Source organism: Somniosus microcephalus, chromosome 10, assembly GCF_052327205.1.
Source record: "Somniosus microcephalus isolate GS21.2 chromosome 10, FLI_Smic_1.0, whole genome shotgun sequence".
Lineage (NCBI taxonomy): Eukaryota > Metazoa > Chordata > Chondrichthyes > Squaliformes > Somniosidae > Somniosus > Somniosus microcephalus.
The window spans coordinates 26,877,881-26,949,969 of NC_140996.1; the positions used below are offsets into that span (position 1 = coordinate 26,877,881).

At 45.9% G+C, this 72,089-nt stretch overlaps 1 protein-coding gene across 5 annotated transcripts; it reads right to left on the bottom strand.

The window, feature by feature from the left end:
- Positions 1-10,653: 10,653 nt before the first annotated feature.
- LOC147111480 (endothelin receptor type B-like) lies at positions 10,654-56,347 on the bottom strand. 5 transcript variants are annotated; one of them, XM_085998538.1, is made up of 8 exons: positions 56,002-56,315; positions 54,828-55,370; positions 34,300-34,412; positions 33,982-34,186; positions 32,365-32,514; positions 25,104-25,237; positions 21,188-21,296; positions 10,654-12,503 (listed from the first exon to the last, which is right to left on the bottom strand). In XM_085998538.1, exons 2-8 carry the CDS (start codon positions 55,278-55,280, stop codon positions 12,351-12,353), a joined length of 1,317 nt encoding a protein of 438 aa, XP_085854664.1. In that variant the 5' UTR covers positions 55,281-55,370; positions 56,002-56,315; the 3' UTR covers positions 10,654-12,350. The 5 variants fall into 5 exon arrangements, with proteins under 5 accessions (XP_085854664.1, XP_085854662.1, XP_085854665.1 ...); XM_085998536.1 differs by having other exon boundaries at positions 55,881-56,315; XM_085998539.1 differs by lacking the exon at positions 25,104-25,237 and having other exon boundaries at positions 55,881-56,335.
- Between the last annotated feature and the right edge of the window lie 15,742 nt (positions 56,348-72,089).

Sequence of the window (72,089 nt, forward strand, 5' to 3'; positions counted from 1 at the left end):
GTACTCGGCATTGAAGGGAAATGGCACGTCGCCTACAACCCGCAGTCATCGGGTCCCGTGGAGCGTTTAACCGTACCATTAAAGAAAGGTTGCGGAAGGAGACGGGAAACTCACCCAAGAAGTGGGTAGAAGTCTTACTGTTGGTCCTAATGGGGATCCGAGCCAGCCAGTCAAAAAGCACGGGGTATTCCCCACACGAGCTCATGACTGGTAGGATTCTGCGGACCCCCCACCCATGTGCTAGCCCCGGTGCTCACGGAAGGTCAGCTTAGAGAGGTGAACCGGGACAGCGTCGTCAGGAATCTGTTTGAACACCTTAAACAGGTTCACTGGCAGGCTGCTAGCAACATAGGAAAACAGCACCGGAGTAACCGATTGCAGCTAGAACCCCGCAAGCACCACGAGTGGGAGATAGGGGATCAGGTCATGGTTAGGAATTTTGCTCGGGTAGGGAGTTTGGAACCATTGTACATGGGGCCATACAGCATTGCCGACAAGGCAAGCCCCATGGTCTACGCCATAAAGATGCCCCACCGCACAAAGTGGTTCCACATTAACCAGTGTAAACTGTTCAACCCCGAGAAAGGGGAACGGCCAGCAAGGGTGAACCGTCCTAAGGACAGGGCTCCTCAGCCAGCAGCTGTGGCAGACTCACAGACCGCACCGGTGGGGGCAGTGGCTTGTATTACAGGAGGGGCCATCCCACCAATTATTTGGAACTCGGACGCACCCCCGGTAGCCGGAGACCTAAGAAGGTCTCCTCGCACACCACAGCCAAAACTACCGTGGTCACCAGCACATCAATTTCAATGGTTCAGCCCCGGAAGGGTCGCAACCCGTAAAAGAATGCCCAAGGTCAGGGATCATTCTAGGAATAGGGATCCCCACCCTGCAGCCTCCAACAGTGAGGGGCTCACAGGAGAGGTAGCAGTGGGCAAAGAGAACGAGAGGGGTCCCCAGCCTGTGGCCTCAGGCTGTGTGGAACCCACAGGACAGGACAGGGACTCAGCAGGCACACAAAAGGGGGTAGTGTGCTGTAGTACAGGAGAGGACGCGCCCCCAATCATCTGGGATTCAGGAAAACCCCCAGTTGCTTTAAGGAGGACTCTCCGGGTCCTGCGGTGCAGGCCACCTTACACCCAGGCGTACAAGCTGTCCAGAAGCTGCACAAGACAGAGGCTGAACAGGAATTAGCCTGGCCGCCCGAAGACGGGCGGCGGATGTACATAGCGTTTCTGATGTATTTAGTTGTGTTTTTACAGTTTTGGTAGCTTTAGGTTTATTATTTAACTATTTTCGAAGTAAGTTTAAGTTTCAAAACTCGATCACTTTGTCAAGCCAGAGAACCTTCTCGGGACATGGCTATCTGTTTTGTGTGTCCCTACAGAGAGGAAATCGGCATGAGAAGGGTTCTGCTCCTGCTCGCCCTGGTAGGGGTGAGCATCGGTGACTGAGGTGATGTGGAGGACTCCCACATTTATGGGTGCTCGGGAGAGAGAGCACCGATCGTTACCACTGGGGGTGGCGAACCGGGTGTGGAGGAGCTCGCTATTTATTTCCATGAGGGAAGGTGGCCAGGGTGGCTGGGGTCTAACTCTGCACAATACTCCAGCCAGACCGGGTTCACCTACGGGGAGGCCTCCATCCCATGCCCCAGGGTACAGGTTGTTGCCACACGGATCAGTGTCACTGAGAGGAAACGTGTGTGTCTTACATGCAAAGGATGGATAGGTGGTGGTGGCTCAGGAAGCTGAGCAGGGACATAGGGGACCGTACAGCCGACTGGGAACGACTGGGGAACGACACCCACCGGACGATCACAGGGACCCAAGAGGGAATGAGTGTGTGTTGGGATAAGTGGTGGGAGTCAGAACAGAGAATTTACATCCGCATGTGTGGATCAGAGAGAGCCTGCCCCACAGGCATATCCATCATCTTCTCCAATGGCAAGATACCGGGAAGGGGATGGAGTGGGATTCTAGCCTGCATGCGTGCGCAGTCCCACACTCCCCGATCCCAGTCAATGCCACCGAACTCGTAGTATGCACCCGAAAGCCCCTGCCCACGACCCCTGTAGTGTATGTACCTTTAAGAGCCCCTGTGTACTGTAATACCGGTAGTGACCACTCGGGTATATAAGCCTGTATAACGTCTTGTATCTTTTAGTTCACCTCCAGACTTTGTTCAGTAAACACCTGTTAAACTAACTCCTGCATTCCGTGTCTCCATTAACACACGGATACAACAGTGGCGACGAATTGGAAACGGACTTAACTGCAATTCGGCAGCACCTCAAGGAGATCGCTTCCTCAGACGAAGGTCGAAGAAAAAAAAAAATGTGGTTTCACCAGCTAGCCGGGCTGGTGGCAGGTACTGCACTAATCCTTCCTGGGCGGCGGGCTGGGGCTCGATCGGGTGGCTCTGCAGCGGGGCCGAGCAGCGAGTCAGAAGGCGGAGGCAAACAGAGACGGAGGGTGGAGCACGCGGGAGACGGCCGGCGCTGCAAAGCAGGTCGGCGTTCGGACCAAGCAGAGGGAGGGAAAAGTCCCAGAGAGTCCAGCGGGAACGAGTCTCCAACTATTAAAAATATCTGTGTAAATAAAAACCGCGGAGAACAGCGTTGTCAGCAGCGGCAGCGGCGGGAAAGCGTGGGAGGCGCCATTTTTCATCGGCAGGGAAGAAAGGAAAGCGCGGGAGGTGCCATTTTTGATTTTCAGGATGCCTAAGACTGGCAAAATTACTGCTTTCGATAGTAATATAGAGGATTGGACCACATATGTGGAAAGAGTGGAGGTATATTGCACAGCGAATGAAGTAGAGGATGATAAAAAGGCATCGGTACTTCTAAATCTGACGGGCGCAAGGACATACGGGCTGTTATGAAACAATCACTCCAGCCAAACCGATGGACAAGAATTTTAAGGAGATTGTTGATACCCTACAGGAGCACTTAAACCCAACACCGCTGCTGATAGCGGAACGATTCAAATTCTTCAGGAGGAATCAGCACAAGAATGAAAGTAACGCTGATTACCTCACCGAATTAAGAAAGCTGTCAAAGCACTGCCAATTCGGGGCAGGACTGGCAGATTCTCTACGAGACAAATTCGTCTGCGGTCTCCTAAGTGAAGGAACACAGAAAAGGCTACTTTCTGAGAAAGATTTGACACTGGACAAGGCTTTCAGTGTGGCTGTATCATATGAAGCAGCAGCAAGAGGAGCTGCAGAGATACAGCAAAAGCCACAGGACTTCGGCACCCATGAAATGACACGGGGTTTCGAGAGATGTTATCGCTGCGGCAGATCCAACCATGACCAGAGGGACTGCTGGTTCAAGGACAAAGCATGCAGGCAATGCGGAAAGATGGGACACATTGCACATGTATGCCGATCTGGAAACAAAAAATCCACTGACAGAAAAAAAATCAATAAAGAAAGGTACAGAAAGGTACAAATGATGACGGACAGTAGCTCCGAAGACCAGAAGGGCGATAGCGACTCCGGAAACAAGAGACTAAGCTGTCTCAAATTACATAATGTAATTGCCAAAGAAGATTACCAGACCATTTGGGTTACCCTCATGATAGCGGGGTCCCCAGTTAAAATGGAGCTAGATACAGGATCAGCTCTGACCATCATAAATCCACGGGATTACGAGTGGCTATTTCCGCATATACCTTTGAAAGACACATCCATTATCTTGAAGACATATACGGGGCAGAAAGTATACCCCAGAGGGAAAATAAGGGTGCCTGTTGTATACAACGGCAAGGAAATACAGAAGTTGTATTTATACGTTCTGCAAGATGGTGGTCCACCGCTGTTGGGACGTGAATGGATCAGGAAGATACGTTTAGACTGGCACTCCATTCAGGCACTGACGGTGACCAGTAAGAAAAAAACCGATGATGACGTCATACCTGGACGATTAAAAGAAATCTTGGCTAACGCCAAAGAAGTGTTTCAACAGGAACTAGGAATCCTGAAAGGCTCCACCGCCTCAATAAAAGTGGAAGATGCGGCATTTCCCAAGTTTTTTAAGGCAAGGCCGGTGCCATACGCAATTCGTCCAGCAGTCGAGGCAGAGCTGGAGAATTTGGAAAAGGCAGGCGTGTTATCCAAGGTAGATTGGAGCGAGTGGGCAACACCCATCATCCCGGTCATGAAGAAAACGTTGAATAATGATAAATCTGAAGAACAGAGAAAAATTCGCATCTGTGGGGACTTCAAGGTGACTGTAAACCCGGTCCTTCACACGGTACAGTATCCTCTTCCGAGGATAGAAGATATTTTCGCCTCACTATCCGGAGGGAAACGTTTCACCAAAATTGACTTGGCACAGGCATATCTACAGATGGAGGTTGAGGAGGCCTCTAAAAAGTATCTCACGATAAACACACACAAAGGCCTGTACCAGTACAATCGACTGGTTTTCGGAGTAGCATCAGCTCCAGCTATCTGGCAAAGAGCTATGGAGCAAGTCCTGCAAGGGATTCCGGGGAGTCAATGCTACCTAGGCGACATCCTTGTAACAGGAGAAAACGACAACGAGCACCTTGCCAATTTGGAGCAGGTGCTCACTAGACTGAGAGAACGGGGCCTACGAGCAAATCGCCCCAAGTGCAAATTTTTCCAGAAACAAATATCATATTGTGGCCATATAATTAACGAAGAACGGTTGCATAAGTCACCTGAAAAAATTGAAGTGGTCATAAAAGCCCCAGCACCTGAAAATGTCTCACAATTAAGGTCGTTCCTGGGATTGATAAATTACTATCATAAATTTTTACCGAACTTGTCAACTGTTCTGCACCCTCTTAACGCACTGCTACAAACGGGAGTAATTTGGAAATGGAGCGAAGACTGCAAACGTGCCTTCCATAAATGCAAAGGCTTGATCACGTCCAAGGAAGTGTTGGCTCATTACAACCCATCATTGCCAATCAGACTGGCGTGCGATACATCCCCTTACGGCGTAGGAGCGGTATTATCGCATAGATTCCCTGATGGCTCGGAGCGGCCGATAGCTTTTGCGTCACGCTCATTGAACTCAGCTGAGCGTAACTATGCCCAGATTGACAGGGAAGCACTCAGCCTGGTGTGGGGAGTGAAGAAATTCAACCATTACCTACACGGACAAAAATTTACCTTGTTGACTGACCAACAACCCCTCGTCTCCATATTCAACTCTAAAAAGGGCATTCCCATTATGACAGCGCAAAGGCTACAGAGGTGGTCCCTTTTCCTAGGGGCACACCAATATGACATAGAATACAAAGGATCAAAACAGCATGGGAATGCTGACGGTTTATCGCGCCTACCGTTGCCAATGGTAGAAGAGGCACCTACAGTGGACCCAGTGGAGATGTTCCAATCAACCATAGTGGAATGTCTACCAGTAACAAATTCTACCATTGAAAAGGAAACGAGAAATGACCCGACTCTCTCACGAGTCTACGATTTAACGGTGAAGGGATGGCCAGCACATGGTGAACCACTGTTGTCAGCATTCTCGCAAAGAAGAGAACAGCTGTCAGTGTGCCGAGGAACCTTGATGTGTGGATCCAGAGTGGTGATTCCACCCAAACTCCAGGATAAAGTGCTAAAGGAGCTTCACGAGGGGCATCTGGGTGGAGTGAAAATGAAGAACCTAGCCAGAGCGTTTGTGTGGTGGCCAGGTATCGATGGAGACATCGAAGAAATGACCAAGAGCTGTCTAGCATGCCAGAAGGTCCAAAACGCCCCACCACAAGCCCCTCTACATCCATGGGAGTGGCCCTCATCTCCATGGCAAAGGGTACATATCGACTTTGCTGGTCCATTTATGGACTCAATGTTCTTAATCGCGGTTGATGCACACTCCAAGTGGCCGGAGGTAATAAAGATGTCCTCCACCACCACGGAAAAAACCATCGCAGTATTAAGAACCATATTTGCCAGGAATGGGCTGCCTGAACAGATCTGTTCTGATAATGGACCGCAATTTGTGTCCGAAGAATTCAGGAAGTTCTTAAAAAACAACGGGGTTAAGCACTACACGTCTGCCCCATACCATCCCGCCACCAATGGATTAGCTGAAAGGTTTGTCCAGACCTTCAAGAAGGCCATAAAGGCCATGGGTAATGAAGACATAAATCTACAACATAAGGTAGATAACTTCTTGTTTGCGTACAGGAATGCAACACATGTGGTTACAAACCAAACTCCCGCCATGATGTTTTTCAATAGAAGACTAAGATGCCGGCTGGATTTGATCAAGCCAAACATCAGAAGGGACGTAGAGAACCGACAATTTCAAGGCATGAATGAAAGGCCAACTAGAACCTTCCAGATAGGTCAACAAGTTTTGGCCCGGGACTACCGTACCGAGAAATGGCAGCCTGGAACTATTTGCACACGACTAGGACTGCTGATGTATACCGTGGACATTGGAGAAAGCATAATAAGGCGCCATGCTGACTCGATCATAGAGTCATCTGAAAAGGGACAACCTACACCACAACTCTATACGCCTAATGATGAAGCAGAGATACCCATAGTATCTACCTCCGATCCGGTGATACTGGGACCAGATGAACCCGACACTGGCATTCAAACTGAATCAACCTTGCCAAAAGAACCTACTACACCACCGAAAACTACTGCACCACCGAGGCGTTATCCGGACCGAGTCAGGAAGCCTCCAGAGAGACTGACTTATAATTGATTAACTGCAGCAAATGTGTAGATTATTGTTCTTGTAAACATGTTAATTAATGATTACTTAAAATGTTATGTACTAATTTTCTAAAAGGGGAGGAATTATAGTGTATGTACCTTTAAGAGCCCCTGTGTACTGTAATACCGGTAGTGACCACTCGGGTATATAAGCCTGTATAGCGTCTTGTATCTTTTAGTTCACCTCCAGACTTTGTTTAGTAAACACCTGTTAAACCAACTCCTGCATTCCGTGTCTCCATTAACACACGGATACAACAACCCCGACAGCATGGACAGTAATGGAGAGGTGTCCTACCACCACCAAGGGACCAGGGAATGGGCTAGTGCTAGTGACGACCGAATAGGTACTATACCAGGGGGTACACTATGCAGTAGCTTCAGTTATCCTAAACCTTACTGAAGTACACTTACCTGAATGGTGCCCTACGGATACAGAACAGCTATACCAGGCCCTACTAAAAGAAATGTTCAGGAAATTCTACGAATTCGACTTTGCCAACATAAACAAAGCAGAGCTATACACATTACACGCTGAGTACACTATGGGCGCGGGGAGACAAAGAAGGGGAACCCGGAACGATATTTTCACTACCTACAAATCAGTATCCTCTGTAATAAATAACCTGGACGATATAGAACTGCAAACACAAATAAATGGTCTAAAAACCCAACTACGGAAGATCCTAATGGAAGAACATAAGAACATAAGAAATAGGAGCAGGAGTAGGCCAATCGGCCCCTCGAGCCTGTTCCACCATTCAATAAGATCATGGCTGATCTGATCCTAACCTCAAATCTTCTATCACTCTGCATCCACCCGAACCCATGTGATCTCCCGGGAGAGGCGAAAAACCAGATAAAGACCCAATGGCCAATTTGGGAGAAAAAAATCTGGGAAATTCCTCTCTGACCCATCTAGGCGATCGAAATTCTTCCAGGAGATCACTCTGTCCCTATATTTTCTACAGTACTTACCTTCTGTAAAGGCGATCTCCACCCCAGCCAGGAACAGGAATAAAACCATCTCCTGAAATCTAACACAGAATTAGAACACAGTGGTAGGCTCAGAGCTACACGAGGACCAAGCTATGATGGTCCATTTAATGGAAATTATTGTTGAGCTAGAAAGACACGCAAAAACAGTAAATGCACTCATACGGGAGAATAGGAATGCTTCGGATCAGACTGCACAGAATGAGGTGTGTGTGCTATACGGGGCATAGTTGCTGGGCGAGGGCCATAGCAACCTGGAAGATTTAAAACAAGGTTTAGTCCCCTCCTGGATCAGCAACAAGCACCATTTTTATTGGTGTATAAGATTGTTATGTTGTATTTTCTTTCTTGAATAAAGATCAAACTTTCTTGCACCAAAACCAGTTGTCTGCTGCACTTTTGTCACCCCCCCAAATAAGCCCAAGGTCTAGAATCAAAGGAGTGGGAGCGATTCAAACTGCTCATAAGTCAGTGGTGAGGCTGACCCACACACCACCCCCTACGCTCTCATCACATCCTCATCTCTCTGCCTTCCCTACCCTACTCCTGCACATCCTTACTCACACCAACTCACCTTGCACCTCCACCCATCTCTCTCTATCTACATTATCGCATCCCGATCTCATTAGTCACCCCTCACACTCACCATCATCCTAGTGCAATTATATCAACTAACAATACACAAGGGTAGTCACTTGTGTTTCATCCAATGTTTATGTAAAGTTTCTGTTAATGTGGTGTCAAACATAAAAATCTTTATTTTCAGCACTTTCCAGTCTTGGACAGATTTGTGTACAGCTTTGGAAGTGGCTTAGTGAGTTGCAGTGAATGGTGAAACATAACTGTTACCGCCACCACCCCCCCCCCCCACACCGCAATGGTGATGAGTGTGAAAGGAATGGCTTGGTCATTGTAGGGATGCTTTATGGTGTTGGTGTGGGGTGGTGTTAACCTGGCGCATCATGTGACAGCCATATGCTTTACAGCGTAAACGAAATCTGGCCATGATGCGGCCATCCCTGGCCTCCCAGGCAGCAATGTGCTCGGGTCCTCTGTCCTGTGCAGCATCAGGTGATTGTGGAGAAGGTTGGTGTTGTTGGTGCTGCTGGGGTTGGGGCTCATCGTGGTCTGATTCTGAGGACCAAGGTGAGATAGTATAAACGGTACCCATGTTGATGGAATAGACGGCAGATGAAGTAGAGGTGACAGAAACATTCTGTCAATGGTGAGAGTTTTCTTCCAATGAGGTGACTCTGGATGGAGACTTTGCTGGAAAGACTTGCAGCCTGCAGAATCTGTGCTGGAAATGGACTGAGCAACAGCTTCTGCCTGAAGAAAGTGATGATCTGTCAGGTGGGAGCTTTTACTGTACATTTGATGCTGTCAAGTAATTAGCTGGAGTATGGCCACGGGACTCCCGCCTCAGGTTGACAAACGCGCTTCCTGAGCAGTGTGGTTGCTGTGGCCATGCAGTTAAATTTAAAACGTAAGTTAAAAAAGCCTGTTAAAGTTCTGACAACTAGCTGTTAATCATCTCAATTGGGTCCCCCGCTGCTGCCGGTCGGGTCGGCTCCGTGATGACAGATGCACCTGGGGGGGAAAGGCACGTGGGAGCGGGATGACAGAAGGTTCCCAACCCGCTGTCAAAAATAGCAACTTTCCCACCCGACCCGCCATCGATTGTGCCCGCTACCACCCCGGAAAATTCCGACCTTTGTGTCAGTTTTTAGAAATGATAGTGAAAGTGAGAATATATGGACACTAGAGGATGTGGAGCTATCATACGAGATAATTGTGGAAAGGCCTCTAATGTTGGCCTCTTGCACACCCCCGATTTTCTTCGCTCTACCATTGGTGGCCGTGCCTTCAGCTGCCAAGGTCCAAAGCCCTGGAATTCCCTCCCTAAACCTATCTGCCTCTCTACCTCTCTTTCCTACTTTAAGACGCTCCTTAAAACCTACATCTTTGACCAAGCTTTTGGTCATCTGCCCTATTTCTCCTTATGTGGCTCGGTGTCAAATTTTGTTTTATAATACTCCCATAAAGCGCCTTGGGACATTTTACTACATTAAAGGCACTATATAAATACAAGTTGTTGTTGTTTCTGAAAAAGCTAACAGAACTCAAAGTGGGTCAGCCACATCCTGATGGCATCAACCCTCAGTGTTGAAGGAAGTCAGAGAGGAAATAGCAGAAGCTATTATCATAGGAACACAGGAGCACAGGAACAGGAGTAGGCCATTCAGCCCCTCGAGCCTGTTCCACCATTCAATGAGATCATGGCTGATCTGCGACCTAACTCCATATACCTGCCTTTGGCCCATATCTCGTAATACCTTTGGTTAACAAAAAGTTATCAATCTCAGATTTAAAATTAATAATTGATCTAGCACCAATTACCATTTGCGGAAGAGAGTTCCAAACTTCTACCACCCTTTGTGTGTAGAAGTGTTTCCTAATTTCACTCCTGAAAGGTCTGGCTCTAATTTTTAGACTATGCCCCATGTCCTAAACTCCCCAACCAGCAGAAATATTTTCTCTCTATCTGCCCTATCAGTTCCCCTTAATATCTCAAAAACTTCGATTAGCTCACCCCTTAACCTTCTTAATTCTAGGGAAGACAACCCTATTTTGTGTAATCTCTCCTCGTAACTTAACCCTTGATCATAATTCTCCATTCCTCCTTAGCAATGAAAATGGTGCTGACACCGTTCACCTGCATTTGCTCTTTACAAACAAAGACGAACCTGCAGTGTGTTTCCAGGATTTTCCATTTTTGGTTCTTAAACGAATAATGATTGTTCATTACTCATCATGTTACCAGTCTAACATTTCTTTACATTTTGGTTACGTTTCGGTAGCAGGATGCAGTGGCGGAGAGTAAAATGAAAAATGGAGTATTCATTATTGGCTGAATATTTTCAGTGAAGAGGGTTCAGGTTTAAGGCAAAAAATAACTAATTTATTTTGTATGAAACATTCACATTTGTACTGCGATAAAGGCATTAGAAAGAAAACACAATGTTTTACAATAAAATAACTGAAATGATTATGAGAAATATACAGAAGAGAATAATAAGCATTACTTTGGAAATTAAAACATTGTCACATTCTTGTACATGGAGCAATTATTTGTTTCAATACATTTCTGGGATATAACAGATTTTTTTTTATACATATAACAGAAATAGTTACTAGAATACACAAGCTGTGGCCAGGGTAATTTATATTCAGAAATGCACTGTAGCTAAATTAATTGAAAAATGTAGGTGTCATATAAACAATATGTACAAGAAATTTGGAAATGACTTAGTTTTCATCAATGATATAATAATACTATGAATCAAACTGTGTGCCAATTAAATGTTAAATAATTGTGTATTTCGAAATGATTTTTAAAAAATATACATTTACTATTTTAACAAAATAATACTGCAAAACCTTGTAGCTAAATGCACCTTTTTGAAAGTTGTGATTTAATTTGCTGACAATCTGGCCTGCTCAATGGAAATGAAGCCTTACGGGCTTCTAGTTAGAGGCTCGGTGATGAAAGAACGGTCACAATGGTTGTAAATACGAGCATAATATGGTAACTCTTGGTATATGGTAGTGATGTAAGGCAGCACGGGGGCAAATTTCCTCTTCGCTATTCGTAGTGAAATCATAAACACATTTGTTATACAGTACTCGCATTCACAATTTCTCTGCAAATAGAAAACCAGAGGAGATTTCTATCCCGCTCCAAGTAGTTCTTCACTAAGTGAGCACGGGCAAGCAAGAGTTGGCAGAGTTCATCCAGGATCAGCAATTCAAGCTATATCTGCTTGAGTAGTACATCGAAACCTTCATTACAGAATGCTGCCATGGATTAAAGTGTATTCATTATGGGTGCACAACCATATGTGAATATTCACAGCCCAGTTGTACTTTTTTGTTGAATAATGTGATTTAAATGTTATTACTTATTCGAATGCTTGCTGTGTGTCTACTAATATCACATGCCTCTATGATGTTGAAGTAATACCCACGTTGGTGTAATAAAATTCTCTTTATCATGTACGCCAGCTATATGAGTAAGACGTAAATAAAGTGAAAGGGGCAATGGGTCCTGCCCAAAATCCATTTTATGAATAAAATATTGTTCACGAAAGTTTGAGAAAATTGTTGTCTAGCCAATATGACCTATTTAGCTTACTGAAACCTATTTCCTAGCTTGTAATGCATGCTAATTGAAACCTAGTCATCTTATCTTGTAGCTCAGGCTCATTAATCTGTAATATATTTTGCAACAGATTAGTTTAGGAGTCGGGATGTTCTGGTGACCTAAAAGTGCAGAGTCAGACCATTCAAGTGCCTTAACAATGGTTTCCCCTGTCAGTTGGTCTGCCCTCATTTTCTTCCTACTTTTTAGGCTACAGTGAATGCTTAAAGACCGCGTGAGCTTTTCCAGATAGGCTTTCCGTAAATGATGTATGCATATGGAATACACTGCAGTATCTGCCCTTTCTTTGGGAGAGGACTATGATTTGCAATTTGAACTTCTGTCTTTCCTTATGGTAGGGTTAACATTTTTTGTACAGTTTTAGGCAGTGTCGGCATTCTTCCTTGAGATGGATGTGTGGAATACGGCTTCTGTTTTATGAACTACTATATTTATTACTGGAACGTGAATTGCTGTGGTCCAGTCCACGATCGATGCCATTTGACTTCCACTTGATGCAGGACTGCTTCTCATCCAGGGGCAACACGTGCATTATAGTCTTCCTCTGGAACCAGCAGCAAAGGCAGGACTGTATATAACAAAGAAAATTTTATAATTCCCATCATACTAAATAGGTGAGAAAACCTAGAGAACAGCTTAGTGAACAGTCAGTTGACTAGTCTTCCTCATGAATGAAAAAGATCTATAACCTATGCGCAATTTCATTCACAATCCACTTTGACACAATTGGAGCAATAACACAAATTCACTACATGGGGCGATTTTCTTGTTTCTTTTCAGTTATCTTATATTTTCCTCTCTTCCTGTTTTTTTTGGGTCTGCCCAGGTCATAGGCCACACCTGGGATTGAGAGGGAAGGCAGGAAACCAGCAATGTGGCTTTTTCCAATATCACTCTCTGATATGTAAATATGAGCGTTTGCCAGAGAGACTCGCCCTCTTATTTCCGGTTGCAACTTATTGGGAAGGCCCGGCATTATACTCTGTGTCTCTTTCCGCACCCCCCCCCCACCCCCCACAACTAACTAAAAATTAACCTACTATGTACATCAATTTATGTGACCAGATTGACTATGAGATACTCTGTTTTATGGGCGACAATAATTGTTGCAAACTCAGCAATTACACCTAGAATACTGCAAAGGGCTGTCAACAATCAATGGCAAATCGCATAAGGTAGAATAATAAAGCACAGAAGGAGGCCATTCGGCCCATCATGGCTGTGCCGGCTCTCTGAAAGAGCTATCCAATTCGTTACCCTCCCCGACCTTTCCCCAATAGTCCTGCAAAGATTATTATATTCCCATTGATCGAGAATCAAATAGGATTAATTCCCATAGTGCAAACACTAGACTGCTTGTTTAAGTAACATCTCATTGTTATAATTCTATTGAAACCCCCGGACAGACTACTGACACAACTGGTTAACATGTAATTAAATGACTATTGGATTAGATGCAGAAACACCTATTTAAGTATCAATAACTTTAACAGTATACTATTCTTAATACGTACTAACTGTAATTAATGCCAATAAAATCACTTACTGTTGTGGTTAAGATACTATAATTATGACACACAATTTGCATGGTTTTTAGAGATGTATTTTATTCTCATTTTGTTAAAATTATCTTTTTTTTTTGCAGGAAAAAGTTACAAATCAGCTTCAGCCATAATATTGGAATATGATTCATGTAGGTTAAATAATTTAGTAGGGTCCCCAGGTATTTCACCACCAATGTTCCAGAGAGTATAGACTACTTGCGATATGTAACTAGTACCAGGTAGACTATCCTTTATCCGAAAACCTCGGGACCAGCTGTGTTTCGGTTTTCGGAAAATTTCAGATTTCGGAAGGTATTTTATAAGACTGGGAAATTTGTCGGGGGTGGGTGTCGGCGGGGGGGGGGTCGGGGGTGGGGGTCGTCGGTGGGGGTCAGCGGGGGTCCGCGGGGGGGGTCGGCAGGGGTCCGCGGGGGGGGTCGGCGGGGGTCCGCGCGGGGGGTCGGCGGGGGGGTCGGCGGGAGTCGGGGTCGGCGGGAGGGTCGGCAGGGGGGTCGGCGGGGGTTGGGGTCGTGCGCACGACTTACGCTGACCCTCTGCTCAGCGTAAGTCGTGCGCCACTCTGGTCATGTCGTGCGCACGACTTATGCTGAACGAAAAAACCTTCGGTTTTTAGAGGGTTTCGGTTTTCGGAAGTTCGGATAAAAGGTAATTTGAATGCAATGTTAAGCATGTTTTAAACTAAGAATGATTTCAAGTATATTAACTCAGATTTGACCTTTTAAACAAATGCAAATTTGTAGAGCATATAAAATCTGCTGTGGATATAACCGGAACATCGAGGGTGCAACAGTTTAAAAAGAAAGACTCGAATATCAGTATTTATACAAAAGACCAAATGATGGTTGCCTGTGAGTAGGTGACTGCTTTACATAAGGAGAAAACAAGGCTGATACACTGTCAAGTTTTAGTATACCATGATGGCCTTCGCAAATGTTAGCAGGCTATTCATCCATTTTATGGGGGTCGGGGGGGTGGGTACATTTCAACCAAGTTCAATGCTGTCCTCGCCACCACCCACGCACATGGACCTTCCAGGAGCCATCACTGGATAGTAAGAAGGAGGGGGCCCCATGGTAGCACCAGTGCCCCTGCCTGGCTGAGGTCAGATCACTCATTATAAACTGGGAATCTAAGCTGGGACTTTCCTGTTCTCTATACCTCGGTATCGCACCATGTAGTGCATTGAAATCAAACATTATGTACAGTTTTTGAGTGTGTTTTCCTGCAAGACTTTAAGATTTTAAAATGTTGTCTTATAATATCACTGTTTGTTTTTAGGCTGCACCAAGCACTTCATTGATGCTGGGTGATGAGGAGTGATCTGTAAATAAGCACTTGTTCACTACAAGCTGAAGTGTGACCTTATAAACATGATATCTAGTGAAGCAGGGTCAGACAGAACACCTTTGTTACTGGAAATGGCATAACTCCTGACATCCCTATAGTCAGCTAACTGAAGAATAATCACTGTCAGACCACATGACTTAGATTATAATCCCTGAATCGGGTTTATTAGAAATAAAAATAAAATAAACAGTAGCAATGAGTTATAACAACATGATTCATTAACTTACAACAGAATTCCTGGTGGTAAAACAATAAAAGATGCAATGCATTGCTAACCCTCCTAATAACACGGAACTTGGTCCAACATCGGTGGCACGAGGTTGAGCCTTCATTTGTTCAATTCCACATCGATAGAACAGGCACTAGCCAAAGAGTGCATGGTATATTTTTCTGCCTGGGCATGGAGCTGTCAATAAACCCCTTCTTCCCTCACCATCCTCCACAGAACCCTCTTTGGGACATCCTCTACCACAAGAGCCAAATTACTGAGGTTTTGCAGGCATTCAAAATTGTCATTCAATGCGACTTTTTTTTTGCAGAATAAACACAGGTCTCATAGCTCAACCATTAGAAATTACAGTAGCATCCAGACTTGTAAAGTCCCACCATAGTCATAGAATGATTGGATAAACAATCAGTACAGTTGAGATTATTGCTTGCCAGTCCTAATAAAGGGCAAATTCCCTGTTGCATTTCCAGCCACACATGAATGGATCTCTTTCCAAGACAGAGAAACTAAGTCTGCAGTAATCAATTTAAAGTAGTATCCTTAAAAACCTTATTATCAAACAGGACACACTGGGGAAAATTTTAGTGTCTCGTACAAAAATGGGTGTAGACTGATTGTACTTGACCATGAAACCAGGCAGCAATCAGGAACGTTGTATTGTCGCTTAATTTCAGCCCTGTGCCAATTTCCAGCCAGGCCTGGGGTGGGTCTTGGAAGCTTCCATATATAGCAGGTTGAAGCTTTATTAGGATAGTCAAAAGGGGCCAGGAAAAGGTGCTGTTCCATTTTGCATGTGATGGGCAGACAGGATGCCATGTACTCCAGGAAGCTTCCCAGGCTTCCATGCTTTGGCAGCAATAATGTTAGTTACGTTAATTAGTTATGCCTTGATTTTTAAATTCTCATCTTTGTGTTCAAATCCATAGCCTCACCCCTCCCTATCTCTGTAGCTTCCTCCAGCCCTACAATCTTCCAAGATGTCTGAGCTCGTCCAATTCTGGCCTCTTGCGCATCCCCAATTTCCAACCCCCTCACCATTTGGCGGCCGTGCCTTCAGCCACCTAGGCCGTAAGCTCTGGAATTTCCTCCCTAAACCTCTGTACCTCTCTCTTATTCTTTAAGCCGCTCCATAAAACCTAGCATTTGATCAAGCTTTTGGCCACCTGTCCTAATGTTGCTTTATGTGGCTCGGTGTCACATGTTGTCTGATAACGCTCCTGTGAAGCAGCTTGGGACGTTTTTACTATGTTAAAGGCACTATATAAATGTAATTTGTTGTTGGTGGAGGTACCGCTTCCCAAAGGAAGCTGTGCCAGCAGAGCCCCGGTGGCTTCACTACAATCTTTGAATGACTGACACCATCCATTATGCTGGATGGTTCTTTAGAAGTTCCAAAACACAGCGGGGGAGAAATTGGGTGAGTAGCGCCACCTGTTAGCGCCTAAAGAGGCAGTCAGTGGCTGTAGCGCCACTGGCTGCGTCTCCCGCGATATTCAGTAGGGGTGCTAATGGTGGCGTTAGGCATTTGCGCTGCGCCGCCACTGATGACGTCATCGGTGTGCGCAGCGCCCCATTCGTGCCCCGTTCGCGATATTTGGTAGCGAACGCCGCAGTTGCGCCGCTCCCTACCCGCACCCGGTTCACAGGGCCTTACTGTGCCGGCAGCAGCGCAAGTTAAGGTGGAGGTGTGGGGCGGCCGCCAGCACCTCCGTCCCCGACCTCCTAAACACCCCCCCGCGGCATTGTCAGCTGTTTCCCAAGAGCCCGGCACTTCTCCTTGGTGCCGGGCTCATTTGCCGGCACTCGCGAGCGGGGATCGCGCTGTTGCAGGCACCTCCCCCTTAACAGTGGGAGGAAGGCCTGCAGTACCGCAATGTGCCAGGCCGCAGTGTGTGGCGCAGCGGCACGTTGCGCTGCGATATTCAGTTTCAGCGCCCTAAGAGGGACGCGGAGTGCCTTGAGCCTCGCCCCGTGTCCCTCGAACAGCAATGAAACTGAATATCTGACGATCGCTAAAGCCTCGAACGCTGCGCTAAACCCTGCGCTCAGGCGACTTTTGCGCCACTTTGGCGCTCCAACCCAATTTCTAGGCATGTCATACTTTATATGATGCTGCATGAGAAGCATACCAGGGTAATTAAGAGTGAGTGTCGCCTGTTTGGCTGCAGCCAACAAAATGCCACTAACCATTTGTACAGGCCCTGGCATACTTACCTGCCAATGACCACAGTATTATGGCTTGTAGTGTCAACCGTGGCTCAGTTGGAAGCGTCCTCGCCGCTGATTCAGAAGGTTATAGGGCAGTAATAATAGGGGATTTCAACTACCCCAATATTAACTGGGATAAAATTAGTGTGAAGGGTATAGAAGGCGCGGAATTCCTAAAATACATCCAGGAGAACTTTTTTAGCCAATATGTAGCAAGCCCAACAAGGGAGGGGGCGGTTCTGGACTTAGTTTTAGGGAATGAAGCTGGGCAGGTAGAAGGCGTATCAGTGGGGGAGCATTTTGGTGCTAGTGACCATAATTCTGTTAGATTTAAGGTAGTTATGGAAAAGGACAAGGATAGACCAGGAATAAAAATTCTAAATTGGGGAAAAGCAAATTTTGTTAAGCTCAGAGGGGATTTAGCCATAGTGGACTAGAAACAGCTACCTGAAGGTAAATCAGTGTCAGAGCAGTGGGAAGCATTCAAGGAGGAGATCTGGAGGGTTCAGACCAAACATGTGCCCTTAAAGAAAAAAGGTGGGACTAACAAATCTAGAGCCCCCTGGATGTCTAGAGACATACAGGATAGGATAAAGAAAAAAAGGGAGGCGTATGACAGATACCGAGGACTAAATACTCCAGAATCTTTAGAGGAGTACAGAAAGTGCAGGGGTGCAATTAAAAATGATAATAGGAAAGCAAAGAGAGAGCATGAAAAATTCTTGGCAAGTAAAATCAAGGAAAACCCAAAGATGTTTTATAAATATATTAAGAGTAAGAGGATAACTAAAGAAAGGGTAGGGCCTATTAGTGATGAGGGTAATCTGTGTGTGGAGGCGGGAGACGTCAGTAGGGTTCTTAATACTTTCCGTCTGTTTTCACAAAGGAGAGGGGCGAAGCAGACACTGCTATTGGTGGGGGGGGAGGAGTGTGAAATATTAGATGAAATAAACATAGTGAGAGAGGAAGTATTAAGGGGTTTAGCAGCTTTAAAAGTGGATAAATCCCCAGGCCCGGATGAAATGTATCCCAGGCTGTTAAGCGAAGCAAAAAAGGAAATAGCAGAGGCCCTGACCATCATTTTTCAATTCTCTCTGGTTTCAGGTGTGGTGCCAGAAGACTGGAGGACTGCTAATGTGGTACCCTTGTTTAAAAAGGGAAAAAAAGAACAGACCGAGTAATTACAGGCCAGTCAGCCTAGCCTCGGTGGTGGGAAAATTATTTGAAAGAATTCTGAAGGACAGGATAAATCTTCATTTAGAAAGACACGGATTAATCAAGGGTCAGCACGGATTAGTTAAGGGAAGGTTGTGTCTGACAAACTTGATTGAATTTTTTGAGGCGGTTACAAGGAGTGTAGATGAGGATAGTTTGTTTGACGTAGTGTATATGGACTTTAGCAAGGCTTTTGATAAGGTTCCACATGGCAGACTGGTCACAAAGTTAAAAGCCCATGGGATCCAGGGCAAAAAGTCAAGTTGGATTCAAAACTGGCTCGGAGGCAGGAAGCAGAGGGTAATGGTTGATGGGTGTTTTTGTGACTGGAAGGCTGTTTCCAGTGGGGTTCCGCAGGGCTCAGTACTAGGTCCCTTGCTTTTTGTGGTATATATCAACGATCTTGACTTGAATATAGGGGGTATGATTAAGAAGTTTGCAGATGATACTAAAATCGGCTGTGTGGTTGATACTGAAGAAGGAAGCTGTAGACTGCAGGAAGATATCAATAAATTGGTCAGGTGGGCAGAACAGTGGCAAATGGAATTCAATCTGGAGAAGTGTGAGGTAATGCATTTGGGAAGGACTAACAAGGAAAGGGAATACACATTAAATGGTAGTGTAGAGGAACAAAGGGATCTTGGAGTGCATGTCCACAGATCCCTGAAGGTAGCAGGCCAAGTAGATAAGGTGGTTAAGAAGGCATATGGAATGCTTGCCTTTATTAGCCATGGCATAGAATACAAGAGCAGGGGGGTTATGCTTCAACTGTATAAAACACTAGTTAGGCCTCAGCTAGAGTACTGTGGCAGTTCTGGTCACCACATTACAGGAAAGATGTGATTGCACTAGAGAGGGTACAGAGGAGATTTACAAGGATGTTGCCGGGAGAGAGAATCTTAGCTATGAGGAAAGACTGGATAGGCTGGGTCTGTTTTCCTTGGAACAGAGGAGGCTGAGGGGAGATGTTATTAAGGTGTATAAAATTATGAGGGGCATAGATAAAGTGGATAGAAAGGACCTATTTCCCTTAGCAGAGGGGTCAAAAACCAGGGGACACAGATTTAAAGTAATTGGTGGAAGGTTTAGAGGGGATTTGAGGGGAAATTTCTTCCCCCAGAGGATTGTGGGGGTCTGGAACTCACTGCCTGAAAGGGTGGTAGAGGCAGGAACCCTAACCACATTTTAAAAATACTTGGATGTGCACTTGGGATGCTGTAACCTGCAGGGCTACGGACCAAGAGCTGGGAAGTGGGATTAGGCTGGATAGCTCTTTGTTGGCCGGCGCGGACATGATGGGCTGAAATGGCCTCCTTCCGTGCTGTAACTTTCTATGATTCTATGAGGTTGTGGGTTCTAAGTCTCACTCCAGAGACTTGAGCACAAAAATCTGGGCTGACACTCCAGTGCAGTAATGAGGGAGTGCTGCACTGTCGAAGGTGCCGTCTTTCGGATGAGACGTTAGATCTGCTTTCTCAGGTGGACGTAAAAGATCCCATGGCACTATTTTGAAGATGAGCAGGGGAGTTATCCCCGGTGTCCTGGCCAATATTTATCGCTCCATCAACATCACTTAAAAACAGATTATCTGGTCATTATCACCTTGCTCTTTGTGGGAGCTTGCTGTGCGCAAATTGGCTGCTGCGTTTCCAACATTACAACAGTGACTACACTTCAAAAGTACTTCATTGGTTGTAAAGTGCTTTGGGACGTCTGGTGGTCATGAATGGCGCTTTCTTCTTTCTCAAGGCTCTAAGTCAGAAGACATGTCGATGCTGACCCATGCCATTTGCTGTAAGCACACCTACAGCTAAAATGCAGCAGAGCTAGCACATGTAGGGACAGTAACAGTCAGCTGTGGTCTAAAACTTGGCTGCTCCTCCTTGCAGTCATGCTGTAACACTAGCCGATGAGCATGGTACCATGAAGCAGCACAGAGGGACAACTTCCTCTCAAGCATTCAGTGTGCCACCACCTCACTTTCAAGAGACATCAAACATCTTGCTGTTTGTCTGCAGACTTATGTCTGTACTTAGGATTCCCTTTCCCTTCATTTCTCTGCCGCGCCTTAATTGCCTGCCCTCACAGCCTTGACAAAGGCTGATGATGTGTTGCAATGCTTTAAATGGCTCTCCAAAAGCTTGCTGAATTTATGTCCCCGCCCCCCGGCCATTGTGACATTGCCCTTTAATTGCCCTGTCACTTTAAATATCACTTATACAATGTTCCTCTCTCGCCATTCTTGTCAGTCCTAGACTTGTATGAAACTATGCCTGGTGTTGTGAATAATTATGCAAATTGAGCTTAGCCCAGAGAATGGAATGCTATTTGCACTTGATCTTTCAGGTGGGATTTGCACCAGTTCTGCACCGAGATTTGAAGAAGGAAATTGGCCCATTTATGGATTTGTCACAAATAATATAAAAAGTACAAATGCCCTGAAGGGATTTATAATTTATTCTGTAGAATTATTAATTTTAAAATATACGTTTCGTTAGAAAGTACGATTAATAGGCTCACGAACATGATTTTGATTAGCTAATTGTCAGATAAACCTTAGGTTGATTAATATTTTAAGATCTATCATTAAGTTTAAACTTGAGTCATTGAGTTTCAACTTTAGCAACAGCTCTGAATCAAACAACAAGGGTTTTAGGATGCAGATCTTCAAAACAATCATGCTGCTACCTGAAAGCAGTTCCTGAATCTCTTGCTGACAAAGTAGAGTGCAATTGGATTGATGCAGGAATTGAGGGAAGCCATATTGATGCCGATGTAATTCATCAACAGGAGAAAACTGGATGACAAAACAGAAACATTAGAAATGGTTATTTAGAGTTGAAATGTTTTATTATGCATGCAAGTACGTATTAAACATTTCAGGTGCTAATCAAAACATGTTTCAGGTGCTAATCAACCATGTACCAATGAACAAATAAGTCTGAGTATATGTATGTGTTTTATGTGAATATATGTTGTATATTCAGCCCACCAACAATGATCCACTTACTATAGTATTGTAGGAATGTCTAGTTCCTATCCAAAGGCTGAGGTCCACTCAGGCGATCAAACAAAACAAAGTTTAATGGAAACTAACAGGTTTAAACAAGTAACTACAGGAGAACATCGAGTGTAGGTCTGCTCAGTTCGGAGACTCCACGAGGACTGCTAGGGCGGTCCCGTGGTTGACGTCATGACATCATCACGTTCTTCCCACCAGTGGGGGGTCACGTGATGAATGGCGTGACGTCATCGCGTTTACCCGCGCTGTTAAAGTAATCACGCTCTGTACAAGTAAACAGTATAAATAAAGATACAGACTCAGGCTGTAGTTAACATGTTGTTAAAGGGAATTAGATACAAATGATCTGAGTCCTTTAGTGGCTCCGCCACAGTATACATATTTTAATGTTTCAATTGTAACTCGTATGTCTGAAATAAAGAATGAATTTGCATTTGGAGAGCATCTTATCATGTTCTCAGGACATCCCAAAATGCTTTACAGCCAATTAATTACTTTTCACATGCAGTCAGTTCGCAATGTGAAGGCCAATTTACTCATAGCAACCTCCCATAAACAGCAAATGAATGAATAATCATATAATTTGTTTTGATGGTGTTGGTTGAAATTGAAATGTTGGTCAAAACTCTGGGAAAACTCCTTGCTCCTCTTTGAATCGGGCCACGGGATCTTCTACATCCACCTCAACAGGCAGTTTAACATCTCATCCAAAAGATAGCACTTCAGGCAATGCAGCATTCCATCAGATCTGATGTACTGGAATGTCAGCCTATATTAATTGTTTAAATCCATAGTGAGATTTGAACCTACATGTAAATACCAAACATATATAACAAATGAATCATTAATTTGCTATGATCAATTATTCCCCTTTCGGATGGTGGAGTTTCCTTCCTGGGGGGAGGGGTGGGGAATGTCATTACTCTGGTTCAATTTGACAACAGATCTGTAATTGTTTCGGGTCAAAAAAGAATGGGTTTGCAATCCCGACAGACTTTCAGGGGTCGGGAGAGGTTCCCTATTCAACATATCATTGGCAGGTGCCCTCGCCACTATGGGCATACCTCGGCTGCCCACCACAGTGGACCGAAGAACCAAAACATATGAGCAGACTTTTTGGGGATCCAGGCCATGACCCATGCCTCAACCACCAAAAGGCCCCACATCTACTGGCTGGGAGGCTGGTATGCCTCCTTTCACCCAGCGTATTGACCAACTGGTGGATTCCAGGCCATAACTGATGGAACTCGCAGCTTCTGAGTCCCCTGCCCTTGGCCGTGCTCTCTCTGATGTAAGGGACCATATTTGGGCTGGATGGAGTTTTTTTCCTTAAAAAGTCTTTCTCTCTCCCTTCCAGAAACTGGTTGCGGAGGTTGCAAACCCGCATATGTGTGTGCATTCATATCTGGTATAAGCATAGTATAGTCTAGTGTCATTACGTTGTAAGATATATCTATTTTAATGTGATAGGTATTTCAACTGAATAAGTTTTGTAGAAGGCAATTACTATTAAGTAACAGCAATTGTTGCTAAACTATGATACTTAGAATCAATGCGTTTGATTATTCTGTACACATTATAAATTAAACAAATATTTTTTACAAAACATGTCTAGATAAATTATTTCAGAATTTTGAAGTGTTCAATGCAAAGATTTTCTTTAGACATTTCAGTATAACACTACATTCTATTTTTATTAATCATCATTGTATCTGTTATAATTCATAATATTTAATTTATACAGTCTTGGAATCTTTTCTTTCTCCCTGCAATTTTCTTTGTCCTCTTTTCCCCTCCACTCCTAAAAGTATCAACTCTTACTGGGATATAGCTCCAAGAGCATAGCCTTCCTCTGGTACCTCGAACCTCCTACTCATTATTCATGCTTGTGCCTAAATGGTTGGTGTTGGCAGGCAATGGGTGACATCCCAGTGAGGCCAATCCTGTCCTCAACCAGCATATTCAACTCATGCACTTTTCAGTAATAATCACTGGATAACAATCACATCAGGAGCCCTTGCTGATTCTCAAACCCCCTCATGGCCAAGAGGCATGAGCCCATTTGTAGTGCCCTACTGTTACACCCTTCCAAAACTCTGCTGCCTGTACCCTAACTCGCACCAAGTCCCGTTCACCCATCACACCTGTGCTCGCTGACCTACATTGGCTCCCGGTTGAGCAACGCCTCAATTTTAAAATTCTCATCCTTGTTTTCAAATCCCTCCATGGCCTCGCCCCTCCCTACCTCTGTAACCTCCTCAAGCCCTACAGCCCTCAGAGATACCTGCACCCCTCCAATTCTGGCCTCTTGCGCATCTTTAGTTTTAATCGCACCACCATTGGCCGCCGTGCCTTCAGCTGCCAAGGCCCTAAGCTATGGAATTCCCTCCCTAAACCTTTCTGCCTCTCTAACTCTTTTTCTTCCTTTACAATGCTCCTTAAAACCTACCTCTTAGACCAAGCATCTGTCCTAATATCTGGGTGTCGAATTTTGTTTGATAACGCTCCTATGAAGCGCCTTGGAATGTTTTACTACATTAAAGGCGCTATATAAATACAAGTAGTTGCTGTTGGATGAGATCAAGTTTTATTTATTTTCTGTTCTCTGGGTGCATGTGATGCTGCCAATGCAGCATTGCTATTGGCCATCCTTAAATGTCCTGAGATGGTGGTGGTGAGTCTTCTTGGCCTGCAGCAGTCCTTGGGATGGTGGCCTTCCCATGAATTCCAGGAGACTGACCCAGTGACAATGAATGCCTTGTGTGACTTGGAAGGGAGCTTTCAGGTGAATGTGTTCCCATGATCTGAGATAACTTAGCAGAGGTCAAGGATGTTTCTGGGCTGTAGAGCTGTGCTACCAGCTGAGCCATCGGGGGAACTCTCGTGACCTTTTGTATGAATGTTAAATGGAGAAAATCAGAACAGATGTTCTTTTGATTAAAGAGCCAATGTTGCACTTTTAAAACTCGGACTTTTAACATCGGATTTCCAGCATCCGCAGTATTTTGCTATCGTTTTACACTTTTAACTTTAATTCCTGGCTATGGTGATCAACAAATTGAAAATAAGATTTCATTTATTCCTGTGTCATAAGAATTTTTTGAATTAAATTGACATAAACTGGTAATGAGCTCCCATAATACTAATCACAATCACTAGCTGCCCTGAAAGATTCAAGATCTTTATTCATTTGATAAATGCCAAGAACTAATCAGAAAATCGATATAATTATTTGAAATTACAAAACCTTACCTAAAGCATAAAAGTCCTAGTAACAAAGTAAAATACTCTATAGCAAACATTAAGAACCATTCCGTAGGAAATTTGAAACTAGATACAGCATGTTCTTGCTTTCTTTTCCTATTACTTAAGGTGAGCTTTAACCTGCCATATGCAAATGAAATGAAGATTAAAATATTACTTTTTTAATGTTGTAAAAGTGTATAAAATCCCACACTATCAGCCCTATTTCGCCATCAGAAAACAAACTTTAATAGGAGTCAGTAGCTATTTCTCTGGTATATGTTACATACACTGCCCTCTTATGGTAATCTGGTGGCTGCACGTTCCGGTAAGTCTTACCTCAATAGTTCACATCTGTTGGGATCATATTCATCGTAGAATATTTTCATTAAAATACTGCTAAGGTGAAGTGGAAGCCAACAGAGGGCAAAAACAAGCACTAAGCAGAACACAGTCTTTGCTACTTCACGACGCTGCAAGGGAATGATCAGAATGTTATTTACACAATTGAACCCTTTGTTTGAAGAAGCTTCAAGATTAGTAATCAAAGACACTTTGAGGATATTGTATTACTATAGTCATGAGCCTTGGACGAATGCAGTTGAATAAACCCTTTCTACTGCAGTAATACAGTGAAACACACTCAACATTTTAGCATATCACTTCCCCGCGTACCTTTACTGATGTATGAAACTTGCCAACAAGCAGGTGCTTAGCATGGATTTCTGCCACAGGATTGATTTGACGGATGTGTTGCTGTGACCTGTTCATGTAAATATATTTATTCACACCTCTGGGAATGAGCTTTTCTGCAACTTCAAGTATGAATCCTTCGGAGTTAGTGGGGTGGGCAGATAGGTGGCAGATGCAGTTCAATGCGCAGAAATGTATTTTTGGGGAAAAGAACAGTGAAAGGAGTACACCCTAAATGGTAAAATTCTAATCTGAGTGGATGAATAGAGCAATCTAGGACGTCAATCTTTAAAAGTGGAAATGCAGGCATAAAAAAAACCAGAAGACGAGTAGGATTTTAGAATTTATATGTAGGGACCATGATTACAAAAGCAAGGAAGTGATGATTTTGTGCAAATCATTATCACTGAGTAATCCATGCCATTCTGGGCACCCTGTTGATGGAAGGTTATTACAGCTTTGAAAATGGTACAGTGAAAATTCACTAGAATACTACCAGAAATAAGAAGTTATAGTTATGAAGAAAGGCTCAAAGCATTGGGACAATTTTCACTGTAACAGAGAAGGATAAAGGGGGATATAATGAAAATTTTCAAAATTATGAAAGGTTTTGAGAGGGTTAATAGTGAAAGATTGTTGCTACTGGTTGGTGAATCAGTAATGAGGGGACACAAATGTAGAACTGGAAGAACAAAGGGGAAAGTTTGAAGAATTACTTTCACAGAGAGTTATTAGAACATGGAACGTTTTACTGCTATTGAGGCAAAGACTCATTTAAAAGGGAACTATATCAATGCTTGTAAAGGAAGAATATAAAAGGATATGGGGAAAGAACAAGGAATTGGAATTATGATAGATAACCCTAGTTGAAGAGCTAGTGCTAGCATGATGAGACAAGCTGTGGCCTTCTGTAATTTCTGAGATTCCGCAGGATCAGGTAGTACATGTAGGTTTGTGGGGCACTCAGAGTTTAATGCAGTCAATTACATTCTACTTGGTCCAAACAGAATGCATGCTGTTGAACGGTAATCAACTGAGCCACGGGATGGAGATTAAATTGGCAACTTTTAAATAATCTTGATTCAAGTGGAACATTTCTTGGCAAAGCAGTTGTGTGTTCATCAACATTTTGGACTACTGAGACATTCACTTTTTTATGCTGATCGGAGCAAAATTACATTCTGTACCATTTTTATTAAATGGACAATCTGTACTGTGAAGCAGTATCGGGGAACAGTACAAACTTGGCTGTAATGGAGAGCTATCTGTGTACTATGCAATCCGATTATAGCTAGTGGATGAATTGAAATCTAAAAGCTAAACTTTTGAGGTAATGGTAGACAACTGATTATTACTAGTTAAGTATTCACTTGCATTATTGTACACTAGATGGTCAGTATAGCCGGATTATCTGTGAAAACAGTTTCACTATAACGCAGGAATAAGTTGTTTCCATTGCTATCAAGAAAAAGTAGATGTGTGCATTTCAGCCTATTTACATGGCAGCATTAGATATTAATGGGCTTTTAAACTCTATATTAAAAAAAAACTCTTTCATTAGCTGAAAAGTTTTGGCCTTCTGTGTCTTAAAGTTTTTCACATGCACTGAAAAATGGTTTTGTCTGATGCTGCTTTTCAAAATGTTTAGCACTTTCAGCTTTAAGTTCTTCAGCTTTAAGCTGCCTTCATTTGATACTGGCTAACAGACAACAGCTTTAGGTAATGAAGAAGCAGAGATTTCTGCTGTCATCGTCCTATATGAGATTGCACAAGCATTAGAGACTGTCAAAATGTTGGGCCATATATGCCAACACATACAGTTGGCATGTATGTGTTAGCGTACATGTCAACTGTCTTGTGTTTCACACAGCCGTTAACCTTGTCAGATCATTGTGCCTCTATCCATATTGCTCAGTTGAAAAACTGCTCCAGCTCCCCTTTGAGCACCATTCCCAGCGCTGCCCCGGGTCACTATTCCTGGCTCCTGCTACTACCTCCCCAGGGAACTGAACACAGCAGCAAGCTGTGGGAAGAAGTCTCATGATCCTGATACGGGATCAGGAATTCATGCCCATAGCATGCAGCACATTCAAGTCTCCAGAGCAGCAACAGCAGGTAGGAGCTAGAAGTATCCCTAGGAGGAGAGATGAGGGGGAAATGCTGGGGGGGGAAGAGTGCCAGCATAAAATAGCGAAGGGGCAAAAGTGCCACCGTGAACTGAGGCGGGAAATAGAAAAAATAATGCTTGGCAGAGGGCGTCGAGGATGCCTTCATGTCATTGTGACAACTATAGAAACCATGGTAAAACAATTTAACTCCGAGATTTGATAACATGAGAGTACCGATACTTATCCACAACAGCAAACAATTTCTCCACAATAAATATGGGAAAATCCGAACAATTTTGTGCCACAATCTTCCACGATACAAATGATGAGAGGGGTGATTTTGCAATCTGCTACCTCCCTCTGGGAGTGCCATGTTGCAGAATTGCCCCCATCAGGAATAGCTGTGGTTTGTGCTATGATAATTTGTGCCTCTTGGCACTTTTAGTGTAGCTAAATCTCATCGGCCTGTATTCAGAGCTGGTTTTATGTTGTCAGCATTTTTGAAGCTGGCCGGTAAGTTAGTTTTCCAGGTTGGCATGTACATTTTGGAGACTGTACAAGCTTTAGAGAATATGCAAATATTAGAAATTGTACAAGCAATAGCAGAGAAATGTCAAAATGTTAACAGAAAAAGTGAAAATAGTTGTCCTTGCATTGGCAAATTAACCACTTCATTCCCCAGAATGCTCCTGTTTTTTTTCCGATAAACATAGCTGAGACTTCAAAGGAGAACCCTTGACTGTAGCCAGATTTAGATTTTGGGGGCCAGGTACTTTTTATCTGCTGATCAGACTGATGCTAAATTTGGGGCAGTTTTAAGCTCAAAGGTTTCCTGCCCCAACTTGTAGAGAGGACAAAATTTTCTGTCCCTCAGATCTTGGCAAAAGCTAATAATAGAAAAACTAGAGACAGATAAAGGCTGAAAAGCCAAGAGCTGTCAGAAGGATTGAAAATTAAGTTGAAAAAAGTATCAACAGATTCCAATTTGGGGCCGGATTTTTGCCCAGCTGGGCCGGTCCGGTACAGGCGGTGGTCGTGGTGGGTCGTGACCCCGCTGCTGAAAATGACTTTCTCTTAATAGGGCCTATTAAGCCTGCCCAGCGTGTCACCCGGCCCAATTAAATGGTGCAGGTCTGGTGACGTCATTCGCAACGCATTTTCAGCCGGGATTTTAAAGGGACCATGGCCACATTAGATTTGACATTTAATCTAACATAGTGCCACCAGTGCACTACGGCATTGGAGTGCTGCAAACACTGACAATGATTGCAAAGAGGCAGAGGGCTGTACCCAGGTTCTCAGATGTATCCCTCCCCAGGAGACCAAAACAGCCCGGTTGGAAATTGCAGAGGTCACAAGCAGGAATGTGTTCAGGAGGACCTGGGTGCAGTGCCGTAAACATTTCAGTGATCTCATTAGATCAGGAAAGGTGAGTACAAAGCCACACTCAACTTCATCCTGCTGTGCCACACATCATATCCCCATCACGCTGCCTTCCCTACCCTACTCCTGCACATCCTTACTCACACCAACTTACCTTGCACCTCCACCCATCCCTCTCTATCTACATTATCACATCCCATCTCACTGGCCACCCCTCACCCTCACCCTCATCCTAGTGCAATCATACCAACTAACAACTCACAAGGGTAGCCACTTTGGTGTTTTATCCAATGTTTATGTAAAGTTTCTGTTAATGTGGTGTCAAACATAAAATTCTTTATTTTCAGCACTTTCTGGTCTTAGACAGATTTGTGTGCGCCTTTGGAAGTGGCTTAGTGAGTTGCAGTGAATGGTGAGACATTACTGTACCCCCGCAATGGTGATGACTTGGGCATTGTAGGGATGCTTTATGGTGTTGGTGTGGGGTGGTGTTAACCTGGCGCATCATGTGATTGCGGAGAAGGTTGGTGTTGTTGGTGCTGCTGGTGTTGGGGCTCATCATGGTCTGATTCTGAGGGCCAAGGTGAGACAGTATAAACGGCACCCATGTTGATGGAATAGATGGCAGGGGAAGTACAGATGATAGAAGCATTCTGTCAATGGTGAGAGAGTTCTTCCAATGAGGTGAGACTGGGTGGAGACTTTGCTGGAAAGACTTGCAGCCTGCAGAATCTGTGCTGGAAATGGACTGAGCAACAGCTTCTGCCTGAGGAAAGTGATCATCTGTCAGGTGAGAGCTTTTACTGTACATTTGATGCTGTCAAGTAATCAGATGGAGTAATGGCCACGGAACTCCTGCCTCAGGATGACAGATGTGCTTCCCAAGCAGTGTGGTTGCCGTGGCCATGCAGTTAATTTAAAAAGTAAGTTAAAAAAGCCTGTTAAGGTTCTGACAACTAGCTGTTAATCATCTCAATTGGGTCGCCAGCTGTTTCTGGTCGGGCCGGCTCCACGATGACAGACGAGCCTTGGGGAAAGGCACGTGGGGGCGAGATGACAGAGGGTTCCCGACCTGCTGTCAAAAATAACAACTTTCCCATCCGACCCACCACCGATCACCACTATCACCCCGGATTCTGGCGCTAGTTCAAATTGGAAAAAGCTTAGTAATGCAGTGAAAGAAACTTAATGCATTTGTATCTCATTCCTTTGACGACTATTTTAACAAAGGCATTGATAACACAGAAATTTGGAATGATACACTAAGCGATCTTACGATAAAATTGTATGGCGTAACTTGCAGACTAGAGAGACCAACGTACTGATTGTCATCCCCCTACACATAGAAACTCAGGAAAAAACAGGAGGAAAAATGTGAAAGACTATAAAGTTAGTGGAAAATACAGGTAAAGTCTCCTTTTCATAATATATTTTGTTGGAATATTTTACTTTGTTTTTTTGTTGCATTCTTACTTGCTCAAGTAAATTATCAACTACAGCAGATATTAATCCTTAAGTGATTGATCATTGGGTTTTAATCTTTGCAACTTGATAAAGGTGATAATCAAGCAAGAGACGACATCTGCAATAAATAAGAGACAATCTATTGTTTGTGCTGAATTATTTGACCTCAATCACTGGGTTGGGGGGTTCGGGGAAGGGTGGTGATGAGAATCAGCCGGGTTCCCATTTCCGATCATTACCCAGTAACCCCAGCTGAAAAGCTACATATGTATGGACAAAGGCTTGGCTATACTGCCACCATAGTCGAATAGTTTGCCAGAAATTGCTGTGTGAGCTTACGTGTGGAACGGCCAATTAAGTGAGGTAGTGGAGTGCGAGCAGCAGCCAGAAAGGAGTCAACACCTTCATAAAAGGGAGTGGCGAAAAATAGTGGAGGAGAAATGAAGGAAATAAAATGAAAGTGTACTGATCGTTAGACTTCCTGTTAAAGATCGAGGCCCTGAAATTCGGCGGGAGCTCTGCTGGTATCCCGTCATAACTCCAACACCAACTTACCTTGCACCTCCAAACATCCCTCTCTATCTACATTATCACATTTCCATCTCACTAGCCACCCCTCTCACTCACCCTCATCCTATTGCAATCATACCATATAACGACATACATGGGTAGGCACTTGGGCGTCTTAACCAATGGAAGTAGCTTAGTGAGTTGCAGTGAATGGTGAGACATAACGGTACCCCCGCAATGGCGATGAGTGTGAAAGGAATGGCTTGGGCATTGTAGGGATGCTTTATGGTGTTGGTGTGGGGTGGTGCCCATGTGGCACATCATGTGTCAGCCAGTGTATACAGCATCAAGTGAAGTAAATCTGGTCATGGTGAGGCCATCCCTGGCCTCCCCGGGAGCAATGTGGTCGGGTGCTGATGCCCTCTATCCTGTGCAGCATCAGTTGATTGCGAAGAAGGTTGGTGTTGTTGTTGTTGCTGCTGCTGGAGTGCCTGGTGCTGCTGGTGTTGGGGCTGAACATGGTGGGATTCTGAGGACCAAGGTGAGAGAGTTTCAAGGGTGCCCATGCTGATGGAATAGATGGAAGGTGAAGTACAGATGACAGAAGCAATCTGTCAATGGTAGGAGAGGTAATGAGGTCAGACTGGATGGAGACTTGTGTAAAGTCTGGCAGCATCCTGAATCTGTAGTGGAAATGTAGTTTAGATAAGCTAGTGGTTAAGGGAACATATCTCAATCAGCTGGGGCCTTTGACTTGAATCTGAAGCTGTCAACTCATCAGCTGATTCAATGGCCACTGACGACCTGCCTCAGCTTCACAGATGGGAAACTGGTGGGCGACCTGTTAAATCCAAAAAACGGGGAAAAAAACCATTGATTAGTGGCTATAAACAAGCCACTAATGATTTTAACTACCTCCCCCGTCGCTGCTTGTCGGGTCTGCTCAGTGTTAGCTGACCCGACATCGGGAAAGTCCAGTGTGCGTGTTTTGACAGCGGGTTCCCGACCCGCTGTCAATCATTTTAAATTTAACAGCTGACCCGCCACCGAAACCTTCCGCTGAGTGCCCTCAAAATTCCGGCCATTATCTGGTCATTATCACATTGCTGTTTGTGGGAGCTTGCTGTGCGCAAATTGCCTGCCATGTTTCCTACATTACAACAGTGACTACACTTCAAAAATGTACTTCATTGGCTGTAAAGTGCTTTTGAGACGTCCTGAGGTCATGAAAGGCACTATAGAAATGCAACTCTTTTTTTTCTTCTTTCACACTAACTCTATTTAATTGGGGAAAAGACATCAGAACAAAGGGTCACAATATTTAGCAAGCAACATGTTACTGAAACCGACTATTGATTTTGTTTAAGCTATTTATATTTGAAATGCAGTGCTCACGGCTGAATTGCAAAAATAAAGTTTCAAGTTAAGATTCCGTTGCTTACTTGTTTCAGATGATCATTCAGAGCAATCTGCATCCCACTTTTTTTCCGTAACATCTCACAAGTCATTAAAGAGTAAAACAGAGCTGTGCACGCAAGAGGCATACAGAAATAAAAAGCAAACAGCCACCAGTCTTTTGCTGTCTTGTAGAACTGGAAGTGGGAATAAAAAACACACATCAGACTGACGACGACAGACAATGATGTTGAAAGAGCCAGACTTCCATAGTCTTGATTCCGTCCTACCAACATCAAACATCTTACACACTGAACATTTGAAACAGCTTTGATTGTGTGCGATACCTCTGAATTCTAAATTTACCACCATTTCGAGTTGCCCAATCTGGTTGAACGTGTTCCAGGAGGTTTCATCACATGACCTCCTGCCTTCAACTGCCCCGCCCGGTCAAACAGCCTTTTTTTCTTACCGTCTCCAATATTTTTATAACCAGTAAACAAAAGTGTTCCAAAGAAGATGCACAATTCTTTGAATGCAACTATGAGTTTTCTCGCAGCTGTGTGCTGGAAATTAATTTTTAATTCCTGGAGACACCAGGGCAATCCTGAAGGGTTGGCAACCCCTACCACCAGTAGTGTGAACGTATTGGCCAGGAATTTCCTTGGATCTGTTCCATCTCCATAACTTTGCCAGAAGTGCAGCAGGAAACTCGTTTACCCAGGAAATCCCCTACCATCATTGTACATTTTTATTAGCGGAGTGAATTTTATGTTCAGTAGCAGAAAAGATGTCAGAGATGGGTAATGGATTTTGTGTTTGCTTTTTAGCTCCCACTGTCAATATGAAACACTCTTGGGTCTCATATAGCATAAAGTAAAAACGAATCATTTACTGTGCAGAATAAATTTCTTTGTTCTTCACCATCTGTCTTTCCATCTGTCTGCATCACAAACCGCAGCAGTTGGGTGTAAGTTTATACTAATTTTGGGCAGTTTTTGTATTGTGGACTCACAGCCATTGTGAACTGGTTTAAGACTCTGCAAATTCACTTCACAGAGGATCCTTACGCCTGATGAAGAGAAAGAGACTCTCCATTGTATAAATCTGATATGCATTCAAACTGAAGTGAAATAAGAGAGTGTTAATCGACTGTATCTCGCTGTTACCCTCAGATTATACATATTGCTCAACGAGAGAGTGAACTTCCATGAAGAATACGTCATCACCCTAGAAATATTTATAAAATGATACCAATTTCAATGTACAGGCAAAAAGCAAAACTCCAAATACTGGAGACACATAGCGGGTGCATCAGCACCTAAAAAGAAAAAAGACGGATTATATTTTGGGTGTGGCTCCTTCACCGGATTGGGTCTCCATCTTAAACATCGTCAGTTCTAATGAAGAGTCTACACCTGAACCATGAAACTGTCTTTCATCTTTTCCGATGCTGTGTTTTTATTAACGTGCTCAATGTTACAGCCTATTTAGTTAAGTTGGAATGGCTTTGTAAAGTAATTTCACTTGCTGTATTGTCACTTTTGTATCCCGCTGCAAACTAAAACACCTGCACACACTACCCAGCCCAATCTGATCAGAAAAAATGTATCCATTAACATGACTGAATTTCATCAATAAACAGAAATGATGGAAACTCATACCTGCATAAATTTAGTTTTCTGAATGGGATGAAGCAAGCAGACACTGTATTTCTTGCCTCGATAGTCTATGTTTACCAGATCAAAGGCTATGGTTTCAGGAACTGCCAAAATAATCGACACTACCCAGATGAGTATGATTTCAATCACGGTCCACATGGGAACTCTGATCCCTTGAATACGGCTCCAGGATGCTACTGCTCGATACCTGAGATTGGGGGAACCCATGAAACACCACAGTAAATATAAACTGCCTTTTGATAGCAAGTAGCAAGCAAGATAGGACAGAGAGAAACATGTTTGGCTGATGTGGTAAATTACCTGTCTATACTGAGTGCACAGAGACTGAGAACAGTGATGCCAACCGATGCTTTCTGCATAAAAGGCATTAGTTTACATATTTCCACCCCAAAAGGCCAGTCTTCGGCGTGAAGCTGGAAAGAGAAAGAATCATTACAAATGAATTTCTGTGAGATTAGCAGATTTAATAATGTGACATCAATACAGTTATTAAATACTAAAAGCACAGTGTTACTGATTTACCGGATAACTATCTATCCACTTTTTTCTGATTTTTAATCCTTTTACTTGTCTACTTTTTCTCCTCCAACTTTCTTTCCAATTTACATCCCCTATCCCTTCTTTCCTAAATGCAGTGACTCGTGCTTTGCGATTGGTGATTGGCCTTCATTACCTCAGTGAAGGAGCTGCTCTTCATGTAAGACCAGGATGGTGTGTGTCAGCAGTCTAAAATGACTGGAGGGATCATAACAATGCAACGCAACCCAATCCTATCCTTGGCCAATGTCCAAACATGCACATTTTTCAGTGGGGCCACTCGGTAGTAATTGAGAGCAGGAGTCCAGATCATTTCTGCACCTTCCCTAGTCCAGTGGTACTAGGTTTTGGGGGCTAGACAGATGCTTTTTCTGGTGCTTTACTTCCCAAGTTCTTCAGGGATGTGGACGCCAATTTTAGCAGCGTGGCAGCGATGTGTCAGTTCAACATAGACCAGGGGTCAAAGTTGTGACCAGGGATGAGCTCACCCCTGAAGACGTTCACTGAGCCCTGAGGAGACTGCAAATCAGCACTTCAGATTGTTCCTACTACTACCAGCACTAGTGACAGACCTATAACTATCAGATCTCATTGAAACTTATAAAATTCTAACAGGACTAGACAGACTAGATGCAGGAAGGATGTTCCCGATGGTGGGGGAGTCCAGAACCAGGGGTCACAGTCTAAGGATAAGGGGTAAGCCATTTAGGACAGAGATGAGGAGGAATTTCTTCACCCAGAGAGTGGTGAACCTGTGGAATTCTCTACCACAGAAGTCAGTTGAGGCCAATTCATTAAATATATTCAAGAAGGAGTTAGATGTATTTCTTAAGGCTAAAGGGATCAAGGGATATGGGGAGAAGGCAGGGACAGGGTACTGAATTTGGATGATCAGCCATGATCGCATTGAATGGCGGAGCAGGCTCGAGGGGCCGAATGGCCTACTCCTGCTCCTATCTTCTATGCTTCTATGTACTTCACCCTAATATTATACAATTCAAATTGCTCTCTCCAGACAAAATTCATGATTGGATAGAAATTTGGGTGCAATACCAGTTACAAATATGTATGAAATCTCTTTGTCCACAATTTAAAACCTGTTTTAAACAGGTTCGTGCCTTTTATAAACGAAAGTGAAATTTCATGGGAATGCATTAACGTTACTAAAATCATACAGTGCGATTTCACCCCCAAATCTGCAATGGTACTGCTGGATGTTTTTAAGTTTTTACAGTTCAAGTGGATATAGTATGGCAAATTCAGTGAGGCAATGCACCTGGTGGAAGGTCAGAGAATCAAGTTATAGTGCTCTAGTCCTGCCCACCCAGATGCACTCCCATCTGGCAAAGCTCTGCTCTGGGAGCACTATCTCATTGGATTTGACGCAGCATTAAATTTCATATATGATAGCATTTTGCTTCACTGAAATCCTCATGATGTCAATGCTAATGATGCCTCAACATGTGTTCATCTGCAAACGATACAATCTGCCTTAACTCATTTTCCCACAAGTGAAGGTGACTTGATAAATATTGCTTGGTGCAATATTTCACTTATGCGATAAGCATTCTTTAAACTAAGATTTATAGCTATTCTGGGATTTTGTGTGTAATGCAAATTAGTAGGTGATTTAATCATACAAGTATACTCTACCTTTCCTACTTTTACCAGAAGGAGGTATCAGACCTGGGGCAATGGACATATAGCAGGAGCCTCTTAACAGTAACAATTTTATACATAGTAAGATGTCTTTAGGTGCTGCTGGGGAATAAATGCAGTTTTAAAAAGGATTAAAAGGGACTTAAGAGCATCCTAAAGATATCGAATAACATGCAGCCTGACGTGTGTTGCACAGCTGTAATGCATCATGGGATTGAGATGACAACAGAAATAACAAGTATGAATCGTTTATGTATATCATTCTATGGTAAGATACTTGGGACAAATTCTGGCACATTATTCTATGGTAAGATACTTGGGACAAATTCTGGCACATTATTCTGTACAATCTGTATAAACTTAGCGTTGCTAGCTGTTGGTGTTTATGGTTTTCATTTTTAATGACTGGATTGTCACAGCCAACAACATTGGACAAAAATAAAGAGAAACACAGATAAGTAAGCTGAAAGAAAAAACGGGAAATCCAAAGCCATTTAGACTAATCAGTGGCAGGAGGATGTTAAGATGTAATCAGCATTTGCGGTGTTTTCAACTGTTGTGCATCATATAATAGAAAAAAAAAAGTTCAAAGCAACGTCTTATTAATTAGGGCCATAAAAATCTGTGCAATGGAAAGAAAAAACATTAAGCTATCAAGTTCATTCGACCTAGCAGACTGATTTCTACAGTCAGTCCCATCTGTTGTCCACTGATTCCCTTATTCTCCAAACCACAACCTCATCTGTCAGTAGTTTGTCTCAGATTGTAAACCTTTAAGAGACAACAAAAATGATTTATCATACTAGAAGGAAAGAATTTGCATTGATGTAGCACCATAGGAAGTCACAACGTTTTTTTTATTACGAATAGATTACCTTTGAATGTTATGCAGACAAATGTAGCAACCAGATTACGCACAGCAAGGTCCCACAGACAGAAAATGAATGAGCACATAATCTGTATTTGGTAGTATTATTTGATAAAGGAATATTGGCCAGGACAAAGGAGAGCTTACTCATCAAATCGTGCTATCGGATCTTTTATATCCACCTGAGCAGGCAGGTGGGACTTTGGTTTCACATCTCTTTCCATTGAAGTCAATGGAAAGGAAAACCACGTGGGGTGTATAAGGATCTGCTGCCGCCAGCGGTGAAAGTTAAAATCGACCCGGTTTCAGTCAGATGAGATGTGAAACCAAAGATTCATCTGCCTGCTCAAGTACATTTGTTCCAGACTGCAACTTTTCTTCTAAAGTCTTAATAATCAGTAGTTGCTAAATGTTTAAGCATTAGTAAATCAATGAACTTGATGGCTTGGCTTCTGCTTTTACTTATTTCCCTATTCATTTTAAAATATGACTAAAATTATCTCATTCCGTTTTGCTGAGAATAAGGTATGTTCTCACACATATAGCATACACTGGTGGCTGCCCAAGTGGGTGGTTAATTAGATGACAGATGGGTGGAAATACTCCAGATGTACATGTAGGAGCTTAGAACTTTGTCTGCTATAATGAGGTGCAAACTATCGTGGGTTTCTTGTCAGGCATCATAAAATGTAACTTAAACAGCTATTTTCTGTTAATTTTATAAAACACAGGGGTCTAGCAATTCAGTAAGGCCCCGCCAGCTCGCTTGCGCCCAAAAGTTAGCGCTGCGCGCGGAGCCAGTTGCGACCGTCAGAAATTCAGTTTTTGCGCCCCAAGTCGGAACCGGGTGCTATTCCAGGGTGCGCCCGCCCCCGCTTGGGGCGCTGAAACTGAATTTCAGCGCTGTAGGTGCCGCTGCGCCACCCGCTGCGGAGCGGCAGGCTGCGGTACTGCAGGCCTCCTCCTTCTCTTAAGGGGGAGGTGCCTGCAACGGGGAGATCGCCGCTTGATAGTGCCGGCAAATGAGCCCGGCACCACGGAGAAGTGCCGGGCTCGCGGAAAGCAGCCGGCAATGCCGCGGTGGGGGGGGGGGGGGGTGGAGGAGGCCGGGGAAGGAGGTGCGGGCAGCCGGCCGCCGAAAAAGCGGCCGGCCGCACCTCCGCCTTAACTAGCGCCACTAAGGCTGCAGGACGGCCACGGTTGCAGAACGTTGTTTGCGGCCACTGCGGAAGAGGCAGCCGCAACTAAATATGGGGGTCGGGCCGGTATCGGGGCGGAACCGGGGCACTGCGCACACCGATGACGTCATCGGTGCCGGCGCAGCGCTACCGGCTACCGCCGCCATTACCGCTGCGCTGAATATCAGCGCAAACTCCTCTATTGGCGCAGAAGCCCTCTTTGGGCGGTAACTGGGCGCAAAGCTGGCGGGGCCTTACTGAATTTCTAGCCCAGGGAGACATGTTTCCCTTTTTTCTCATAGATTTTAACAGCCACCAATCAAAATGGCAGATGGAAAATGTTGGTTCTGAGTGGCTTACCAGGATTTTTTTTTAAAAAGCCATGAACACATCTACAATAACGTGCCTGCACACCTCTCAAAGTTAACAAATGAGTTACACACTTTAAACTGCGAACATTTTGTGAATCCCGCTGTTGACTGGCAGAGATAGCTGCACAAGCTGGAGACTACCCGTCATTGTCACTGCTGATAAAGGCAGTGCAGGACCCAATCTGGTAAACCTGCAACACTGCACAGTCTGTGGGCCTGCAGGGTTGCCAAGCCTCCCGGATTGTCCTGGAGTCTCCGGGAATGAAAGAATAACCTCCTGGACACGGCTACGAGCGACTCAGAAGAAAAGTTAAAGGGGCGTTAATAAAATTGTTTTTTTTCCCCATTTTCTTTGAACAGTTTCATTAATCAGTTATAAAAATATTGGAGATGGGGGAGGGTAAAAGGCTGGGTAACTGGAGGCTGGAGGTCATGTGATGAAATCTCCAGAAATACATCCAACCAGAGTTGGCGACCCTAAGTGGGTGGCAGACCTTAGCAGTATTCAATTCCCGAGAGGATTACAGCACAGAGGTTAACTGAAATCCATATACTCTTTAGAAATGACTTACAAGTTCCAGAATAAAAAGGATGTGAAAAGGCTAATAAACCCTGGGCCCTCCTTAGCAGGCTTCCCATGTTACTGGCCTAATCCAGCTGTGGATTGCGCAAATATTGTCTCAGCAGCAGATTTAGTAAAGAATTTGTCTCACTGGCCCTCTCTTGTAGATTGTGTGCATTGTGTAAGGGAGAAACGCTATGACCTTTTAAGTATGGCACACTGATAAGCAAAGGGGACAAAGGGTTTGGCAATATGTCACAAAGCTTATGAACCTATGCCCAACCACTGTGAAAAGCCGAATGGAGATTGCGGGGAAAAGAACCATGGTTTCAAAAACATCACCAAAGCAAGACAAGACTATTATTGTGAAGTAGCAGTAGAAGACAGATTTAGATACTTGGTTAATCACTAGTAATTTCCCTGTATCTACATGATGACTACTTTTTAAAATCAAAACTAATGCACAGAGGGAAATGTCTTCCCATAGTGCTACTACTGAGAACCTCGCAGTGAAGGTGGAACAGTTTAACCATATGCCCAACCACTTAATTCATGCCAGATAATCAGTTTGACAGTACGGAAATGATCCAGCCTGTCCAAACTGGACCACCGGTTATTACAATGTAAAGGAAAGGATAGTGCAGTATTAATGTTCTGCCGCTAAATGTTATTGGCACATTTAGTAAATAGTGAATCACGTCATACTTGCAAGTCAAACTAAAGATGTACATATAAGATAGCATTATTGCACCAGCTTCATGTTGCCTCCTTGAATCCAATATTGGATTCCAAAAATTGTAAATGGGAAGCTGAATGGACTGACGTGTTTTAAATACCAAGATGACACAGTAGGATTTTCTTTTATTTGTTTGTGGGATAGTGGTTAGCACTGTTGCCTCACAGCGCCAGAGACCCGGGTTCGAATCCGGCCTCGGGCGACTGTCTGTGTGGAGTTTGCACATTCTCCCCGTGTTTGCGTGGGTTTTCTCCGGGTGCTCCGGTTTCCTCCCACAGTCCAAAGATGTGCGGGTTAGGTTGATTGGCTATGATAAATTGACCCTTAGTGTTAGGGGGATTAAATACGTGGGGTTACAGGGATAGGGTGGGATATGTGTTGGTGTAGGGGTTACGGGGATCGGGTGGGATATGTGTCGGTGCAGGCTCGATGGGCCGAAATGGCCTCTATCTGCACTGTGGGGTTTCTGTGATTCTGTGATTCTGTGAGCGTCGCTGGCAAGGCCAGCATTTATTGCCCATCCCGAATTGCCTTTGAAATTGAGTACACTGTATCAATATTTATGTACTGTATCAATTGGGTATATGTATCAATATGTACATATTTTTATGCTATTAATTATCAAATATTATATTATATTAATTCTAGAGGTCTTGCATTATCAATACCAATTGAGTCTTTGTCATATGATCCATCAACTTTATGACCACCTCTCCTTTTGTGGCAATAGAAAGAAAACATTGCCAAGGTAATAAAACAAATTATACAAGAAAAAAGTACATTATAGCTTCTTTAGAAAGAACACCTGATGCCTCATAATAGATTTAAGACAATGATTCAACTTCCAATGTTGAATTCTGGAAATAATCTACTTAAGCTTTGCGCTGATGGTATAAGGTTTTATCTGAACTCCTTGATCGAATCACTGGCTTGTCATGCTGCTATTGTGCTAACTTGCCTGATGCGAATAGGCATGTTAATCAATTCTACCACATTCATGCTAGCCAGGTTACACTCGCCACAAACAATCTAGTGTTCAGGTTTCGTCTCAATTTTGGAGCACGTACAATCGTGACCTACGTGACACATACCAAATGTACATCCACGTGTACAGAAGTACTCCAAGTTTTGAGAGGAGCAGAGCTCTGTGCATATATCTGTGTGTGTGTGGCCCACATACCCTGGCTACGTTCATTAGATCTAGTGCTGGCTCACAGTCTACTGGCCTGAGGGGTTGGTATAAAGCAGATCCAATGCATGTTAAGGCACAGTGAAGTCTTTACACATACTGGATTCTCGGATTTTGGTTTGCAGCTGTAGTAGCCTTATTCCATTTAGATCGCCAACATGGGTGGCTCAGCCAAAGCGGAGTGTGATTCAGCCACTCTATACAGTACTGTGATTTTTCTACTCACTATACAGTCACGTGCAACAGTGAGTATAACAAAAACTTAATTCACTGACGAGCGACTCGTATCCAATGCTTGCTAAAAGTTTTTTGCTGATTATATACTTTTACGACCAATTTCCATTCTGACTTAAGTGAGTAACCGTTCTCTTCTCCAGGGGGAAAAAAAGAACTTGGTAATATTTTACTGCTGTGAAATTCAGTAACATTTCCCAATGCCCACTCTGCATATGAATTACAAAAGTAAAATATTACATATTTTCAAGTACCTCGAAACTTACTGAAACTTTCGAATATTATTTCTTAGCTTATTAGTTTCAGTATGCAAATTATAAAGAACTTTTTTCAATTTGTTGAGAATGAACCTACTGGATAATTCAAGGACATCACTGATCATAATTTGTTTGATATCTCAGTGCTGTAAACTGTCAAGTTTTAGAACTATATACAATGAGACAGATACACTGGGGGAATTTTATCAATGGGGCGCGTTGTAGGCGGGAAAGCTGCTTGTCGGGTTTCAGTCCCGCCTCCATCGAGGTCTGGCCAACCCGCGCTATTTTCCCTTGATTGACCTTGTTAATCCTGCCCTGCGGGTTTAGCAGGCCAATTAAGGGAAAGCCGTTGACAGAGAACGTCAGCGTATGACGTTTCATCTGTCAAAAATTTTTGACGGATGAATTGTCATCGTTTGACAGCTTTGAGAAGCTGTCAAACACGGACATTCTCTGTTGTTTGGTGAGTTCTTGTACTCAAGACTCACCAAACCTATTTCCTGAGCAGAAAGCAGGTGGCCGTTGTACCGAAGAATGCAGTAGCCATTTTGTCATCTCTGCCGTGTAGATGCCGGGGCCTCCGGATTCCCAACGATTGAAGCCTGCCGGAAGAAACAAAGGTAAGGAAACTTTTTCTAACACTTTACTTACCTCTCCACACTTGCGCCCATCACTCACCTCCACAGTGCACTTTTCGACCGCTGTCAACCCCGCAGACCCACTGCTCGCCTCGCTGACCCTGGCTGTAATCCCCTTCCGGCCTCGAGGAGACGGGACCCGGCGCGGGTCGGGTACCTGCCTCCTGGGAAGATGGCATGGAGGTGGGTTGGGGGTGGGATGGGTACCCGCTCCCAGTTTGTGCCATTTTCCCGGCAGTCCCACCTCCAAACCCACCTCCCCAGGGCTGGCAACATCGCCCCCATTATTTACTACTATCTAAAGGACATTCCATTGTTGGAAATGTAATGGTATTTTACTTATTGTTGAAAGCTACATTATTTCTTTTCAATCAGCCCATTTCTCAATATCCTGTCCCTGCACGCAAGGAAACAATCAGACAGCATCTCCGCCTGTACAGGTGCTGGGAAGTGGGGAGGTAAAGATTACAATGGAGGTGTAACAAACCCAGAAATTTGTATCGAACATCATACTTTCAAGGCCATATTTCCAACTGATTGTTTTTTTTGAAAAGAGCTGTGTAGCGAGTAAATAGGGGTCAATTTGGGTAGGCAGTGTTAATGGAATACTTACTGGTTTCTTTCCTGATGTCCCTCCATGCCCTCTCCAAGCTGATCTCATCCACGAGATCCACCACCCGCTCCCTCAACCCCATTCCCATTAAACTCTTAACTGCCCAGCTTCTCTCCTGGCCACTATGCTAGCTACCATTGTAGATGGTTCTCTCTCCTCAGGCACTGTCTCCCTCCCTTTCAAATCCACCATCAACCCCATCCCCAAAAAGTCCACTTTCAACACCTTTGCCCTTGCAAACTATCATTCCACCTTCAATGTTCCTTCCCTCTCCAAAGTCTTGAATGTATTATCATCACCCAGATTAAGATCCATCTCTCCCGCAGCTCCCTGATTAAACCTCTCCATTTAGATTTCCACACCTGCCACCACACCAAAACGGTCATAACCAAAGTCACAAACAAGATTATCTGTGACAGTGACTATGATGTATTAATCTTCCTTGTCCTCTTCGATCTCACTGCAGCCTTTGACATGGTCAAGCACAGCTTCTCCCTCCAACGTCTCTCCTCTGTTGTCCAACTGAATGGAGTATATTCAAGGCTGAGATAAATAGGTTTTTGGACTCTAAGGTGGAGAAATTCACTATCGTCCAGTTTGGGGCGCTAATTTTCAAAAATTTGAAAAGTTAGGCGCTAACGATTTCAGACTTTTGAAAAACTCGCTCCACTTCCTTCTTGGAGTGCAATCGGCAGCAGGCGGGGCGGAGACATCAGCAGCGCTGTACACTGGGCCGTGCAGCGCTGCCGTGTTCAAAGGCTCCTTCCCTCCCTTAAAGGGAAGGGCCGTCGCTGCAGGCTCTGCAACAGAAAAATTACCTACCTGGACCACCAAGGGAGCTGTGATCCCATGTGATAAGCCCGGCACTCAAGCAGAGCCGGGCTGATCAATTGCGGGCAGGGACCCACGAAAAAAACTGGAAGAAGGTACGTTTTTTTTTTACTCACCTCGGCCACCTCGCCTTTAATCATAGCAGCCGGCTGCCCGTCTCCTGCAGCTGTCGGTGTTTTCGACCGGCGCTGCTGCAAGGGGCGGATGTCAATTTCGGGACTGGAGTGCTACCAGGGCGATGCGCACGGCGATGACATCATGATCTCCGGGCGAAGGAGATCGGGGCACAATGCCGTAGCGCCACCACAAAACTCCCGCTGAATATGGCGGGAGTTGATGTCAGTGCCGTGCCCGGTCACAAAGCCATTCGCGCCCTGTTAGTGCCCCCTCGGGGGTGCTAATGGGAGGCGCAAAGGCACCCAATTTCGCCCCCTAGGAGAATCAAGGGATATGGTGATTGGGCAGGAAAGTGGAGTTGAGGTCGAAGATCAGCCATGATCTTATTGAATGGTGGAGCAGACTCGAGGGGCCGTATGGCCTACTCCTGCTCCTAATTCTTATGTTCTTATGTTCTAACTCGGTGAGAGTGACTAAGTACCTCTCCCTGAACCAGACTCTTCATAAGCTGGGTGTTATAAATCTCATCATCATCAAGAAACTACTCATGAAATAACGCTGGACGGCCAGCTGGTGGCGCCGTCCAAGGAGTATAAATACTCAGGCATCGGCCCCAGCTTGCCAGGGACATTTTGTAAGACAAGGAACTAGTGAAGTACAACTAGACCTCCATGTTCTGAAACAAGTTGATTAAAGCCTTGCTTTATACTCAAACCAAGTGCGTAGTGAGTTTTATTACGTCACTGAGCATCCCATTTGACCCTAATCTGAGCTTCCAACCCCTATCACCTCCATCACAAAAACCGCATACTTCTACCTCCACCAGACTGATACCTGGAATGGCAGGAATGACGTATGAAGAGAGATTGGATCGATTGGGCTTATATTCGCTAGAGTTTAGAAGAATGAGAAGGGATCTCATTGAAACTTATAAAATTCTAACAGGACTAGACAGACTAGATGCAGGAAGGATGTTCCTGATGGCGGGGAGTCCAGAACCAGGGGTCACAGTCTAAGGATAAGGGGTAAGCCATTTAGGACTGAGATGAGGAGGAATTTCTTCACCCAGAGACTGGTGAACCTGTGGAATTCTCTACCACAGAAGGCAATTGAGGCCAACTTATTAAATATATTATGGAAGGAGTTAGATATATTTCTTAAGGCTAAAGGGATCAAGGAATAGGGGGAGAAAGCAGGGACAGGGCACTGAATCTGGATGATCAGCCATGATCTCATTAAATGGCGGAACAGGCTCGAGGGGCCGAATGGCCTACTCCTGCTCCTATCTTCTATGTTTCTATGTTAATATCATCTGCCTCCGCCCCACCTCAGCCTATCTGGCACAGAAACCTTGTCTTCCTTGTCACCTCCAGTCTTGACTATTGCCTCTATAGACTTCAGCATATCTGAAACTCTGTTCCTGAATCCTATCCCGCACCAAGTTTGTTCGTTTATCATTGCTGTCCTCACTGACCTAAATTGACTGCTGAACTCCCAACAACCTAAAATTAAAATCTCGTCCTTGTGTTTAAGCCCTGCCATAGTCTTGCCCCTTCCGAACTCATTAACCTCCTGCTGTGCTACAACCTTACCCACCAAACTCTCCCTATTTTCTGACTGCGCACCATGCTCTGTAATTCCCTCCATACACCCCTCGGTCTCTTCATCTCCCTCTTCTCCTTTAAGATCCTCTTTAAAACCCAGCTGATTGACCAAGCTTGTGGTCATCCCTTCTAATCTCTCCTTCTTTGGCTCAGTATCCTTTTTAAATGCATCTGTGAAGCGCCTTGTAATAAAAATTGATGGTGATGACGTACAGTGCTGCTTTTAGGATTTTCTATCCAAAACGACCAATAAAATTATTGAAAAGTAAAGCAGCTAACGGCTTTGCTTGTTAAGGACTTTTAAATAGCAATCATTAACAAAAACTACTGAATTATGTGGCGGTGGGAGAGACAGATAATTGAAAAGCGAATACGAATCTTAATGTCAGACTTGCCATTAGTCTACATTGTGGCGGAGACCACATAGGGACAATAACACAATGTATAGCCAATGCTGTTATATGTACCTAAAAACACAATTCACTTTGTATAGCAATGTTGTGATATGTACATGCTGGGTTGGGTTATTGGTGCAGGGTCCCTTTAAGATCGTCGGGAACGTGACGACATCATGACGTCGGTTGCGTGATGACATCATAGCCCCTGCACGGGGCTGAGCCTTGAGACCTCGTGGAGATTGATTAAAGTAAGACATGTTTAGTTTTTGCTTAAAGAAGTCTCAGCCTGTTGATTTCTGTCGACTCCAACATTGGTGACCCCGCTGCTCTTTTGGACGATTCCAAAGACCTCATCTGCAATGTTGGCGAACGCCGTTTCCGTTAAATTACCCGAGTTTTGGGAACAACAGGCTGCTGCTTGGTTCGCCCAGGCCGAGCCGCAATTTGTGATCCGGGACATCACCGCGGACGACACGAGGTACTACTACGTCATCTCTGCTCTCGGCAGCTCCACCGCAGCCAGAATCGTGAACCTGCTCGAAAACCCCCCGGAGCTCAACAAATATGAAACGCTGAAGGCGCACCTCTTATGAACTTTCGGACTCACCGAAGCCGAACGCGCATGCCGGCTTCTCTCTCTACCCGGGCTTGGCGACTCCAAGCCCTCGGAGCTGATGGACCACATGCTGGCCCTCCTGGGCACACACAGGCCGTGCTTCCTCTTCAAGGAACTGTTCCTCCAACAGCTGCCAGGTCAGGTACGGTTGGCGTTAGCCAACTCTTCCACTACCGATTTCCGCGACCTGGCCAAGGAGGCTGACAAATTTTTCTCCGCCAGGCAACAGTACTGCGCGGCCATGTGGAGCCCTACCTCCACTGATACAGCCCAACGGCGGCAACCCTCAAGCCTCTGCTTTTACCATGCGCAGTTCGGCCCCAAAGCCAGGAAGTGCCGGCCCCCATGCAGTTTTCCCGCGTCGAAGCAAACTAAAGACCACTCGTCGGCTGTTATGGCAGTCGGCCGTTCAGGCAGTTTGTTGTTTATTACAGACACCGACTCCGGACGTCATTTCCTTTGCGACACGGGCGCCCAGGTGATCGTCCTGCCCACGTCAACCATAGGCATTCAAGGGGGGAACCACGGCCCCGTCCTCGAAGCCACCAACGGCAGTTCCATCTGCACCTTTGGGAAACGGAACGTGGCGCTTTGTTTTGGCGGGCAACGGTTCACCTGGGATTTTGTCACAGCAAAAGTGTCCACCCCCCTTCTCGGCGCTGACTTCCTCTGCGCCAATGGCCTTTTGGTGGACGTCAAGAACCGACGTTTCATCAACGCGGAAACCTTCAGCTCGCTCCCGTGTTCCCTCAGCGGGTCCAGCACGACACAGTTGTCCAGCGCACTCTCGGCCTCCGACGAGTTTTCCCGCCTCCTCGCCCAGTTCCCGGACCTTACGAAACCCACATTCTCGTCCGCCACCACTAAACATGGGGTAGAACACCACATTTCGACCACCAGTCCGCCCGTCTACGCCCGCACTCGGCGCCTCGACCCGGGGCAGCTCGCTATCGCCAAAGCCGAGTTCAACACCATGGAGCACCTCAGCATCATCTGCCGGTCGAACAGTCCGTGGGCTTCGCCCCTCCACATCGCCCCGAAACCAGGTGGCGGGTGGCGCCCGTGCGGAGACTACCGGTGCCTCAACGACGCGATGACCCCCGACCGCTATCCTATTCCACACATCCAGGATTTCTCCACCCACCTGGCCGGGAAAGTGGTATTCTCGAAAGTGGACCTCATCCGGGGTTATCACCAGGTCCCCGTCCGGCCGCAGGACGTCCCGAAAACCGCAGTGATCACCCCGTTCGGGCTATTCGAATTTCTCCGCATGCCATTCGGCCTCAAAAACGCCGCACAGGCTTTTCAACGCCTAATGGACACCGTGTTACGGGACCTGACGTTCCTGTTCATATACCTGGACGACATCTTCATCGCCAGCGCCTCCAGGACGGAACATGTGTCCCACCTCCGGACTCTTTTCGAACGACTCAGCCAACACAGCCTAATCGTCAACCCGGCCAAGTGCCAGTTCAGGCTGTCCTCAATCGACTTTCTCGGGCACCGCATCACGAAGGACGGGGCGGTGCCACTCCCATCGAAAGTGGAGGCCGTGATGGACTTCCCGCGACCCCTCATCGTGAAGGCCCTGCAGGAGTTTTTGGGCATGGTGAACTTTTACCATCGTTTCGTCCCCCGAGCAGCCCAGCTTATGCGGCCCCTTTATGAGGCCCTCAAAGGCAAGCCCGACAAACTCGCCGTCAACTGGTCTGATGAGATGGCCAATTCTTTCACAGGCATGAAAAGGGCCCTGGCTAACGCAACCATGCTGGCACATCCGTTGCCCGATGCGCCGATCGCTCTCACCACCGACACCTCGGACTATGCGGTCGGCACCGTCTATGAACAGTGGGTCAACGGCGCCTGGCAGCTGCTCGCCTTCTTCAGTCGGCAGCTCTGCCCCAACGAGCGTAAGTACAGCACCTTTGATCGCGAGCTTCTCGGCCTCTACCTCGCCGTCCGACACTTCCATTTCCTGCTGGAGGCCCGCCCGTTCACGGCATTCGTGGACCACAAACCATTGACCTTTGCCATGGCCAAAGCCTCCGAGCTGTGGTCGGCCCGTCAGCAACGCCAGTTGGCCTTCATTTCGGAGTTTACAACGGACATCCAGCATGTGGCTGGGAAAGATAACCCCGTCGCCGACTGTCTCTCCCGAGCCGTCGCCAGCGCCGTGCACCTCGGCATCGACTACACCCACATGGCGGCCGACCAGGCCTCCATCCAGGACGTCCAGGCCTACAGGACGGCGGTCACGGGCCTTCAACTAGCAGACGTCGCGTTCGACGCTGCCGGCACCACGCTCCTGTGTGACGTCTCCGTTGGGCAGCCACGTCCCGTCGTGCCCTAAGGGTGGAGATGGCAAGTATTCGACGCTGTCCATAATCTTTCCCACCCGGGCAGGAAGCCGTCAAAGAAGCTGGTGGCGGCCAAGTTCGTCTGGCACGGGCTCAGGAAAGACGTTCGCGACTGGGCCAGCACCTGCGTGGTATGCCAACGCTCGAAAGTACATCACCATACTAAGGCCCCATTGGCACCTTTCGTGGTGCCCGAGAGGTGGTTCGACCACGTTAACGTGGACCTGGTGGGGCCCCTGCTGCCCTCCCATGGGTTCACCCACCTCCTCACAATGGTCGACAGAACCACCTGATGGCCGGAAGCCGTCCCGCTGTCTTCAACGACAGCCGCCGATGTGGCTCGGGCATTCATCAGCACTTGGGTCGCCCGGTTTGGCGCCCCATCTGACATTTCCTCTGACCGGGGGCCCCAGTTCACGTCAGAGCTCTGGAACGCTGTCGCCTGAGGCCTCGGGTTGAAACTCCACTGCACCACAGCTTACCACCCTCAGGCTAACGGGCTGTGCGAACGGTTTCATCGCTCCATGAAGGCCGCGCTCCGAGCCAGCCTCCAGGACGACGGCTGGATCAACAGACTCCCGTGGGTCATGATGGGACTCAGGACCGCTCCCAAGGCGGGCCTCCAATCCTCGTCCGCCGAGCTCGTCTACGGACAGCCACTGCGGGTTCCCGGGGATTTCGTCCCCAATGCAACGGAGCCTTGGTCCGCAGCCCGTCAGCGGTCCGACCTTCTGGACAACGCCAAGGTTTTCGCTCCAGTGCCCACGTCGCAGCACGGCCTCCCGCAGTCCCACGTTCCGCTCGACCTTCGTGCGGCGGAGTACGTTTTCGTCCGCCACGACACCCACCGGGGACCTCTTCAGCCACCCTACGATGGACCATTCCGCGTCCTGGAAACCGGGGACAAGACCTTCATCGTGGATGTCGGCGGTAAGCCGGATTGCATTTCCGTCGACCGTCTTAAGCCGGCCCACCTGGATCTGGACCGACCCGTTGAGTTGGCACAGCCCCCGAGACGGGGCCGACCTCCGGTTTCCACACCCTCAATCCACCACCGAGCGCCCAAGGTCCCTCCGACGAACCCCCCGGTCCCCACCCCGGAATTGAGGAGCCGTTCCAACCGTATGACCCGGCCCCCCCAACGACTGACATTGCCAGTACTAGTGAATTCTGGGGGGACGTATGTGGCGGAGACCACATAGGGACAATAACACAATGTATAGCCAATGCTGTTATATGTACCTAAACATAATTCACCTTGTATAGCAATGTTGTGATATGTACATGCTGGGTTGGGTTATTGGTGCAGGGTCCCTTTAGGAGCGTTGGGAACGTGATGACGTCATGACGTCGGTTGCGTGATGACGTCATAGCCCCTGCACGGGGCTGAGCCTTGAGACCTCGTGGAGACTGATTAAAGTAAGACACGTTTTGTTTTTGCTTAAAGAAAAGTCTCAGCCTGTTGATTTCTGTCGACTCTAACAACATAATGATTGTGAAGATTTCAAAGTACTATTACAGTAATGAAGCCCATACGATAGGAAGGCAGGGTAACGAATGATCCTTGTAAATTAAATACACCTTATGTAACAAAGCGGAGAGAGTGAACAGCTGAAGAAGTGGGACTTCCCAGTTTTTCTTTGTCTTTTAAATAGATTCCATCGTACGGAGCACCGCAGTTCTAACCTGTACACTGTGAGTTTTGTGAATGCGCGGGGATTTTGCTGGCAAGGAGTGCATACATACCTGCATGGAAATGCTTTGCAAGCCTTCAGTCGGGCTCTTATGCTAGGTCAGTAATTGCTGTAGTTGCTGTTTATTGGGAGAGGGAGAGCAACATGGTGAAAGCAGAAGAAGAGACAAGAAATGCAAATCCATAAGGGCATCGTAAAGGAATAGCCAGGAGAACTATAGCTGATTCAGCACAGACGTTATTCTACATCGGTTCAGGCACAACAACCTAATCCCATGGTTATTGGTCATTTTGATGCTTTTATTCATGTTCCACAGATAGTTTCACATTACTGCCTCAGTTTGGAGGCTTTCTTCTGGTTCGCGTGGCAGTGCCTAGAATCTGAAAATGAACCTGAAGGCGGTAGTAGTCGGTAATAATTTTGTGATGGGTTACAAAATTATTACAGACTACTACTGCCTTCAGTTTTATTTTCAGATTCTAGGCACTGTCACGCTGCACCTCGATTTTACCAGCTCAGGCAGAGGTCAGACCTTGGCATGAGTTGCCGCTCATGTGTAGTTGACTCATGATTAAAAATATCACATCTAGGATTAGTCTAGTGATGACGACCCCGTCATTCACAGAATATCGGATGGTGTGTTTGAGGGTGGTGGGGGGGGGTGGGGGGTGGGGGGGAGGGGGTTGGTGGGGGGGAGGGGTTGGTGGAGGGGTGGGGTGGGGGGGAGGGGGTTGGTGGGGGGGGTGGGGGGGGAGGGGTTGGTGGAGGGGGAGGGGTGGGGGGGAGGGGGTTGGTGGGTGGAAGGGGGGCGTATAGAAAAAGAACAAAGGGGAAGTATTAAAACCTAGTTGAAGAACAAAGACCCATAGTGCAGGACAACACCAAGGATGAAAAGAATAAGATATCAGATGTATTTATTAAGATGAATCAAGGAGTGGTTAAACGATACCACACTTGGGTTTTAAAAGCCAGGTGATTGTAATTGTTTTAAGTAAACACAGTTCGTAGGTTTATGGTGTAATAATAAACCTCAATTTACAGTGAAACTACTGCAAACAAAGCATGGATTGAACTTTCCTCCCTACCATAAATTTTGGTGTATTCAGTGTATTCAGCTGTGGCTCAGTGGGTAGCACTCTCATCTACTGAGTCAGAAGGTTGTGGGTGAAACTCCCACTCCAGAGATTTGAGCACAAAAATCTAGGCTGACACTCCAGTGGAGTGCTGCACTGTCGGAGGTGCCGTCTTTTGGATGAGACGTTAAACCGAGGACCCGTCTGCTCTCTCAGGTGGATGTAAAAGATCCCATGGCACTATTTTGAAGAAGAGCAGGGGAGTTATCCCCGGTGTCCTGGCCAATATTTATCCCTCAATCAACATCACAAAAACAGATTATCTGGTCATTATCACATTGTTGTTTGTGGGAGCTTGCTGTGCGCAAATTGGCTGTTGCGTTTCCTACATTACAACAGTGACTACACTTCAAAAGTACTTCATTGGCTGTAAAACGCTTTGGGACATCCTGAGGTTGTAAAAGGCGCTATATAAATGCAAGTCTTTCTTTTTTTCTTTACCTTTCTACACTCCCTCAAAGAAGTTTTGTTTGCCTTCAAAACTCAACTCAAAAAAACCTCAAATAAGATGAAAAAAGAGTCTTTCTTTCTTCCTCTTTATTTGTGTCTTTCTTTCTGCCTCTCATTGATGTTAGAAATTAGAACTTATAGGGGAAATTTCATCCCCAAAAATGGGTGGGTTGGGGTTGGGTGGGAGGCAAAAGTATTAAAAGTGTGACTCCCGATACCCCAAAGCACCTCCCCTTTTATGTTTATTATTTGAGGCAAACAAAATGAAAGGTGCTACGAAAAGGGAGCAAATATAAAAAAGAAAAAAAGAAAAAGCCAATGTGGATTCAGAAAAGAGTAATTGTTATTTTATTTAAATTATACACCTGTATTTTTCCACGGTCTTCCTGCTGCAGAAGTCTAGGTATTTCACAGAATTCTCTATCATCTGCAAAGCTGAACAAGCATTTTTAATACTAGCAAATGTTAACTTTTGCATCGGAACGAAGCTGGATTTACCAAAGGAAGCAGCATTTCCTGCTAAACCTCAGGGCATCAACATCGCCAATATATGCTAATTGGATATATTAACATTTACAATATTTCATGTCTTCATAATACAAAATATTAATGCAATGTCATTTTAAATAGCGTATAATGTTTAAGATGAAACATCTTCACACCCTCATGAAAAGTACATGTACAGTACATGTCCATATCTCATAGGAAAGAGCCGATACAATGGGACTGTGGAAACATTTTATCTCTGATAATAGTTTCTGCCAAATAAATTTTGATAATACTTAGTAAACCATACTTTTATTGGGTGCCAAATATGATGCAGTTTCCTATAAAGATAAGCATTCACACTTTGTGCCGTTGAAAAGTTAAACAGTAATGCTTTGCACAGTAATTGAGTTTAGAGGGTTATGGTAAAGTGCATTGTTCATTGATACGGAACAGTGTGTATTCCCTTCAGACTCCTTTTACAATACAGTGGCTATGTGCCTGGAAATGTAGTGCTGCTTGGATCAATCGGGATTTTCTCAATGTCCATTTAGCTGTTTCAAATAAAAATTTGCACATGTCACAGCTGGACACTGGTACCAGTTAAGTATCTGTTTGCTGCATGAAAAATATTAAAGGATCATTATTATTGGTGCTTTTTGCCATTCCAGCATATTATACCAAATTGCCTGATTAAAAGCCACACATGCCTACCATTTCTTTAGCTGGTTGTCAATAACAATACAAAGGGATTGCCCTATTTTCTAACAAAGAGGAAAGTAGAAGGCAAACTAGACTTGCAAGCACAAGTCAATGTTTTAGGATGCAATTGTGCAGCACTGCTGATCTGATATTTTTAGTAATAGAATGGAAAATGCAGCTGGCAAGGACTGAGTATACTGCAGGCTTTGCTGGACTGGAACTCGCACTTTGCCTGTCGTGGAAGAACTCTGCAAATACATATTGGCCCAGAATTTTCTGTAGCAGGGCATCTAACGGTGTCTGCCGTTAGTTAGACTTGCTCTTGCGTGTTTTAGGCTTTTAATTTTTTTTTGCGTGACAAGTTGCTGAAAGTGCGAGCTGATAACGTCGCAGCGAGGGAAACAGAGCATCTGGGACCTGAGTGAACAGGACACGCAACTGCATATCTCCTTAACCAATCAGATTGATGGATTGTGAAATTAACAGCACAAGGGATGAGAAGGAAGTGTAAGTTAGAGAGGGTGAATTCAATGTCAAATCAGGTACAGGAAGAGAAATAAAGAGAGGGAAAGAAAGATTGGATTAAGAGAGAGAGAAAAGGACAGAAAGGAAAAGTAAAAAAATAACAGTTTGCATTTCTAAAATCTCCAATAACAATTAAAACATGAAGGAATGAAACTCCACACTTGTAATAGTTAATTTTCAGAGCCAGAGAGGTTGGCTGGCAGTAATGAACACTTATCACATGGTTAACAGAGTACTTAGACTGGAATAAATAATAGTTAGCTTTCTGTGGTGAGTTTAGTTCGTATCTACCGCACAAATACAGCAACTTCACGCTGTTCACTGCATTTCAATGACGAGGCAGACAGCGAGATGCCATTTTCTCGGACAGCAACTTTTCGATATCCGCATTTAATTTTGCATCTGCCCCTAGTCTAAAGTTGTTGTAGCATTTACCCATAAATAACAGCAAGTGCGTTAGCCTCACCATTAGTTCGACAGCAAAATCTGGTCCATTTACACAGATCTGGGGGAGTAATTTATTTAAAATGAGGACGGGGTAAATGTCATTAAAAAGTGCCCAGCAGATCCAACGGAGAGAGACTGGACACTTTTTATACCTGGCTTCACCCTGGGACTGGAGTTATAATCCACCTGGTGTAAAGCCCAAGGTGGTGAGATGGTCTTCGGAAGAAACCTGGCGTCCTTAGTTTAAATGTGTTGGGAGCAAGATCTCACTCCAGAGTTACACGCACATCCAAGACCGATTTGCGTGTAACTGTACCTTAAATATATGTGAATCAGTCTGCTTGAAGCGTTTGTATACAACAGCTAATAACATGGATTCGTTGTCGTAGAATGCCATGCACAGATTCGGTAGTGGATTTGATTATATAAAGATGCCAAAGTATTTAAAGTGTAAAGACAAATTTCCAATATCCCTAATTGCAATATTTCCCCATAGCTGCATTGCATCCTTCGATCCACCTCAATACCACTGGATCTGCCTCTGTCTAAGCCCGATGCCACTACGAGGGATGCTGGATGAGAAGTCCTGCCCCTCTCCCGCTCCCTTGCCCGGTGTCCCTTACCTTGTACACGGTGATGGGGATGTCGATGATGATGTGGAGCAAGTCCCCCAAAGCCAGGCTGGCGATCAGGATGTTCGGTCCATTCCTCATGTATTTGTTTTTGTAAATGATTCTCAGCAGCGTGGAGTTGCCGATGATCCCCACCACGAACACCAGACAGGAGACGATGGTGTTAATATATTTGAAGGTGCCCTTGATCTCCGTCTGTTGTTCGCACATCGGCCGGCTCCTGCCCCGGGTGCCGTTTAGACTTTGACCGGGGTTGCTGGCGTTGAGCTCCAGATCCCGGTTGAAAGACCCGTGGGGAGTGGGCTCGATCGGCTCTGCGCTGGATGGCTGCACCTTTGCACCGTGCTGAGATTCGGTCTGCCCTTCCTGCCCCCGGACGGTGAGGACAGAGGTCTCCCAAAGTGTGAGGAGGATCAGCAGGACGAGGGCTCTGGAACCGACCATCCTGAGAGTCTCAACCCTTCTCGTTCAGCACCAGGACAGTCACTGGGAGCGCAGAGAGTTCCCCCACTTGGAAACTGTAGAGAGGAGGAGCTGGAGAGGGGAGCAAAAAGTATGGAATTACAACCCAGAAAATAGCCCACCAATTCCACTTGCTCGTTTCATGCACGATGGGGACGGGTTCCGATCTGGCACGACTCCTAACTGGTGACATCAATGTAGAATCGAGTGTCCCAGTCAAAGTTCAGTTTATCTCCGATAAGATCGACTGGGTTTTACTGGAGGAAGTTATTTCCCAAATGCACCAATGCAGAAATGACGAGAGAGGTTCCCTATTAGCGAACTCATGATGTGGGATGTCTGAAGTTTTTTTTTAAATATTTGATAAATAAGCTTCCTTTTCGCTTGACACCGACATTTTCGTGCAGAAAACCATTTTTTTTGCTCACAACATGCTGAATTTTCTATTTTCACCTTGCACTTTACAAGTCCGTCCAACCTCACCCTGACTGCCCTTACTCTATCCTTCCAGAAATCATTCAACACCTCTGATTTAGTTTCGACCGTTTCTCTTACAGAATTTACAGGGCAATTTATACTTACAGAGAAGGCTGAGGATGTGTGTGTGTGTAGCTGGATCAGTCTTTGCAGCACTGCTCAAACAGATGGGTGTTTGCTCCAGATCACACACACACAATGGTTGGCGATGGGGCCAGGAGATTACCTATTGTCTCTGTCTCTGTCTCCCACTAACTGATCCAGACAAGCGGCAGAAGTTTTCGCCGGGGCACTCACTGGTCGCACTGTCTCGGCGATCTCACAAACTACTTTTTATTCCCTCCGACTTTCTCCATCAATCAACCCAGACCCCGCCCGCTGCCAAGACTCTGCATCACTGGCTCTCGGGATCCCAGCGAGAAAACGGACACTTTGTTGTCTTCCCTTTCGCCCCTCCGAAGGGTTTTCGAAGGGAGCAGGGGATTGGTGCCAGGGCAGGTTTACATTCTGGCCAGCAGCCCTATTGATTGCTCACACGCCGGCGTCCAACTCGTCAATTTTTGCGCCTCATTTTAATTGATCAGATCAGAGTCAGCAGAAGTTATTTTGTGAGTTCGCCCCGGATTTCGCATCAAGTTCATATTTTGTCTGTTTTATGGGCTGGAGAATTTGTCACATGTGTCTGAATTGTGCAAATTGGCGCGAGACTGCAAAAGCAACCTGGATCTGAAGAAATCAGTAAACGTCAAAAAAGTATAGATCTCAGATAAGAGTAAACCTGTTAGTCGTTCTCCAACAGGTAGATTGATCTGTCTTCTGACACAGGATGCAAAAAATAAAATGTGCTCCTTAACAAAACAATATTTACAAATAGCCCTCTGGTATGAATATTGGATTTAATAACTTCAGACCTAACTATAGCTCCCAGTTTCTCCCTGGCAAGAGATGTTGGCAATGTGGGAAGGGTGTTCTACATTTCAGGGGTGGAGAACAATCGCCACATCTCCCTCCAACTTCCCTTTCCTGTCAAAAGTCCTTGAACGTGATGTCGCCATCCAAATCCGTACCCACCTTTCTCGCAGCTCCACGTTTGAATCTCTCCAATCAGGTTTCCACCCCTGAACTCTTAAACAACCCTAATAAAAGTCACAAATCACATCCGCTGTGTCCGTGACCGTGGTGCACTATCCTTCCTCATCCTTCTCGACCTCTCTGCAGCCTTTGACACAGTTGACCACATCATCCTTCTCCTCTAATGCCTTTCCTCCAGTGTCCAGCTGAGTGGGACAGCCCCCGCTTACATAGGATTACATAGGATATACAGAAACAGGCCATTCAGCCCAACTAGTCCATGCCGGCGTTTATGCTCCACTCGAGCCTCCTCCCGTCTTTCTATCTAAATCTATCAGCATCACCCTCTATTCCCTTTTCCCTCATATGCTTGTCTAGCCTCCCCTTAAATGCATTTATACTATTCACTTCAACCACTCCCTGTGGTAGGGAGTTCCACATTCTCACCACTCTTTGGGTAAAGAAGTTTCTTCTGAATTCCTTATTGGATTTCTTGGTGACTATCTTATATTGATGGCCTCTAGTTATGCTCTTCCCCACAAGTGGAAACATTCTCTCTGTATCCACTCTATCAAAACCTTTCTTAATTTTAAAGACCTCTATTAGGTCACCCTTCAGTTTTCTTTTTTCAAGAGAAAAGAGACCCAGCCTGTTCATCCTTTCCTGATATTTATATCCTTGCATTTCTGGTATCATCCTTGTAAATCTTCTCTGCACCCTCTACAGTACCTCTATATCCTTTTTATAATATGACGACCACAACTGTACACAGTACTCCAAGTGTGGTCTAACCAAGTTTCGATACAGGTTTAGCATAACTTCCCTACTTTTCAATTCTACCCCTCTAGAAATAAACCCTAGTGCTTGGTTTGCCATTTTTATGGCCTTGCTAACCTGTGTCACAACTTTTAGTGATTTGTGTATTTGTACTCCGAGATCCCTTTATTCCTCTACCCCACCTAGACTCGCACCCTCTAAGTAATAAGTGACCTCCCTATTCTTCCTACCAAAATGTAATACCTCACATTTATCTGCGTTGAACTTCATTTGCCAGTTATATGCCCATTCTGCAAGTGTATTAATGTCCTCCTGTAATTTGTTGCAGTCCTCCTCAGTGTCGACTATCCCCCCCCCCCCAATTTGGTGTCATCTGCAAATTTAGAAATTGTGTTTTTGATTCCAAAGTCTAAATCATTAATATAAATTGTGAACAACAGTGGTCCCAGCACTGATCGTTGTGGAACACCACTACCCACTTTCTGCCACTGTGAATAGCTACCTTTTATCCCTACTCTCTGCTTTCTGTCTTGAAGCCAGCTAGCTATCCATTCTGCTACTTCTCCCCTGACTCTGCATTCTCTGACCTTGTTCATCAGTCTAATATGTGGTACCTTATCGAAGGCCATGTGAAAATCTAGATAAATTACATCTACTACATTACCATTGTCTACTCTCTCTGTTACTTCTTCAAAAAATGCAATGAGGTTGGTCATGCATGACTTTCCCTTTTGAAATCCATGCTGACTATTCATTACTATGTTTTTGGTTTCTAGATGTTCTTCTATTTTCTCCATTATTAGGGATTCCATTATTTTTCCTACCACCGATGTTAAGCTGACTGGTCTATAATTCCTTGGACATATTCTATCCCTTTTCTTAAATATAGGTATTGCATTAGCTATCTGCCAGTCCTCTGGCACTACACCTTTTTCTAATGAATTATTAAATATGTGTAGTAATGCCTCTGCTATCTCTTCCCTAGATTCTTTTAAAATGCATGGATGCAATCCATCTGGACCAGGGGTTTTATCCTTTTTGAGTTCGTTTAGTTTATTTAATATATCCCCTCTTCTTGTTTTAAATGCACTTATCTCATTACTAATCTCATCATCCAATGTCATGTCCACCTGTTCTATTTCCCTGGTAAATACGGAACCAAAATAATTATTTAATATTTCTGCCATCTCTCTATTGTTACCTGTGATATTATCCTGTCTATCCCTTAATGGCCCTATTCCCATCCCAACCTTCCTTTTTTTAATTGATGTGCCTGTAAAATATTTTACTATTTTGTTTTATGTTCCTTGATAATTTAATTTAATAGTTCCACTTTGCCTCCCTAATTGTTTTTTTGACTTCTCTCCTAATCTCTTCATATTCTCCCTTATTCCCCTGCTGTCCATGTACTTAATGTACGCCTCTTTCCTTCCCCTCAATTGTTCCCTTATGGCTTTATTCATCCATGGAGTCTCATTAGTGTTTAGTTTGTTCTTTCCTTTTTGCAGAATATATTGTTCCTGCACTCTGTTTAACACCGTTTTAAATGTTTCCCATTGCTGTTCTACATCGTTGTTTGCCAATATCGCTGCCCATTTTAATTCCACTCTTACCCATTCTGTCCTTGAAGGAGAATTTTCTGCAATGGCTTCTCTTCCAGCCCCTGCACCATTGTCAGGTTTCACATACACACTGACGACATCTTGGATAAGCCGCAATTTCCTTCAATTAAACACTGGGAAGGCGGATGCCGTCATCTTCAGCCCCCATCACAAACTCCATTCCCTCGGCACTGATTCAGTCTCCCTTGCTGACCACTCTCTCAGCCTGAATCAAACTGTTCACAACCTTGCCATCCTATTTGACCCTGAGCTGAGTTTTCAACCCCATATCCTCTCCATCACAAAGAATGCCTACTTTGCTCTATATAACTTCTCCGCCCCGCCTCAGCTTATTTGCTGCTGAAACCATCATCCATGCTTTTGTTACCTCCAGAATCGACTATTCCAATGCTTTCCTGGCCAGCCTCCCATGTTCCACCCTCCATAAACTTAAACTTGTAGGAGTCTACGTACTCCTAACAAAATATACTGAACTTGGAGAGGTTCAACAGAAAAGGTTTAATTGTTGAGACCACATGTTGAACACAAAAATGGCGTCAGAGACTACACCAAGTCCGACTGTCTTTCATCAGTCCACAGCTTCGACTGCCCCTCCCCCGCTCTGGGCTTAACTATGTTGCAGATCGAGTTTCTTAAAGGTGTGATCCTTCTTAAAGGCATGACGCCTGATTTATAGTCTACGGACCGAAAAGCGGATTGTGTCCTTTCTGTGATCGGTACGCCACACAGCTCCCCCCAGAATCCGCTAGTAGGGAGTGTACGAACTGGCGTGGCGGCTTGATGGCACGGCCGGAACGGCTCTTGGCGGTTGGTGTCGGGAGCGGGGCGGTCGGACGCGTCGGGCTCTTAGGCGGTCTGCCCCGCGGTGGGGGTTGGCCCACTTGAACGGGTTCGTCGGGCTCTAGGTGCGCCAGCTTGAGCCGGTCGACCGACACCTTGTCAGTTCTGCCGCCCACTTGGAGGAGGAAGAACTTGTTCCCCGTCTGGAGTACCTTGTAGGGTCCGTCGTATGGGGGCCGTAGAGGTCCTCGGTGGGTGTCATGGCGCACGAAAACAAATTTGGCCATGTGCAGGCTAGGTGGTACGCGGGTTGCTGGTTCGCCGTGCCGGCCGGTGGGTACCAGAGCGAACTGTTGTGCTCGGTTGGTGAAAGCGCGGCGTTGCTGGTCAGCCGACCAGGGGGTCGTGGCGGTGGGCAGGAACTCTCCGGGTACACGCAGCGGCTGACCATACACGAGTTCCGCTGCCGAGGCTTGCAGGTCTTCCTTGACTGCGGAGCATAGGCCAAGTAGCACCCACGGGAGGCGGTCGATCCAAGCCTTGTCCTCGAGGCTGGCGCGGAGGGACGCCTCCATGGACCTGTGGAATCGCTCGCACAGTCTGTTGGCTTGGGGGTGGTAAGCCGTGGTGCGGTGAACGGCCACCCCAAGGTTTCGGGCGATGGCGGCCCACAGATCAGAGGTGAACTGCGGGCCTCTATCCGACGTCGTGTCGGAGGGGACGCCGAACCGAGCGACCCAGGTCCCGATGAACACCCTCGCGATGTCGGTGGTGGTGGTGGACGTCAGTGGAATGGCCTCGGGCCAGCGGGTGGTACGGTCCACGATTGTCAGCAGGTGCGTGTGACCTTGTGGTGGCGGCAGGGGGCTGACGAGGTCGATGTGGATGTGGTCAAACCTTCTTTCTGGCACGGTGAACTCCTCGAGTGGGGCTTTGACGTGCTGGTGGATTTTGGCACGCTGGCAAGCTATGCAGGATCTGGACCAGACGCGCACATCTTTGCGCAGGCCGCGCCAGACAAATCGGTTGGCCACCAGTCTAATGGACACGCGGGTGCCGGGGTCTGAGAGGCCGTGGACGATGTCGAACACCCGTTTTCGCCAGGATGCCGGGACTACAGGGCGGGGTTGCACCAAGGAGGTGTCGCATTTGACTGTGACGGCGGATGGGCTGCAGGCGACGTCGGTCAGTCGCAGCCCTGGGAGGGTTGTGGGCGCGGATGCAGATCGTGGTCGGTGTGTTGCTCCGCTGCCAGTTGAGCATAGTCCACTGCCAGGTGGGCGCCGTGGACGGCGGGGCGGGATAGGCAGTCGGACACCACGTTGTCTCGACCGGAGACGTGCTGGATGTCCGTGGTGAATTCGGACACCGCGGCGAGCTGGCGTTGTTGCCTGGCTGACCACGGGTCCGCAGATTTTGCCATCGTGAATGTCAGGGGCTTGTGGTCGACAAACGCGGTGAAGGGGCGGCCCTCCAGAAGAAATCTAAACTGGCGGACTGCCAGGTACAGTGCGAGGAGCTCGTGGTCAAAGGCGCTGTATTTGGCCTCTGGGGGGCGCAGTTGGCGGCTGAAAAAGGCCAGCGGTTGCCAGGCCCCGTCGACCCACTGTTCGTACATGGCGCTGACCGCGTGGTCGGAGGCGTCCGTGGTGAGGGCTACCCTGGCGTTGGGCTGTGGGTGAGCGAGCATGGTGGCGTCGGCGAGCGCCTTTTTGGTCGAGTCGAAAGCGGTCAACATGTCCGCCGACCACTCGATCGCCATTCTGTCTTTCTTACCTCGGAGGGCTTCGTATAGGGGCCACATGAGGGAGGCCGCTCCGGGAATGAAGCGGTTGTAAAAGTTGATCATCCCCAAGAACTCCTGGAGGCCTTTGATGGTGGTAGGCCGGGGGAACTGCTGGATGGCTTGCACCTTGGCGGGCAGGGGAATGGCTCCGTCCTGCGTGATGTGGTGGCCGAGGAATTCGATCCTGCTGAGGCCGAATTGGCACTTGGCTGGGCTGATGATGAGCCCATGCTCACTGAGCCGCTGGAACAGGGTGGGAGGTGCTCGATGTGTTCCTGCTTGGAGGAACTAGCTACCAGGATGTCATCCAGGTAGACAAAGAGGAACTTCAGGTCCCGGAGGACCGAGTCCATGAGCTGCTGGAAGGCCTGGGCCGCGTTTTTGAGGCCGAAGGGCATTCGGAGGAACTCGAATAGCCCAAAAGGGGTGATTATGGCCGTCTTGGGGACGTCCGTGGGGTGGACTGGCACCTGATGGTAACTGCGCACCAGGTCGACTTTGGAGAAGACTGAGCGGCTGGCCAGTCTAGCCGAGAAGTCTTGAATGTGCGGTATGGGGTACCGATCCGGCGTGGTGGCGTTGTTTAGGCGCCGGTAGTCCCCGCAGGGGCGCCATCCCCCGTCGGGTTTGGTGACGACGTGGAGTGGGGAGGCCCAGGGGCTGTTGTAGTGGCGGATGATGCCGAGCTGTTCCATTGTGGCGAACTCGGCCCGCGCGATCTCCAGCTTGGCCGGGTCCAGCCTGCGGGCGTGGGCATACACCGGTGGGCCTGTGGTGGGGATGAAGCGTTCTACCCCGTGCTTAGCAACTTTCGCGGAGAAGGTCGGGTTGGTGAGGGCTGGGAACTCAGCCAGGAGTGCTGAGTAGTCGTCCGTTGAGCAGGCGCAGCACTGCCACGCCATTTCGGCAGGTTGGGGGGGGTCCATGGCGCCCGGGATAGGTGACATGGTGTTCATGTCCACGAGGCGGCGCCGAGGCATGTCGACCAACAGGCCGTGGGCGCACAGGAAATCCGCACCGAGGAGCGGGGAGAGCACCTTGGCGGTGATAAACTCCCAGTGGTAGCGGCGGCCTGCGAGGTCGATGGTGACGGTGCGGGTGCCGTACGTCCGGATGTCGGTGCCGTTGGCGGCAGCCAGCGCAGGGCCGTGGCCGCCTCGCTGGATCTCAAGGGCGGACGCGGGGATGATGCTGCGCTGCGCGCCCGTGTCGCATAGGAAACGGCGTCCGGATGCGCTGTCCGTAACGTACAGCAGCGTGCCTGCTTGCCCCATGGCCATCGTGTAGGCCGGTGTGGGGGCGGTTGGAAACGTGCAGGGATGGCTGCAGCGGCGTGCCCGTGCCCCGAACCGGGTATGGAAGTAGCAGTAGCCCTGGATCGGAGGGCTTGGGGGACGTGGGGGCCTGGGGGGCCTCGTGGCCGAGCTGTGTGGCCGTGCGATAGAGGGTGGAGCGCGCGCCGACGCTGCGGAGGCCAGGTCGGGGGTGACGGCGTGGTTGGAGCCGGCGGACAGGAGCTTATCGGCTTCGTCGGCCAGGTCCTTGAGGTCCGTGAGGCTGGACGCCACGATCGCCGGGCGGATGCTGGGGGGTAGTTGGCGGATAAAGAGCGTGCGGAAGAGGGAGCCGGGCGGTTTCTCGTCGGTCAGAGCAAACATGTGCGAGAGCAAGTCTGACGGCGTGGAGTCACCGAGGCCCGGGAGGTCGAGGAGGTGGCAGTTGCGCACGAATTGGGAGGCTGTGAATTTTTTAAGGAGCGCGGCCTTGAGATGTGCGTACTTGCCTTCCTCCGAAGGGTTTTGTAGTGTTGTCCAGACTTTCGTGATTGTGGAGCTGCCCAGGGAGGAGAGGAGGTAGTCGTACATCGTTGCGTCGGCGGTGATGCCGCGGAGTCGGAATTGCGATTCGGCTTGAAGGAACCAGGCGGTGGCTAGGTTCTCCCAGAACTCCGGCAGCTTCACAGAAACTGCGTTTGTGTCAGCCATGGTTACGCTTAGGAGTCGTCCTGAGCGTCGGGGTCACCAATGTAGGAGTCTACGTACTCCTAACAAAATATATTGAACTCGGAGAGGTTCAACAGAAAAGGTTTAATTGTTGAGACCACAAGTTGAACACAAAAATGGCGTCAGAGACTACACCAAGTCCGACTGTCTTTCATCAGTCCACAGCTTCGACTGCCCCTCCCCCGCTCTGGGCTTAACTATGTTGCAGATTGAGTTTCTTAAAGGTGTGATCCTTCTTAAAGGCATGACACCTGATTTATAGTCTACGGACCGAAAAGCGGATTGTGTCCTTTCTGTGATCGGTACGCCACAAACTCATCCAAAACTCCGCTGCCCGTATCCTTACCCGCACCAAGTCCCGTTCATCCATCACCCCTATGCTTTCTGACCTACATTGAATTCCAGTCCATCAATGCCTTGATTTTAAAATTCTCATCCTCATGTTCAAAACCCTCCATGGCTCTATCTCTCTACCCTTCTCCAGTCGTACAACCCTCCAGGAACTCTGTGTTCCTCCAACTCTGGCCTCTTGTGTATTCCCCACTCCCTTAGCCCCACCATTGGTGGTCGTGCCTTCAGCCATCTCGCCTTAAGCTCTTAAATTCCCTCCCTAAATCTCTCCACCTGTGTCTCCTCCTTTAAGATGCTCCTTAAGCGCAACTGTTTTGACCAAGCTTTTAGTCACCTGCCCTAATACTTTCTTCTTTGGCTCGGTATCAATTTTTGCCTGATTACGCTCCTGTGACGCGCCTTGGAACACCTTACTACGTTAAAGGCGCTTTCTTTCGGATGAGACGTTAAATCGTCTGCTCCCTCAGGTGGACGTAAAAGATCCCAGGGCACTATTTCGAAGAAGAGCAAGGGAGTACTCCCTGGTGTGCTGGCCAATATTTATTCCTCAATCAACATCACTAAAACAGATTACCTGGTCATTATCACATTGCTGTTTGTGGGAGCTTGCTGTGCGCAAATTGGCTGCCGCGTTTCCCACATTACAACAGCGACTCCACTTCAAAAGTACTTCATTGGCTGTAAAGTGCTTTGAGACATCTGGTGGTCATGAAAGGCGCTATATAAATGCAAGTTTTTTTTAATAAATGAAGTCTCTGTTGTTGTTGAAAGGAGCAGATAGTGGTTGGGGGTAGACCACCGATCAGAACACTGTGCTGACTAGATGGTCTGCACCCTTGGTGATGATCAGCTTCTTATTCTACCAGGCTCCTGGTCTTCTGGAGGCTTCCCCACTTTGCTAGTTTTGCATGCTTCCTTTTGTACCTGCCACTCATCTATTTAAACCATTCACACATTCTCTGTGCCTTGCGTATGTCTCTAATTTCTCTCATTATGCCTCCTATTATCTCATACTAATATCACTTCGACCATTTAACCTTCTTCAGTTCTATTTCTTCGTGTGTGTTTGTGTGCGTGTGTGTGTTTTCTCTCCCCTTCTCTTTGTTCTGTTCCTTTTTAAATGATGACCATCAGTAATATCTCCCAGTCTTGACAAAGGGTCAGGTCACCCAAACAGACACTGCCTGACTTGCTGAGTGTTTCTGGTATGTTATCTTTTTTATCTATAAGTCTCCTCAGGTTTAGTATATATATATCTACGACCTGAATAATTGACAGTCCAGTCAGATAAAATCTTTAGCTTGATAACTGCCTATAAGTGTAATGAGAAGCATACACGAGTGTATATAATTATAGAGCTTAAAATAGGAAGAGAAACATGCTAAAAAATAGTAATGAATTATCTAACTATCATTTTTGGTCAGCTGAGTGTTCTGATAAGCCCATAATCCATCACTATGTTTGAGTCTTCAGACCAAACTACTAGGTAATGTGAACCTGTAAGGTTTCTGTTTGCACTATGCAGAGTGCTCACTCTCTTCCCTACAGGGACACAGCCCATGTACCTAAAGTTAGAGAGTTGAAGTGCAGGTTGGCAGAGCCAATCTTAGGCTTCTTTTGGGGTCACTAGGTCAGCATAAGAAGGAGAACAAATATTCTCTATGAAGAGATAGGATGGGTATGTGAGAACAGGAAAGATATTTTAATGAGAGTCTTCAATCAACCAAATATAAACTGGGAAAATCCAAGTCAGCATTGGTAGATATAGCACATGCGCCTTCTTGGCCCAGTGTGTTAGGAAATCATGAATGTCATTCTAATTTTGATCTGGTATTTGTAAATTACCCAGAAAATGTACAGGAAATGGAAGTTGTAGTACTGGAGGAATGTGGGGAACAGTGACCACAAAGTGGTAAAGTTTAACATGGTCTCGGAGCCAGAAATACCGACGACCAGGAGCCAAGTACATCATTTTAAAAGGGCTAAATTCAATGAGATGTAAGAATAACTAAAGCAAATGGAATTGTGGAGGTTGTTCAACAACAAGCAGAACGCCTTTAAAAGTATAATGCTGAGAAAGCAAGACTTGCATTTATATAACGCCTTTCACGACCTCCGGACATCTCAAAGCGCTTTACAGCCAATGAAGTACTTTTTTGAAATGCAGTCACTGTTGTAATGTAGGAAACACAGCAGCATATTTGCACACAGCAAGGTCCCACAAACAGCAATGTGATAATGACCAGATTATCTGCTTTGGTGATGTTGATTGAGGAATAAATACTGCCTAGGACACCGGGGATAGCTCCCCTGCTCTTCTTCAAAATAGCGTCATAGGATCTTTTACATCCACCTGAGAGAGCAGACGGACCTCGGCTTCACGTCTCATCCAAAAGACGGCACCTCCGACAGTGCAGCATTCGCTCAGCACTGCACTGGAGTGTCAGCCTAGATTTTTGTACTCAAGTCTCTGGAGCGGGACTTGAACCCACAACTTTCAGCTGATGCTGCTGAGCATGTAGGAAAATGCTGAAAGCAATAACCTGATACTAAACAAACGTTACCCTAAACAGGTCAGCAAACAAATTAAAGGTAAGATAGAGAGAGAAAATGGCATATACAGATCCTGCAGGGAGAAAGGAGGAGGGACACACTGGAATGAATTGCAGAATTACATTTTAAAAATGTGTACAGTGAGGCAAAGAAAGCCCTGGAAAAAAAAAGCATACCCACTGAAGATAATCATAACATAAAAAAAAATTGAGGATGGGCAAAAAACAGTAAATATTTTGAATGACTACCAAATATTCACAAAGGAAGATATGAGCAACATTCCCTCTCCAAACAAGGATACCTTGAGCAAAATCAATGCTTTTGTTATAAGTGAGATGGAAGTCTTATACAGGCTAATTGGGCTTGCAATAACTAAATCCTCTTGGCTAGCCGATATTAATCCCAGAGTAATGAAAGAAGCTTTGTGAAGCACTGACAACCTCGGTGTCTTATTTGACCCTGAGCTGAGCTTCCGACCGACCCCATATTCTCTCCATTACAAAGACCTCCTACACCCACCTCCATCACATCACACACCTCTGCTCCTGCCTCAGTCCATCTGCTGCTGAAACCCTCATCCATACCATTGTCACTTCCAGATTTGACCTTTCTCATGCTCTCCTGATTGGGCTCCCATCCCGCACCTTAAGCTCACCCAAAACCTCGCTGCCTGTATCCTGTCCCTACCAAGTCCCACTGACCCATCACTCCTGTGCTCACTGAGTTACATTGACACCCGACGCCTTAAGTTTTAAATTTTTATCCTCATGTTTAAATCCCTTCATGGCCTCACCTCTCCAGCTCTCCAGCTCTCCAGCTCTCCAACCCTTCAAGAACTCTGCATTCTCCAACTCTGGCCTCTTGTGGATCCCCTCCTTTATCTCACCATCGGTGGCCATGCCTTCACCCGCCTGGACTCTATTCTCTGGATAGCCTTCCCTAAATCTCTTTACCTCCGTCTTCGCTCCTTAAAACTTACCTCTTTTCCAAGCTTTCAGCTGCCCCTCCTTCCTTGGCTCGGCTTGGCATGCATGCTTGTCTGATTACACTTCTGTAAAAGTGCTGTAGGATTTTTTATACATTAAAGGTGCTATATAAATGCATGTTGTTGCTGTTAGTGAGGGGCCATTGAACACTGGAGAGGTATCAGGAGGTCCAACACCGCCTTCAGTGTGCCAGTGCAGCCTTCGGTCGCCTGAGGAAGAGAGTGTTTGAAGACCAGGACCTCAAACCCGGCACTAAGCTCATGGTCTACAGAGCAGTAGTGATACCCGCCCTGCTGTATGCCTCAGAGACATGGACCATGTACAGCAGGCACCTCAAAGCACTGGAGAGGTACCACCAACGCTGCCTCCGCAAGATCCTGCTAATCCATTGGCAGGATAGGTGCACCAACGTCAGTGTTCTTGCTCAGGCCAACATCCCCAGCGTCGAAGCTTTGACCTCGCTCAATCAGCTCCGATGGACGGGTCACATTGTCTGCATGCCCGATACGAGACGCCCAAAACAAACGCTCTACTCAGAGCTCCAGCACGGCCCGAGAGCCCCAGGTGGGCAGAGGAAATGCTTCACGGACACCCTAAAAGCCTCCTTGAAAAAGTGTAACATCCCCATCAACACCTGGGAATCCCTGGCCCAAGACCGCACAAAGTGGAGGAGAAGCACCCGGGAAGGCGCCGAACACCTCGAGTCTCTTTGCCAGGAGCAAGCGGAAGTCAAGCGCAGGCAGCGCAAGGAGCGCACGTCAACCCAAGCACCCCACCCACCCGCCCCTTCAACCATCGTCTGCCCCACCTGTGACAGAGACTGTAGGTCCCGCATTGCACTCATCAGTCACCTGAGAACACATTTTTAATGTGGAAGCAAGTCATCCTCGGTTTCGATGGACTGCCTAAGAAGAAGAAGAACAGGAGATTGGAAACAGGTCAATGTAGTGCCTATATTCAAATAGGGTGACAAAACCAATACAGACAACTACAAAACAATTTTCTTGCTCCCATTCCATAGAAAATAATGGAATCAATTGTTATGCGTAAACTTGAGAAGCATCTGTACAATAGTAACCTAGTTAACAGCAGTCAGCATGGATTCAGAAAGGGGAGATCCCACTTGACTAACCTCCTGCAACCCAAATGGACTGTGGTAAGGCCTATGACATGATGTATTTTGACTTCTAAAACAATTTTTGGAAAAGTTTTTGGCAAAGGCTATTAATTAAAGTCAAAGCTGTGGGGATTCAGGGTAAACTGTAAGCATGGATAAGAAACAAGTTGAAAGGTAAGAAACAATGAGTACTCATTAGAGGAATTATGTCAGATTGGAGAGGGGGAAGTGCCCAGTGGATTCCTCAGGGCTCATGAGTTGGACAAGATGTGTAAATTGGCAGAACAATGGCAGATGAAATTTAATGCAGACAAAGGTAAAGTGTTACACATCAGAAAAAAAAGGTGACACGTATAGTATCTGAATAGTGTTGAAATGGCTAAAGATGCAGTTGAGAGCAGTCTTAGTAGAACTTAACAAGTAACATGAAGCAGAAACCATGTTTACATTTAAGAATAGGTTAGATAGGTGGTTGAAGGAAAATGGCTAAAGAGATATGGGCAGACACGTGGGATTAGGACTACTGCTCATGTGAAGGTTAAACACCAACATGGACTGGTTGAACCGAACAACTTGGTTTTTGTGTTGTAATTTTCAGATAATTCTATGTAATTCTATGTAATCTTCCTGACCACAGCATGGAAACACACCAGCTGAGATCAGAAGGCCAGTTCAATGCACTGCAAGAATCAAGTCATCTTTACTCACTGGACCATCACATGCTTGAGGGAAATTACTTGGTCCAGCTCACTTCTCACACATACACACCATGTAAACACAAGTTGGTGGTACAGGGTACAGAGCTCTACCAGCATCAGCTAATCTCTCTGCAACTCAATCATAGTATGGGCTGCGACCTGGATGTATGAAATCAATTGATTGATCTATCTTTCTTCATCTTTCAAAGCTAAACATCCAGAAAAATAAATTGTATACCAACCAAACATCACAAGTTTCAACTCATTGATATTCTCACTGTAACTATATGTACACCATGGAAGAACATTTGAAACGAAGCCCAATAATGTGGCTTTTGATGTGTTATTTTCAACTGCTTACCAGAAATCTGGATGGCAGTGCCACATTCCCTCTACCATTACATCTCTTCCTCTCTCACCTCCTTGCTCATTCCCATTCTCTCTCATATCCCCTCTCCTGCAAAATCCTCTTCTCCCACATTCCCTCTCTTCTATTACCTGTGTTACATTCTCTCATTCACTCTCACCCTCCAAAATTCTATTGCTCACTGTCTTTATCATTCCCTTTTGTCCTCATTCCTTTTTAGCCCCTCATTAACTCTTTCCATATTATTCCTTCTCTCTTTTTATTCTGTCTTTCCTTCCTTCTTTGTGCCTTTCTCATATGATTATATAGAATTACATCAAACCTACAGCACAGAAATTGGTTATTTGGCCCAACTGGTCTATTCCAGTGTTTATGCTCCACACGAGCTTCCTTCTACCCTAGGTCATCTCACCCTATCAGCATATCCTTCTATTCCTTTCTCCCTCGTGTATTTATCTAGCTTCCCCTTAACCACATCTACTCTATTCACCTCAACAACATTCTAAACACTCATCTTGATAAAGAAGTTTCTCCTGAATTCCTTATTGGATTTATTAGTGACTATCTTATATTTATGACCCCTACTTTTGGATTCCACCCCAAGTGGGAACATCTCTCCTACGTCTACCCTATCAAACCCCTTCATCATTTTAAAGACCTCTATTAGCTTACCCCTGAGCCTTTTTTCTGGAGATAAGAGCCCCAGCTTATTCAGCCTTTTCTGATAGTTATAATCTCTCAATTCTGGCATCACACCTGTAAATATTTTTTGCACCTTCTCCAGTGTCTCAATATACTTTTTGTAATATGTAGACCAGAACTGTGGTCACAAGTTATATTTACACAAAATATGAACAGATAAACTAACTTGTTTCATGGCAGATCCTTTACAGAATCATTGTCAGTTAAGAAGTAAAACCATGATGTGTCCATGCTTGTTTCCAAATAGGCACTGCTCATGGTAAACTGGTTACGGTAGCATAATGGTTATGTTACTGGACGAGTAAGCCAGGGGCTCGAAATAATAATTGGTGAAACATGAGCTCAAATCCCACCACAGCAGCTGGGGAAATTTAAATTAAATAAATCTGGAATATAAAAGCTACTATCAGACTATGAAACTACTGGATTGTTATAAAAGCCCATCTGGTTCACTAATGCCCTTTGTGGTTGGCTCTTAACTGCTCTCTGAAATAGCCTAGCAAGCCAATCAGCTTTATTCAACAAGGTGGCTCACCAGCACCTTCTCAAGGGCAATTAAGGATGGGCAATAAATGCTGGCCCTGCTGGCAATGCCCACATCCCATGAATGAATATAAAAAGCCCAGCAATGTTAAGAACATTTGAAATTTCATATCGGAATGGTGCTTAGTAGAAAAGTGTTTTTGCATCAGCTACTATTAAAACAAAAGGAAGGAAATCATTTTTCACCCTCTCCTAATCACGACCAGCTGACCATGCGTTCAGCAGCATGAAGGTCCCCTGACCAGCGCTATTTAAAGGGATCATCAACAACTTGTAGCTGACTTGCTTTTTCATTCCAACTGGGTCTGTGTAAGTTTGTGCAACTGTTTGGAGCTTTCTGGAGTTGTTTAGAGTTGCTGAGATGACAGGGAGTGTTACTGCAAGTGGAGAATGCCTTGTTTCTCATTTATAGGCTTCTGCTCACACCACTTGCGCCCAGTCATGGGGGCTCTAATTGCAGTCCCTCTCACACTCGAGTATGACAGGGAGATGGACCGGAGGCAGTGAAGAAGAGGACAAGCTGCTTGTAGAGTGAGGAGGAGGAGGGGCAGGAGGGTGCTCAGCAGGAACATAGGAACAGGAGGAGGCCATTCAGCCCCTCGAGCCTGTTCCGCCATTCAATGAGGTCATGGCTGATCTGTGACCTAACTCTATATACCTGCCTTTGGTCCATATTCCTTAATGCCTTTGGTTAACAAAAAGCTATCATTCTCAGATATAAGATTAACAATTGATCGAGCATCAATTGCCATTTGCTGAAGAGAGTTCCAAACTTCTACCACCCTTTGTGTGTAGAAGTGTTTCCTAACTTCACTCCTGAAAGTTCTGGTTCTGCCCCCTAGTCCTAGAATTCCCAACCAGCAGAAAACATTTCTCTCTATCTACTCTATCTGCTCCCCTTAATATCTTGAGGAGGCCTTCCCTACCTAGGGTCTTCCGATAGCACTTCTCCTACATA

What these genes read in the sequence shown, in the direction of transcription:
- LOC147111480 (XM_085998538.1), bottom strand. Translation starts at nt 55,280, where the DNA reads ATGGTCGGTTCCAGAGCCCTCGTCCTGCTGATCCTCCTCACACTTTGG. An exon ending in TGAATGATCATCTGAAACAA is followed by an intron (nt 25,238 to 32,364) that starts GTAAGCAACGGA and finishes ATTCCCTTGCAG; the next exon opens with CGTCGTGAAGTAGCAAAGAC. An exon ending in AACAGATGTGAACTATTGAG is followed by an intron (nt 21,297 to 25,103) that starts GTAAGACTTACC and finishes TTTGTCATCCAG; the next exon opens with TTTTCTCCTGTTGATGAATT.